The sequence below is a fragment of the Electrophorus electricus genome, chromosome 9 (genome assembly GCF_013358815.1).
Source record: "Electrophorus electricus isolate fEleEle1 chromosome 9, fEleEle1.pri, whole genome shotgun sequence".
In the NCBI taxonomy this organism is placed as follows: Eukaryota; Metazoa; Chordata; class Actinopteri; order Gymnotiformes; family Gymnotidae; genus Electrophorus; species Electrophorus electricus.
In genome coordinates this window covers 13,934,857-13,987,356 of record NC_049543.1, presented here as the reverse complement: position 1 = coordinate 13,987,356, position 52,500 = coordinate 13,934,857, and the positions used below count along the sequence as shown (strand labels likewise).

General features: G+C 41.7%; 3 protein-coding genes and 1 long non-coding RNA gene across 10 annotated transcripts in view; 2 read left to right on the top strand and 2 right to left on the bottom strand.

Moving 5' to 3' along the window:
* acsl1a (acyl-CoA synthetase long chain family member 1a) overlaps positions 1–6,878 on the top strand; it is a 31,147-nt gene extending 24,269 nt beyond the window's left edge. For 3 of the 4 annotated variants that reach the window (XM_035529676.1, XM_035529677.1, XM_035529678.1), the window contains exons 11-21: positions 1–46; positions 1,114–1,248; positions 1,343–1,477; positions 2,571–2,666; positions 3,200–3,272; positions 3,412–3,500; positions 3,612–3,728; positions 4,146–4,289; positions 4,459–4,560; positions 5,340–5,411; positions 5,649–6,878. The exon at positions 1–46 is cut by the window's left edge and continues 32 nt beyond it. In XM_035529676.1, coding sequence (XP_035385569.1) covers positions 1–46; positions 1,114–1,248; positions 1,343–1,477; positions 2,571–2,666; positions 3,200–3,272; positions 3,412–3,500; positions 3,612–3,728; positions 4,146–4,289; positions 4,459–4,560; positions 5,340–5,411; positions 5,649–5,789 — 1,150 coding nt within the window. In that variant the 3' untranslated portion in view covers positions 5,790–6,878. Of the gene's footprint in view, positions 47–104; positions 183–1,113; positions 1,249–1,342; positions 1,478–2,570; positions 2,667–3,199; positions 3,273–3,411; positions 3,501–3,611; positions 3,729–4,145; positions 4,290–4,458; positions 4,561–5,339; positions 5,412–5,648 lie in introns of all 4 variants that reach the window. The other variant, XM_035529679.1, reaches the window with a different exon arrangement.
* A 9,798-nt stretch (positions 6,879–16,676) lies between these two features.
* Positions 16,677–22,533, bottom strand: casp3a (caspase 3, apoptosis-related cysteine peptidase a). The gene is made up of 7 exons (XM_027024718.2): positions 22,373–22,533; positions 21,524–21,607; positions 20,426–20,568; positions 19,979–20,107; positions 19,232–19,407; positions 18,696–18,807; positions 16,677–18,577 (listed from the first exon to the last, which is right to left on the bottom strand). Exons 2-7 carry the CDS (start codon positions 21,592–21,594, stop codon positions 18,348–18,350), a joined length of 861 nt encoding a protein of 286 aa, XP_026880519.2. The 5' UTR covers positions 21,595–21,607; positions 22,373–22,533; the 3' UTR covers positions 16,677–18,347.
* A 2,834-nt stretch (positions 22,534–25,367) lies between these two features.
* On the top strand, positions 25,368–33,701 carry LOC113586538. Its single transcript, XR_004776521.1, has 3 exons — positions 25,368–25,657; positions 29,534–29,648; positions 30,123–33,701. It is a non-coding gene; the product is annotated as an uncharacterized LOC113586538 (long non-coding RNA).
* Positions 33,702–50,264: 16,563 nt separating this feature from the next.
* LOC113569137 overlaps positions 50,265–52,500 on the bottom strand; it is a 6,813-nt gene continuing 4,577 nt past the window's right edge. For all 4 annotated transcript variants that reach the window (XM_035530225.1, XM_035530226.1, XM_035530224.1 and 1 more), the window contains one exon: positions 50,265–52,337. In XM_035530225.1, the coding sequence (XP_035386118.1) occupies positions 50,818–52,329 (1,512 nt within the window). In that variant the 5' untranslated portion in view covers positions 52,330–52,337 and the 3' untranslated portion in view covers positions 50,265–50,817. The remainder of the gene's footprint in view (positions 52,338–52,500) is intronic.

Genomic DNA, 52,500 nt, shown 5'->3' with positions numbered 1-52,500 from the left:
CATCTCCTTCTTGCCTCTCGCTCACATGTTCGAGAGAGTGGTGGAGGTATGTTCCATTTCACCCTGCCTGTGTGGGTGTGTGTGTGTGTGGGTGTGTTTTACAGATTCACTGCATGCTCAACCATGCTGACATTCACATATCTTACCTTCCCCTCGCTCACATGTTCGAGAGAGTGGTGCAGGTACGTATACTACTAACACCTGCCTCTGAACAGCCAGGGGGAGCCACAGGGCTGATCTGCACAGTGTAGTGTTCTAGTGTCTGGCTCAAAAGCATGCAGTGCATCACAGCAGTGACTCTTACTCTGAGAAACCCCTGAGAAACTCCAAATAAACCCTTGAGAACCCCCTGAGAAACTCCTGATAAACCCCTGATAAACTCCCAATAAACCCCTGAGAAACTCCCAATAAACCCATGATAAACCCCTGAGAAACGCCCAATAAACCCCTAAGAAAGTCCTGATAAACCCCTGAGAAACTCCCAATAATCCCCTGAGAAACCCCCGAGAAACTTCCAATAAGCCCCTGAGAAACCACTGAGAAACTCCTGATAAACCCCTAAGAAACTCCTGAGAGACCCCTAAGAAACTCCTAATAAATCCCAGAGCTCTGCAGCCTTGACACCCGCCAGACAGCATATACCCAGCCCTCTGTCACAGACAACAGGAAGGATCGGCATGCTCTGTATTCGCACTAACAACTTTCATTTAGTGCGCGTGTTAAATTTAATAATGTCATTTATAACGAGTAGTCCAAGATCACAATCTTGAGAACGCAAAAAGAAGCTACCTCACCATAATTCAGTCAGCAGTGAAATGCATGCACATCACTCCTGTTCACTCTGAGAGCTTCTAGTAGAATTCTAGTAGAATTTATTTTCTGGCTTGATTAGAATTTTCTGTCAGTGCTGGCCAACTGAATTTTGCATATCGAGAGATGTTCTGAAAGCAGATCTGAACGTAATGCCTGAGATTTGTGGATTTACACTACTACCCCCTGGTGGTCATTCACAGTAAATGCACTTGTTACCATAAGCTTGTTTTTCTATTGTAAATTGTTTTGGTCTTTGGTGTGTGTGTGTGTGTGTGTGTGTGTGTGTGTGTGTGTGTGAAGAATGTGATTCTGGTCAATGGCGCAAAGATAGGTTATTTTCAGGGTGATATTCGGATGCTCATGGACGATCTGAAGGCGCTCAAGCCCACTGTGTTTCCTGTTGTCCCCAGACTACTAAACCGCATGTTCGACAAGGTCTGGAGCACACGCACACATGTGCGCACTCACGCGCACACACGCGCACACCCACCCCGCATGTGCTTGCTAATGCTCCCCGTCCCGCACGCAGATCTTCGGGCAGGCCAACACGCCGCTGAAGCGCTGGCTGCTCGACTTCGCCACCCGGAGGAAAGAGTCGGAACTGCGTAGCGGTGTGGTGAGGAAGGACAGCATGTGGGACAAGATCATCTTCAGCAAAGTCCAGGTACCAGCACGCGCAGGCAAAGACAGAGGAAGGACGAGCGTAACAAAGGCCATAACAAAAAGCGCTCAACATCAGGGAGGGTCCTACACCTGGCAGACTTCCTGTGGGGTAGATAGGAGTGTAACTGCAGTCAAAATGGGGAAGAGAGTGAACATGCTAGAAATAAAAACAACAATGACAGACATTTATTCATGTTCATAGTCATAGTCGGTTATGTCAGATCATAGTCAAATGAGTGTATGAAGAAAACATCTGGGCACAAATAAATGTGAGAAATAAAGACCCACGCAAAGAGACAAATGCACATAGACTAGCCATTTCCACGCACGCACAGGGCTCGTCCTCCACAGCAATTATGACTGTGGTCCACACAAATGTGTAAATTAGCAACGGATGGTTTAAATGGTGTTCAAAACAATTGCAACTAAAGATGCGAACAAACAAACAAAAATCTAAATTCAAACAAAAGGAACTATGGCTTGAATTACACAACAGGACAACAGAACTTTCAAAATACCACCATTTTTTAAAGAAGAGCTAAAGATGCTTGATAACAGACTCCTGAGTGTGTGTAGCATCGGTTATTGCATACATAATAAAGATTTCAAGAAAATGGAACAATTCATACGAAGATAAAGGTTTGCCATGAAGAGTGACACCTTAGAAGTCGAAAAAGTACAACCTAATCGCTGCAAACCCAGAAGAAGTGCGAACAGGTGGTCAGGGCAGCCCATGCGAATAGAACCAGAAGCACTGTTTTCTTAAATATCAGGAAACAGACCCCCCCCCCCCCCCCCCCCCCCCTTCTTAATATAAACACACCAAACAAGCAATATTTAAAGTGTATATCTTGTTTCCTGAGGATAAGGTGACAAACAGTGTCATTTAAACCATGTGTACAGCATATTAAAGCTTTAATTGGCGTCCCCCTTAGAAAAGAGCTCATGTGGTTTGATGGATGTGTGTGGAACTGAGAGGGAAAGAGAAAGCGAGAAAGAGATTGGCAAATGAGAGGACGCAAGTACATCTTCCGAATTTACTTGAATCAGCGAGAAAATGAACAGCGGCAGCTGCTCTCTGTCTCCCCCTGCAGGCGAGTCTGGGTGGGCGCGTCAGGCTGATGATCACTGGAGCCGCTCCGGTGTCCCCCACCGTCCTCACTTTTCTGCGGGCCGCTCTGGGTTGCCAGGTATGCTTGTGAAATATTACACCCACCGCACTCTTTGTTTCATTCCAAGACATTCATATCTTTTCCATATCAAGAACATTTTTGAGAGTTCATATGAATGAATAATATTCAGATTGAATGTGAATAAATTGTATAATGACTTACTAGAACACTTATGAATATTAAGAGATAATATGCAGATCTTTGTACACTGCATGAAACTCTCTGATTAGATTACCATGTAAACTCAAAATAGGATTACTATATAAACCTAGGTTAAATGATCATATAATCTTGAGTTAGATTACCTTAACCTCTAGATTACATTCAGATTGATATATGCATTCACGTTAATTACCATACGTTTGTATTATATTATTATTTCTAAAATTAGATGACTTTATATTCGAATAAATGAAGCTTAAGACTGATGGATTCCTGACTCTCTCTCTCGCCCTCTCTCTCTCTCTCTCTCTCTCTCTCTCTCTCTCTGTGTGTGTGTGTGTGTGTGTGTGTGTGTGTGTGTGCGTGTGTGTGTGTGATCTATTTGGCAGTTTTATGAAGGCTATGGACAGACAGAATGCACTGCAGGGTGTTCCATGTCTATGCCAGGAGACTGGACAGCAGGTAACAAACACACACACACACACACACACACACACACACACACACACACACACACACACACACACACACACACACAGTTTCTCCAGTATACTTGCAGCATGCAAACAAACACACACATCTACCATGGCTGTGTGTTAAGGTCATGTGGGACCTCCTTTGCCCTGTAACTATGTGAAGCTAGTGGATGTGGCAGACATGAGCTACTATGCAGCCAATGGGGAGGGAGAGGTGAGTCACCGCTCATTTTAAAAACCTGAAGCAAAACTGAAGTATGCATGTGACATTGTGGCCTGCCATAAGTCATATACTAATCTGCGTATGTGTGTGTGTATTCTTCAGGTGTGTGTAAAGGGGCCAAATGTGTTCCAGGGGTACCTGAATGACCCAGAGAAGACAGCGGAAGCCATTGATAAGGATGGCTGGCTGCATACAGGAGATATTGGCAAGTGGCTTCCGGTAAATTCTGCCCCCTCCAGATCCGGTTTTAACGTTCTTGCAGGTGTCGGAAGATGACGGCCTTCTGGCCCTTTCAGAACTGTAGCCAGGGTTTCTGTTTCAGAATGACAGGGTTTGTGTTTCAGAATGACACTCTGTAGAAATTGCCCATTTAGCTAGTCCCGTTTAAGCCTACAGAGAGGAAAAAGAGAATAATAATATGAACAATACATGGAATTTACATAGCACTTTGCAAGAACCCAAAGACACAATTGCAAAATGGCAGTACATAGAGCATCAGAAAGGACAAAAGACAATAGTACAAGTCTTTATGTGATTCATCTGCACACTTCATAATGACAAAGTAAAAGCTGGTGTGTGCATGACCCCATGACCCCTGGAGGCGTGGCCTCAAAGCTTGTTCTCGTTGGTTTCCAGAATGGCACCCTGAAGATCGTAGACAGGAAGAAACATATCTTCAAGCTTGCGCAAGGCGAGTACATTGCGCCAGAGAAGATCGAGAACGTGTACATGCGCAGCGACCCTGTGGCCCAGGTCTATGTGCACGGCGACAGTCTGCAGGTGAGGTAGAGGCCGCGGGTGTGTGTACGAGTGCAAATGTGCGTGGATGTGTGTGTGTGTGTGTGTGTGTGTGTGTGTGTGTGTGTGTGTGTGTGTATGTGTACGTGTGTGTGTGTTCTTATTCATGTATGTGTGAATGTACATATGTTTGTCTCCTGTTTTCCTGTAGGCTTGCCTAGTAGGAATTGTGGTACCTGATCCAGACTTCCTCCTGGGATGGGCCAAGAAAAGAGGCCTTGAAGGTTCCTACACACAGTTGTGCAAGAGCAAGGTAGCACACACAGACACACACACACACAGACACACACACACACACACACACACAGAAGGACCTCCTTCCTTAATCAGAATTAATCCGAATTGCTCAGTTTTAAAGTGTTCACATTACCTCAGTCTAGTTTTAAAGGGTTCACATTAACCCAGTCCAGTCTTAAAGAGTTCAGATTAACCCAGTCCAGTCTTAAAGGGTTCACATTAATCCAGTCCAGTCCTAAAGCACTTATAGCACTTTATAGCACTTATAATTGTTTAAGATAGACCTTTTGCATTTTGCACTTCTAGGTATCAGCATTCATCCCTATATTCTACAGTATTCTAGTTCATTGGTATGTTTAATTCTAACCTACTATACTGTATTTGGATATATTCTATGAGTAAATGACAAAGCACTTTTGTAAGTCGCTCTGGATAAGAGCGTCTGCTAAATGTAAATGTAAATGTAAATGTAAAGGGTTCAGATTAACCCAGTCCAGTCTTAAAGGGTTCACATTAACCCAGTCCGGTTTTAACGGTTTCACATCAACCCAGTCCGGTTTTAAAGGGTTCACATTAACCCAGTCCAGTTTTAAAGGGTTCACATTAACCCAGTCCAGTCTTAAAGGGTTCACATTAACCCAGTCTAGTTTTAAAGGGTTCACATTAACCCAGTCCAGTTTTAAAGGGTTCGCATTAACCCAGGCTGGTTTTAAAGGATTCACGTTAACCCAGTCTGGGGAAGTGCATGTGTTTGTTTTTAAGTGAAATTCCTGTTTTGATTATTTATTTGATCAGGAGGTGAAGAATGCAATTCTGGAGGATATCTTGCGTCTGGGGAAAGAGGCCGGTCTGAAGTCCTTTGAACAGGTCAGACAGTCGCAGCTTGAGTTCAGAAAGTGAAATTCCCACCCAGAATTTAATTCCAACCTTCTGCATTTGCTAATTAGCTGTAAACAAGGAGACTGAAGACATAAAACACAAAACAACAGAATGCTTTAAAAAGAAAAGGCTGTGACAGTCATAAAAGCCAACTAGAGAAGGTGTGTGTGTGTGTGTGTGTGTGTGTGTATGTATGTGTGCGTGCATGCAAACGTGTTTTCCCAGGTGCGGGAAATCGCCCTGCACCCAGAGATGTTCTCTGTGCAGAACGGTCTCCTGACACCCACCCTGAAGGCTAAACGGACAGAGCTGAGGAACCACTTCAGAGAACATATCAATCAGCTTTATGCCCGGATCAAGATATGAGAGAGAGATAGAGAGAGAGAGCGAGAGCGAGCAGGAGACAGCTGTACCTCTGTGATGTTTTCAATGTGCATTCTCTGCATTCACGTTCTAACACATCACTCTGGAAAAGCCTGGTTATGAAGTGCAGTTATTATAATCACCACAATTGGCTTCTGTGGTTCAGTGCGACTTCTCTTGCGTGTACCACAAATGGTGAGAACTCTTGCAGTACGGCACCACCCATCTGCATGAATGATCCAAAGTCTCAAAGGCCCAGAACGCCATCTGTCTCATTACCAAACATTTCAATATAAATAATAATTTTCTAAATTATACTTTCAATTATTATTTTAAGCTATTATTGTAGTTCCCTGTTTAATCAAATTTATCCTAATGTCAAACTGTGACCATGAAGCTAGCTGAGTGTTTCACAGGTGAATTAGTAAGAACAGAGAGATTTATATGCAGACACACAACACTGGCAGCAGCAGAGTGTAAAAACACGATTTTTAAAAAACTAATTAAACAAATGATTTGATTTGTGACTGTAGTTGTGAGCTTTTGATTGGATGCTGGTGTCCATCCTGCTTCTGTGGCTACGTCCGTTCGCTCCCCCCCCCCACGTACATTTACTTCTCCATGATGACGAAGCATGCTGACCATTCAACTGGTTTGTAATGTCTAGCGACAAGACTTTTATTTTGTAGGTTCAATATTTAAGGTGTGAGCAGAGAAAGCATAGACTTTTACTGGTAGAGGTTTTTTTTGTTTGTTGTTGTTGTCATAGTTCTTGCTAAACACCAGCCTGCTACTTAAAACACATGTTAGGATCATTGGTCGTTCTCCAACCTTAAGTGTATGAATATTATACATTATTAAAAATCTTTTGGAAAACCCTCTGGAAATCAAGATAAGGACATGAAAGAGGAATCTGTTTTTAGCTAACAGCACTTAAAGAAATCTCAGTGTGGGTCCCCAGTACCTCTGTACTGTAAATTAAGGATTTCTGTTATGAAATTTGTATTTTAGTCAAAGTTTTGGAACCTGTGTTGTCATTTGCAGTAACCTGCATGTGCAGGAGAAATAAAAACAAGGCAGCGTCTTTAGGTCCACGTGTGTGTGAGACTTGTGATTTTAGGGCCGTGTGTGTGACTTTAGGTCCACGTGTGTGTGAGACTTGTGATTTTAGGGCCGTGTGTGTGTGTGAAACTTTAGGTCGACGTGTGTGTATATGTGTTCGCTTGTGTGTGTGTCTTATCCATACATGCATAGGATATACAGGTGAGGCAGCTTGTGAAGGGAGAAGCCTCTTCGAGCCAAACACGCCATGTCACAAACACTGAATGATGAGAAAGAATTAAAGTAACATTTCTAAAGCAAAGCTGTGTTATTTATTTCAAACACACATGGACCTTTTAGGGGAAAGTATGTAACATCAAATTAAACTAGTTTATTAAGTTAACATTTGTGAAAGAAGAATTTTTATGTAATTATTCAATAGTTTTATCCTTTCAAAGGTGAACCAAGAAGAAGGGAAGACTATCCTATTTCTGAATCATATTTGAGTAAATAGTGTTGACTATATTTAATAATCACTTTCTTCCACAATCATCATTTTAACAAAGATACAAGGAACTCCAGCATTCCAACACCAAAGTTTTATATGTATTCTCACTGTTTGCTTTTGGAAACAATAGACGCAGATCAGGCCTTTCTGCAGAGCATTTTAAAAACTCAACAAGTAAAGTTCATTTAATATAAGACACAGCATGGGGGAAACACAGTAAGATGATAAGTTCATACAATAGTTTTGTGTAAAACTATTCCAGGGGCAGATCCAACATGCCAGTCTAGTTTAACTAAAACTCCTGTAATCTTACCTTGTTTATGTGGTCAGTGCTTCAGACATAAACTTCGAGGGCAAAGGTCATCTACCTTCTTACCTTTGGGATGTGGTGAGCTTCTCTATTTCAAAAGTTCAAAAGTTCAAAGTTTAAAGAGGTTTTATTGTCATTTCAGCTATATACAAGTACACAACAAAAACGAGACAATGTTCCTCCAGGACCATGGTGCAACACAAAACAACAGTGCAACAGACAACATGCTACACAAGTGCAAACAGTCCAAAATAGTGCAAAAAATGTCATTAAATAAACATTAAATAAACAATAATAAATACAGGACAGGACAAATACAAAATGAGTAGACAGTGCAATTATTTAGTCCAGTACACAGTACTGGACATATGTAAAGCGAGTTGTGCATAGGAATCAGTGACATGCTACCCTGAACATAGCAGTCACCGGTAGCAGCCAGAACAGTTCAGAGTACAGTGCTGGTTTAGTACAATACTCTAGCAGCAAGTAGGATAATGTGCAAGACTGCAACAGGAGTGCATAGTTTATTTGTGTGAGGTTTGACTTCAGCACTAGTCCGATGCAAAACAATGTGTGAGTGTGTGTATAGATATGTATGTATGTATGTACGTATGCATGTATGTGTGTGTGTGTGTGTGTGTGTGTATAAGCATGTATAAAAGTGGAGTTAGCCAGAGTTCAGGAGTCTAATGGCTTCTGGGAAGAAGCTGTTGCACAGTCTGGAGGTGTGGGACTGGATGCTGCGGTACCTTCTTCCAGATGGCAAAAGGGTGAACAGTTCATGTGAGGGGTGTGTGGGGTCTTTCACAATGTTGGTGGCTTTCCGGATGCAGCGTGTTAGGTAGATGTTCGTGATGGAGGGAAGAGAGACCTCAATGATCTTCTGAGCTGTTCTCACTATTCTCTGGAGGGTCTTGCAGTCAAAGGTGGTGCAGTACCCAAACCAGGTAATGATGCAGCTGCTCAGGATGCTCTCTACAGTACCTCTGTAGAAGGTAGTTCAAGTTCAAGTTCAAGAAAAAAAAGTTCAAAGTTCAAAGTTCAAGTTCAAAGTTCAAAGTTCAAGTTCAAAAAAAAAAAAACAGCATGGGGGAAACACAGTAAGATGATAAGTTCATACAATAGTTTTGTGTAAAACTATTCCAGGGGCAGATCCAACATGCCAGTCTAGTTTAACTAAAACTCCTGTAATCTTACCTTGTTTATGTGGTCAGTGCTTCAGACATAAACTTCGAGGGCAAAGGTCATCTACCTTCTTACCTTTGGGATGTGGTGAGCTTCTCTATTTCAAAAGTTCAAAAGTTCAAAGTTTAAAGAGGTTTTATTGTCATTTCAGCTATATACAAGTACACAACAAAAACGAGACAATGTTCCTTCAGGACCATGGTGCAAACAACAGTGCAACAGACAACATGCTACACAAGTGCAAACAGTCCAATATAGTGCATAATGTCATTAAATAAACATTAAATAAACAATAATAAATACAGGCCAGGACAAATACAAAATACAAAATGAAGTGAGGTAGTGAGGATGGGTGATGGGAGATGGGCTTCCCTCAGCTTCCGAAGGAAGTAAAGACGTTGCTGGGCTCTCTTGGTGATGGAACTGGTGTTCAGGGTCCAGGTGAGGTTCTCCGCTAAGTGAACACCAAGGAACTTGATGTTCTTGACGATCTCCACTGAGGAGCCGTTGATGGCAAGCGGGGAGTGATCTCACCTTGCTCTCCTGAAGTCAACAACCATTTCTTTTGTCTTGTCAACATTCAGATACAGGTTGTTGACCTTACACCAGCTCACCAGTTCTCACACCTCCTCCCTGTATGCTGACTCGTTGTCTTTGTTGATGAGACCCACCACGGTCGTGTCATCAGCGAACTTGATGATGTGATTCGAGCTGTGCATTGCTGCACAGTCATGAGTCAGCAGTGTGAACAGCAGTGGGCTGAGTATGCTGCCCAGGGGAGCACCAGTACTCAGTGTGGTGGTGTTGGAAGTGCTGCTCCCAATCCGGACTGACTGAGGTCTACCAGTCAAGAAATCCAGGATCCAGTTGCAGAGGGAGGTGTTCAAGCCCAGTAAGCTCAACTTTCCAATCAGATGCTGAGGAACAATAGTGTTGAATGCTGGACTGAAGTCTATGAACAGCATTTTTACGTAGGTGCCCTTTTGATCCAGATGTGTGAGTGCCAGATGAAGTGTGGTAGAGATGGCATCATCTGTAGAGTGGTTGGAGCAGTACACGAACTGCAGGGGGTCCAGAGAAGGGGGAAGCTGGGTCTTGATGTGTCTCATGACGAGTCTCTCATAGCACATGATGATGGATGTGAGTGCGATGGGACGATAATCGTTGAGACAAGACACCGTGGTCTTCTTAGGCACAGGGATGATGGAGGTGGTCTTGAAGCATGTTGGGACCGCGACGCAGCTCAGAGAGATATTGAAGATGTCTGTCAGGACATCTGCAAGCTGGTCAGCACATTCTCTGAGCACCCCACCTGGGATGTTGTCTGGTCCAGCAGCTTTCCGTGGGTTAACTCCACGCAGAGTACGCCTCACATCAGCCACCGTCAGGCACAGCACCTGGTCATTTTGCAGAGGGATGGACTTTTCTGCTGCAACGTTGTTCTGCACTTCAAACTGTGCATAGAAGTCATTCAGTGCATCTGAAAGGATGGCATCACTGTCACAGGAAGGTGATGTTTTCCTGTAGTTAGTAATGGCCTGAATGCCCTCCCACATGCGCCGTGTGTCACCAGTGTCTTTGAAGTGTCCATGGATCCTCTGTGCGTGTGCACGCTTTGATTCCCTGACCGCACTTGACAGTTTGACTCTTGTTTTCCTGAGAGCCTCTCTGTCACCTGTTCTGAAGGCTGAGTCATGGGTCCTCAGTAGCATGCGCACGTGATCCAAGTCATCTGCTCAAAACAGTCCTGAAGAGCAGAGATGGCTCCTGCTGGCCAGGTTCTCACCTGCTTCAGAAGCGGTTTCGACCGTCTGACAATCGGTCTATATGCAGGGATCAACATTACAGACATGTGATCAGAGTTTCAAGTTCAAGTTTGGTTTATTCGTCACATACATAGTCATTCACAGTATAACTCGCAGTGAAATGGTGGAGGTGGGGGCGGGGGTCCGCCCAGTACGCACAGGAAATGTTTGTGTAAACGAGATCCCTCACGTTCGCTCCTCTCATTGCAAAGTTCACATGTTGATGGAATTTAGGCAGTACTGACTTGAGATTTGCGTGGTTGAAATCTCTGGCGACAATAAACAGTCCGTCTGGATGAACGTTCTGCAGTTCACTAATCGCTCCATACAGCTCCTGGAGAGCCTCTCGTGTGTGTGCGCTGGGTGGAATGTACGATTATAAACGCGGAAGTGAATTCCCGTGGGAAATAAAAAGGTCTGCAGCTGACAATAGCAAACTCCAGCAGCGGTGAGCAGTACATAACGACAAGCACAGAGTTTTTACACCAGGTCTCACTGATCTAAATGCATAATCCTCCGCTGCGTGTTTTGCCGGAGAGCGCATTGTCTCTATCGGCACAGATTGAGACTAATCCATCCAGATGAATGGCGGCGTCTGGAATGCTGTCGCTGAGCCACGTTTCAGTAAAGACTAAAACACAGCAGTCTCTGAACTCTCGCTTTGTAGTCTGCTGGAGTTTGATGCAGTCCAGTTTATTATCCAAGGAGCAGACATTTGAAAGGAATAGAGATGGTAGAGCTGGTCTGCCAGGATTAGCTTTTAGCCTAGCACGGACCCCAGCTCGCTTCTGCTTCCTTGCACACTGCTTGCGGTGTCTCCCCCTTCGGCATTCGGACTTAGGCGATGCCATGGTCTGCAGGCCTGGTACGCATAGCAACCCGAGCTCACAGAGCGTCTGAGGCACGCTGTCGTCCAGGTAGGTTTGTGCATTATGTCTTAAGTGTAGCAGGCTATGGAGGTTGGTTGTTTCCATGTATGTGTGGTTTAAGTTGCTGGAAAAAAGTAGTACAGATGACAGATGGTAGCACAATCGTCCTCGTCCCCGTCCTGAAGAAATCTCGACCCTCCGACCTCAATGACTACCGCCCTGTCGCCCTCACATCAGTCATGATGAAGTGCTTTGAAAAGCTAGTCAGAGACTTCATCACATCTTCACTGCCAGCCTCCATGGACCCACTGCAGTTTGCATACCGCCACAACCGCTCCACTGACGATGCGATTGCACATCTGCTCCACACTACACTGACTCACCTGGACGAAGGGAGGGGCTAATTATGTTAAAATGCTATTTGTCAACTACAGTTCAGCATTTAACACTATCATTCCCTCCCTACTCACTACTAAGTTGGGAGATCTAGGACTGCATACATCCATGTGCGACTGGATCTCCAACTTCCTAACAGACAGACCACAATCAGTACGGGTGGGCAACTGTGCCTCATCCACCCTCACCCTCAGCACTGGAGCTCCTCAGGGGTGTGTCCTAAGCCCCCTGCTCTACTCACTGTACACCTACGACTGCACAGCCACTTCCAGCTCCACCATCATTGTCAAGTTTGCTGACGACACCTTTGTCATGGGCTTGATCTCGGACAACCATGAGAGGGCCTACCTGGAGGAGATTAAGCACCTGGAAAACTGGTGCCAGGAAAATAATCTCCTGCTAAACGTCAGTAAGACAAAGGAGCTGATCGTGGATTGCACCAAGAAGCAGGAGCGGCACTACCAACCTGTGAGGTTCAGTGGAACCACGGTGGAGAGAGTAGATAGTTTCAGGTACCTTGGTGTTCACATCTCGCAGGACCTGTCCTGGTCCCGCCATACCAACTCCCTGGCAAAGAAGGCTCATCAGCGCCTTTACCACCTCAGACGCCTAAGAGACTTCAGACTGCCCTCCAAGGTGCTGCGGAGCTTCTACACCTGCACTATCGAGAGCATCCTCACGGGGAACATCACAGTCTGGTTTGGGAATAGCACCAAGCAGGACAGACAAGCACTCCAAAGGGTAGTGCGTTCAGCAGAGCGCATCACTCACACGGAACTTCCTGACCTGCAGACCATCTACTACAAGTGGTGCCAGACCAAGGCCAGGAGGATTGTGAATGATCCACCCATCCCAACAATAGGCTCTTCTCTCTGTTGAGGTCAGGGAAGCACTTTCGCTCCCTGAAGACCAAGACAGAGAGACTGAAGAGGAGCTTCTTCCCACAGGCCATTCAGGCCCTGAATCAGGGAAACTGATCAACTGTGGGGACCACCACCACCATGTAACATAACTGTATATATATTCAATAACTGTATATATATTCAATTACCACCATGTAACATAAAAACTGTAAATATGTCTTTTTACAAAATGGATCTGTACATTGTGTACATACATACATACATACACAACCATATACATTGTACATTGTGTATATATACATAATATACATATATTGTACATACATTGTTAATATATTTTTGTATATATATAGAATATATATTCCTCTATGCACCCCTGTTTTCTTTTTCCTCAGTTTGGACGGAGCACTCTCAAACCATTTCACTGCGAGTTATACTGTGTATGACTATGTATGTGACAAATAAACCAAACTCGAAACAACAGCACCATTATCGGACCTGGAGTGGCCGCTGCGTGCTACCGCGCCGCCATTTGGTCATGTGACCATCGTCACATAAAGCAAAAATTTGGAGTCATATTTTACAGTAGTAAAGAAATTAATGAGCGTAGAAATCAACTCTTTCAGTATAAAGGAGCTGAAGAGGATGTTAAAGGTGTCTGGGGTTCAGACCCCCTGTCCTAGACCAGCGCTGCTCATCGCCACGCTCGTCATGAGACAGACCCGAAGTTGAGAACACAGCACGGTGTGTTGTTCTTACAGTGACTTCTTATAGTGCGCCCAGGTGAAGAGCATCGTGAAACCACGGTGGCGGTGCTGCGTGTGGCTTTGTGGGGAGAAGTCCTCGCCTCGTAGCCGTGTGTTGCGCGTCGGGAGAGACGCACAATGCAGATGCAGGAGGTTATTTATCAAATAATAAACGAGGAAAAAAATACTGGAGACAAAATAAAGAGAGACACGGGAGAACGCAAAGGCAAAGTGATAAACGGACTAGGCACACGAACGCGCAAGCGCAAACTTACCACAACATCCAACCAGATGGGAGATGAAACACGGGGCTTAAATAAACGGAACAAGGACTAACCAGACACAGGTGAACATATGAACAGGGAAAACCACAACAAGGACTGGAATTGAGGAACAGATGTTGGGGGGGGGGGGAGAAATCAAGGAAGTAAAGGAAAACAGACACGACAGGGAAACTATGGAAAAAGGGATGTCAAGAGGGTGGCTAATCGCAACACGGTGAGGGCTGTGGTTCAATAGTGGCCTTGTCTGTGCATGAGTTAGAGATCCAGATGTGGGCTGTGAGTGGAGCAGTCTGCTCACTCGCCCTCCCTCCACCACAGTGAGAGGTGGAGGAAAAGAATAGGTTTTGAGCTGCACCCAAATAATCTGGATGGGTGCTGGAATTTTAGCTGCTGTGTTGTATAACCCCTACTGGGCATTACCATGGAGACCTAGGCTGGAGGCTGCCCAGGCATCTCAATATTGCAAATGTAACACACAAATCCACATTCTGCCCACAAACCTAACGCGTGCCTCAGATACACAGCCTTTGATGTGATACCACACATCTCTCACCCACATTGATACATATACAAAACGTTTTTTGAACATAATATTTTCATGTCACATTGTAATAACATTTTTTTTATGTTGTGAACATGATTTATGAACACCATAACTTTAATCTGTTTGCTTTAAGGTTGGCTGTGTGAGTGTAACGGTGAGCGGTAAGGAGGCGGACGCATGTGTGGAGAAGCGCAAGATTTATTAGGGGCAAATCCAGAATCGTAGTCGTTAGGGTAGTCCAAGATCATATTACCAACACAGAGAGCACGGAGATACACGATCAACCAAAACACATGAACGCAAACAGGGGAAACAGCCTTTAACAGATACGAGGAAAAACGCGGGGCTAAGGAACACGAAGGCTGGGACACGCAAAGTACAAACTTACGGGGATACAGAGACAGCTTTCAAAAATATTCAGACGTTAAACCAATCAAACACAATGAACCTAACACACGCATTCAAATAAACGCAATAAAGTAAACAATGAACATCCAAGCGCAGGGGAACAAGGCAGGGTTTAAATACATGGAACTAAGGTGTGGAAAATCAAAGGAGGGGTGGAGAAAAAGAAACTTCACATGTAAAGTTCATAATAATCCAAAGTTACAGCTGAAACAAATCAACTGTTAAATAATGCTGACAGTAGATTTCTGGTAAGGAGATGGAGATGTGGATGTGTGTTTTAGCTGAACCAGCTTTTTCAGAAAGTGTATTTTCTGTGACTTATGTCAGCACTTGCCATTAATGACCACAAGGACAGTTTCAAAATGAATCCAAAAGTGGTCTCAGATCAGATTTGTGTCCTTTCCTACTGTTGTTTACTGTTTACTGTTGTTTGTTCTCTCTGTGACTGCCCCCTTGTTTGTTACCACGTCCCCGTGTTATCACACACCTGTGTCTTCAAAGCAACAACCTATTACCTCAAAGGCAGTGATATTAAACACTGCCCCACATCCAGGCAGGAGCAACGCATCTTCTGTATTTTTGCACAAGACCTGTGATTTTTCCAACATCCCATATGACCAGTGACAATAGTTGACGTCTAAAGTGCCCGAACTACAGTGCAAGTTGGATAAAGTTAAAATTAATGGCACATGACCTGTTCTGTACAACGTGTGTGTAGTGTATGAAGCTTAGAAACACAAACAGATGAATAGCAAACAAATCCAACAGGGAACAGACATAAATAGATTTTTACAAAAACCAAAAGAGTTTTGCTTGTGGGAAGTGTAGTGTGTACAGGGCTGAGTCCGAGTGGAAGGTGTGACACCTCACTTCTTTAAAGGTGGAGCAAACCCTGTCTCAATCACTTTCATATTTTAAATTACAAATTTGATTTTATGGATTTTATGATTTTAGAACCTTCTATCTCTGCTGATGTTTGACCCAAATGAGGATGTAAAGAAGTTATTGTTTAGTTTTTGAGTCACATGAGAGATGTAGAATAATGTTATTATTACACTCCTACGTGTCCATGCCTCTGTAAAATGTTCAAAGAGATGGCCGCGTTTACTTTTCTTTTTTAGGTTAAAAAAAAACAACAGTTTTTCACATTCAGTACTGTTTAAGGTTCAGTTAGTCATGTTTCCTACTTATGATGAATGGATAACTGTAAAGGGTTTATCTTAAATGTTCCATAACAGATAATTTGATTTTATTGAATTAATTTAAATACTGCAATAATTTACACTTATAGCAACTCAGCATTCTATCATGTTTCTTATGAATGAATGCACATATTTCAAAATAATGATCACAGTTTACACTGCCGTTTAGTAACGGTTTTTTAAATGTAGACTAGGATATGTGGGTTTATCATAAGTGGAATATGTGTTAGACTGAAATATATTAGAATTATTTTATTACTCAAAAGGAGTGGAACTATATTTGACAGTGATCATCATATTCAGGTAGTGTCCCAGAGCTGGGCAGTCTTCCCCAACTAGTCTGCTTTCAGCCACACACACACACCAGTCTGCCGACATGCTGTGACCTTCAGGGTCTGATGAACTCTTCTTAGGTCATCATCTAAACACAACGATCTGACTCAAAAAAATCAATGCCCTAAGTTTTATTACACTGTTATAGTTTACCTGTTTTACAGGTCTGTCTGCTTTGCAGTTATTCTACTGCCATCTAGTGGCCAAAGGCATTTCCATTATTACATTGAGCCAGTACCGCTGGCTAAACTTACGATTTTGTCTTGCAACTATAAAAACATATATTCAACTCACAGGGCTTGCAATTCCCATAGGATTTATACAAAACAACCATTATTTCTGTCAAAAGGTACATTATTTATTTAACCCAATGGGCTTGGAGTTACATAGGAAACATTGCAGTATCAAGTATGGGCAGTGCAAAAGAAAAAACAAACAAACATTGTCATAATATTGACCATATAATCGGCACAAGGACACAGCAGGACTCAGATGTTGACCATCTTAACGACACACGACATAACCAGGCTGGTGCCAACCTAAACAACATGAACAGACTCCTCCCACGCACAGCTCAGTAAAGGTCACTTGAGGTCAGGTGTGATTGTTCTAAGGCGGTGGCCTTCAGTTTTTCATGGTCACCGCTCAGCTCAGACTGCCGCATCCCCGCGTTAACCTGATTCAGCACAACTTGTGGGGTTGATTAACTCACACCACCCGTGAACCAAGGCAGGACAGAGGCACGCTGGCAAACCTCTGCTGCACTCATCTTATAATCCCTGGGCTAGTTTATAGTACACACACGTTCTCACACACACATACAGACACAGCGCCTTAGTGGCATATAGACAAATAGAAAAGGACAAAGGTCACAGCAAAACGATAGTTATATAAGCAATCCTTAATTTTTCCAATGACAGTTTCCATTACAGATTTTTATCCGCATTGCCCCATGGGTCACTAATCACTGTTTGGAACCCATAACTATTGCCACACCATGAGCTGGGCACCATTTATTTTTTATCTCCTTTTATTGCACTGTAGCACCAAACTTACTCGCCACTGCTGGCTTTATAAATCTGTATAAGAAAAGACACTAGTAGTGCTGCAATGGGTAGTTTCAACAAGATAAACCTGAAGAGGTTCACAATACGAAACCCAACTATAAAAAGGTACTATAAATACACAACGTAGATGTGTAAAAACTCCCTTAGACTGAAAGAAAAATTTCAAATGGTACATAGCAAGGCTTCACGGTGGAGTAGTTAAACAGTCTCCCCGGAAAGGCGTTGCTTGGTAACAGTATCCAGTGCACGTGAAGTTGCTCGTTGTCTAGTGCTGCTCACGTGATGGGTGCCCCTATCGTTCGCCGGTCCGGTTCAGTCTCTAAACCCAGTGAGCCCAAGAGTACACACGAAGTTCACACCTCAAATAAAAAGGTGGCAAACGACTACATGAAATGGTTTCACATGATGTAAACAAAGCTTGAAAAGTTAAACGAACAGAAAAATAAACAAGTTGGCAAGATACTCAATATCCTGATGTGAAGACAAACACAAAGTAAATATTGATGAGCAAGGACAATGAAAACTACAAACAGTTCATAGCTACCGAGTCACTTTTGAACTTTTAGGATAGACCCCTACCATCACTGCTACTTCAGAGCAAGATCCCTACAGGAGATTTCTGGCCAATTCCAAACTTTTAAATGTTTTTTTTTTTTTTTTTCATTTTAAATGTGTCCTACTGGTGCCTAAAAGCAATGTTCGCACACACCCAAGCACTTTTCACAAAAGCCACAATCAGGGATTTGCAAAGTCAGTTTTGTTCACATTACGTTTCTAGCGCAAGTCTGCCTTAACCATCTTTTTAGGATTTGGATTCTTAGGTGTTTACAAACGCTAAGAAAATTCTAGAAGGCCTAAAACACTGCGAGGACATTGGCTGTCGAGTTCCACATTCACCTGGCATAGTCGCCCATTTCTTGGGCTGAAATCCCTGATTGTGGCTTTACCCGTGTCCCTAGAGCTCAGCCTGCTGTCTGCAGCGTGCTGGGACATCCTCCTCTCAGCAGGTAAAGTACATCTCTTTGGTGAGCATGGACACAATGCAGGGGATCTGCTTCTTGGCGTCGAAGCCTGGCAGGTTGGAGGTGGACTCGAAGTCCAGCGCCACCTTGTGGTTGACCCTGGTCATGATGTGCATGAGTTCCAGCTCGCGGCCATACGTGCAGAGCATCTCGCACAGAGCCTGGACGAACCAGGAACCTGTCATGGTGTTCCTCCAGGAGTAGTAACCTAGGTTACAGGCATGCAGAGGATGCTCACGCTCAAGCCTACTAATTAATCACCAAAGCAGACAGTTTAAGAGCACGCATGCAAGCGTGTGTGTGTGTGTGTGTGTGTGTGTGTGTACCTGGTGCTGTAGAGTAGGCATAGAGGAAGTCAGCCTCCACTGGAATCTTCACCGGGGACTCGTCTGGGTAGTCAGTCTCCACACCTGGATCCAAGTCTGTGCCTCTGCAGGCCTGCCGACAGACGCATGGGTGCGCGCGCGCGCACGCACACACACACACACACACACACACACACACACACACACACACACACACACACACACACACACACACACACACACACACACATCATAACATTATCAAGGCAAACATGTCACTCTCTTGCTGGGCTTGCTATCTGTAAGTACATGTAAGTCATCATTCAGCTTTAGTAAAAGGGAGGATAATTTCAAGATTGAGTGCGAACACACACACACACACACACACACACACACGCTTACTTATACAGGAAAAAGAATTGAGGTTTGTTTAAACCTACAAACTCCTGTCTGAATCTGTTGGAAGACTGAACTTGTGCATACATCCACTCCCAAAACAGGAAGGGGAATTTGAGCTGGCTTGCACATGTACATGCACACACACGCAACGCACACACCTGTATGAAGAAGAGTTTGGGCTTGCCCACTAGCGATGCACATCGGTCTCCTCTGAACAGGCTGGTGAGGGCCTTCAGCTCCAATGCACCGTCCGTCCCAAAAAACACACCCTCGTCTCCATGACTCAGCAACACACACACTAGTGATGCATAGCGGCTGTGGTCCTCCTTGGAAACTGACACACACACACAGGAGCGTGAACTAGCAGTTGCCTGCAAGCTCAACACCCTACTGTACTCCTTCTATGAACTGGTTGCCGGTGTTGGATGTAGGTTCAGATACCTAAATAAAATCAGCAAACTAAAACTAGCACCTGAAATACACGAACATTTGCCATCTCAAACCACGTTAGCTAGTCTAGACACAAACATGCAATGGTTTCTGTGGGTTTGTGGTTAGGTTAATAACACAGAGTCTACAGACAGTTTCTGTGTACACCCTGTCACTACAGCTCAGTGGTGTTAAACAAATGACTTCTTTAGAATTTTGACTTTGAAGTTACAGAACGAGAATCCCAGGAACAAGGACGGTCCTTATACTGCTGTCACTCCGCCCACTAGACGTTACACAATAAAGACGAGAAATAAACTGCTAGCTGGAGGTGTGGTTAACAGGAAACTGAATCAGAGATCCACAGCTCCACCCCTCAGACTCCTGGAGGAGGGGCATGGCGGTTATGATAATAAACAAATAAACCTTACCCTCGTTAAAACCTGCCTGAAGAAGGGCTGCGGGTTAAAACTTACCTGCCGTTAAAACGTTCTTGATCTGCTCCACCGTCTGGTCGTTGAACACCTTCACTTTGTAGCCCAGTTTGCCGAACACCTTCATGACGTTGCCGGCGTCGATATCCGTGCCGTTACGCGTGTTCATGCCTTCAGGTGAGAACACACACACACACACACCACATTTGAGTATCGGAACAGTGCGAGAGGCTCGGCCCTTTTCACTAGATGACTAAGAAGGGAGGGGGGGGGGAGTGGAAAGAGCCCCGTGTGTCTTTATTCAAATCCTCTTTTGTCGTTTCATTGTCATCGCAGGCAAATGTACTGCCACCGCTCTGACGGCAACAACACAAATCGAGTCTCTAAAGAGCAGACACATAACGGGAGGAGGATGTGTATGCAGTGTGCGAGGAACATCACCACCGTGGCCTTTTTCGTGTGCGCGTGTATGCATGTGCGTGTTTGTACCGATGCTCTTGTTGAAGTTCTTGTTGTTAATGATGATACACTGGCCGATACAGGGGTAGTCCAGGCTGTAGCGGTAGGCGTGGGGGCGGGCCTTTGCGTCCACCTGCACGGCCGGCCCACCTGCAGCCCAGCCCACTCCGGCTCTGCACAGTCACATCAGAAACACACAGGGTCACAATCTCTCAAAGCAAAGTACAGTAAAAGGGCAGGCCGATATATTGCTCGTTAGTCATCGCAATAATTCTGTGATACATAAAACAGACGGCTGCAAAAAAGAAACAAGCAAATGAACAAATCTTTTTTCTTTACTTGTATGGAGCAAAAGTCCTGACAAATGACAGACATTTCACATGAGTGATACATCACGGGGTTCGGCTGACCCGGTAAGCATTAAAAACAAACAAAAGAAGAAGATCCAAACAATACACTCCAATTGCTAACCACGATTCAGAAATGTGTACACAACAAAACACAGCAAAATAATGACAATTTATAGTTTTTGTCAATATCACATAGCCCTAATTTATACTGTTTCCCAGCATTCAGAGGGAAGGCTTACGGCCATAACAGACTGGGTGGCACATTCACCGGTCCAGATTCAGATCACACAACTGTCCACAAGTCAACTGAGTGCCACCGAGAAGGAAAATTGCAAAAAATTACTCCATAGCAACACTATGAAACATTTTGATCAAAAGAACACAGTGTACTGCTTTTAGAAACATGTTATTTACATGTCATTACCGAACACATTTTGGGAGGTAAATGTTGTTATGAGGAAAACTGCAGTAAGCACTTGTATGTATCCAGGTAAAGAACTGGCAGTTCTCATAACCAACTTGTAGGAAATCTACATTCTTTAACAAATAAAGTTATGTAAAGCAGTCTGTGCTTCTCGGTATCCCAAACCAGCTGGTGTTGTTTAACCAGTAAAAGTGCCAGGAGAGTGAAAGACCAGTTCAGATGTGCTGACAGTCAACAAGACAAGCAAACCCATACCAACTACACAAAAGCATAATACCTATAAGACCAGTAACCGGAGGTGAACGTCGCAGTACGCGGATGCCCGCACAGCAACAGTAGTTAAGATCATCTTACTCTGCCTGATCCTCGCGTCTCGCGTCCACACAGTCCCCGTTCGCCTCCTTCTTCTCAGTGCTGTCGGACATGATCTCCCCCAAACTAAGCGGCAAAAGAGAGACGTCGTAGCGTCACTACGCCGTGTAAACGCGTATTGTCTTCAAGTTTCACCCTAGCTTCAAGTCTGTGCATGGCCGGGGTATTTTCTTTGTTGCCGACTTGCACTTGGATTACGTCATCCATTCGTAAACAAAAACAAACCGGGACGTGACATTTCTCCGCCCTTTAGTGTGTGTGCTATGATGTTTAAAAAAGAAATATGTTTCGCAAAATTACACAGATATTGCTAACCATTCTGGGAGCGCTGGAATATCATCTTGCAATATGCCTAATAAACATTTTTCGCCTACACTATCTGAAGCGGACTACGGCTATGGCACTGACTTGTTGACGGATAATAACGAATAAACATTTTTCGCCTACAATAGCGGAAGTGGACTACCGCTAAAACACTTGTTGAGTCATTTCTAAAGCATAGCGATATCATATGAACTAACGGGCTATCTTAAATATGACCAAGGACCATCACCCGAATATATCGCATTATCATTAATACGGACATATTCTGCCATTTACAAGCAAACAGCTAGCTAACTACAAAGTGCAAATATTTTATTTTTTTCTGTGCGAATAAACTCGTACTGTAAAATAGCTATCCTATATAATGAGCTAGCTAGTTTAGCTAGCCCGGGCGAGACCCCAGCCGCTATTTCTTTGTCTTCACAGATTTGGTACAGCAAAGTCGCCTGGGCTAATAACCGATAAAGACTTAAAAACAACATCGCCATCAAATGTTAATTAGCTTACCGTGTACACTCAAACGTCTTGGTTTTGGAAAGACGTTTTGGATCTCAAAGCTGATGGAGAAACGGTTAATCGTCGCTAGCGTGCTAGTATGCTCGGTATCCAGGAAGTCTCAATGCTAAAACTGCCTAAAGCTCATTACCGGTCCTTACGTCGCCAAGCGGCCAGAAACAAACATTACACACCATCAGCTGCGAGGTTCTCATGTTTAGGTTATTTCATCAGTGGAATTTCTGAAAAACCTTTTCACAGAGTAATCACTTCAATAGCATATGTCAGGACAGTTTTCACTTAATGTATTTCCCTTTAATCACACGTGACTGTAAATACCGTGGAAGGACTCAAAACACAGCTTAAGAGTAGAAATGCTCAAACTTGTTTGATCATTGCTTCATTTATTCTAATTTATAATAATAATTTTCATTTATAATGGATGTAGACATGGCAATTTAAAGACAGTATCACTGAAAAGGCACGTGACATGCAAAGTTTGAGCTAAACAGTCACACAGCTCAACCTTCCAGTGATATATATGCCTTGTATTAAAGGATCTTAAAACATGTCGTGCACAGATATAATGTCGAAAAGCCATTTCAAGTTGTAAGAATTCTTGTCTACTCCACATTTGTTCCAAAATTAAACAAACTCAGTTTAGTTATGTTTACAAATAAGGATAAGGATACATAAATAAGTGAAGCATCTATTAACTATGAAACTAATCTATTAACTATGAAACGTTAAATTACACAAAACGGTGTCATGGAGCTTAAAACAAATGTTTTGACTGTTATAATGGTGCACCTAAAGGTAGTGGGGTTTTGATTTGCTAGGTCAAGCAAGTGCAAAACACAATACTAACACCAATAAGGGCCTAATAGGCTTAATAGTTTCTCAGTGCTAAAAAATCATCATGATGTAATTTCATCTTCTTTCAGCCAATGAAGCTATATATAGCCACAAAAGCCACAGGCTATATCATCAGACCTGTGATCTATGTGAGTCACCTCCTACTTTACTTGATAGGGGTCTCTCTTACCTGACCTGTAAGCCATGTAAGGCCCCTCCTACTTGACCCATGCGCCATGTAGGGCCACTCAGGTTTGGTTGCATAGGGATTGATCGAGTGATCTGTATTTCTCCTGTGCAGGCACTCATTCTAGGATGAAAGCTCCAGTAACTGAAGAGAGTGAGATAATGACAAAGGCTTCACACATCTATAACATCTATTTGGGTACAAATCTGTAAAAATACTTTCTTAAAGAACAAAAATGTAAAAATCAAAGTTACTTGAATACAAACGTATACACAGGGAACACATTACACAATGCAAAATGTACAAAATGAGACTTTTCCAACATATCCCATTTTCAAACATGCACACAATGCACAGTGAATACTACTAGTAAATATATGCATTCATTTTGGACATGCACTGTACACCAGTCTATAACTGTTGGGAGGAAGTCATCACTAAACTGGCCATCTATTTAGGGTGCAGCATTCCAGTGTCTCCTAGGAGACCAGCCTCTCCTCATGTCTCCTAGGAGACTTCTCCACTCATGCAAAACACCAGTCCAATACTCACAGCATTAACCATATCAAAATTATTAAATATATTAGGAAAAAAACCTGGAGTGGTATGTGAACTCTAGCTAGACAGCCAAAATAATAATACATTTACATTACTGATGCTTTTATTCAACACAACTTACAATCCTGACTGAACACAACTTGATCAATTGAGGGTTAAGTGTCTTGCTCAGGGGCCCAAAAATAGCAACCATGAACAGGCAACCTACTGATTACTAGTCAAGTACCTTAAGCATTGAGCTACCACTAATAATAGCGAGGACAGTAATTACTAGAGCACTAGACTTGGGAAAGGTGCCTTATAACTAAACAAGCACCATAATAATAAAAGTCTGGTGACAAATAAATGAATCAACACAAGCCTATGGGGAAATAACACAACAACACAACCACGGGTGGGGCTGAAATACGTGGATCAAGACTCTGAAGGGCTCGCCGTGACACCCTCTAAAGTCACCAATGCTATACCATCATGAATTTTACGGGTTGGCCGGGTATGGCCTTAGTCGCCGGGAAGGCCGTCCTGGATTTTGTGGGTTGTGCCTGCTAGTGGCACAGTGCTTCAATAGATGCAGCTTGGTTTAAAAGTGAGCTTGGAGTGGGTGAAGCTGGGATGGCAGCCCTCACTGTTGAGCCTTCTGGTGTCGTGGGCTGAATTCAAGGAAACACAGACGAAGGGAGGTGCCTACCTGTTGACCCCTGAGAGGAGCTCACAATGTTGTGGTTGCTGGAGTATGCAGGGCCCTATGTGAAGCGCTAATGGAGCTCTAATTACATAGGACATTTTACATCTTATCCTGTGTTTATATATAATTACCTGACCCATGCTTGGAAAAGGTGCTAAGTAAAAATAAATAAATAAATAAATAAATAAAGATGATTATCAGTACTGCAAAGACAGCAATAAAATCATTAAACAAACTAGATACATTCACACTATTATTGTTTGAAAATGTACTGCAGTTATAACTGAGGTCCCATAAGTGCACCTTTTACAGAGGTGTGGACACTGCTGTCTTCCCCTCTAACAGCAACAGATGCGCCTGCTCAACCACCTGCTAAAAGTGGAACAAGAACACGCAAAGTAGATGCACGAGGCCATAGCCGTACTGAAACAACCCAAACACCACGAGGAAAAAAATTAATGAATTAGAGAATTAGTGAATTAGAGAAAGGGATGAAGAACCCAATGAATGCATATCATCAAGTTCAGGCAATCACTTTTTTGCTACTGCAAATATACTAGAACTTTTTAAAAATATATTAACCTACTTGCCTAGCACAACATTAACCTAACAAACAATTGTTATTTGAATTCTCAGAAAATAATAAACAGGTATCTATTTTACATATGCGCAATATATGTGCCATGGTTGCCCATCCTCTTGCATCGCATTTTCGTCGCTGATGTCTAATCATGCACTTAGTTTTGGTTTCGGTTTCTTTATCCCTCCTCTTTGTCGTCTTTTTTCGTTCTCCGCCATAATCGTCTTCAGGTTTCCCTCGTGGTCATTTTTATGCCTTCGTGTATTTAAACCCCGAGTTCTCTAGTGTATGTCACTAGTCACTGAGCCCAATTTGTCGTACACGTTACTGGAAGAGGATCGCAAGAGAACGAAGCGAAGCGAGACGAGACCAGACGAGACGGACAAACCTTTAGAATGTAACCAGATGGCAAGCCCCAGGCCTGAGTCGGAGGTGACTATATTTTACAGATTTGTCAAGCATGCATGCATTACATTACTAGAAAATCTTCCAGAAAATAAATTATTTTCAGCATGCAGTTTCCTTTGCAATACTTGCAATCACTGAGGCTGCAATCAAGCAACTAGTTAATAAATAGAGCGCCACGAAAAATCGAATGAATAATACTAACTGTCTATAGGTGTTTATATTTGGATATGTGCTACATTTCTTTTTGTCAAATCAGGTTAATATAGTAAGTTGAGTTTAATAGTTTTTGTAGTGAACTATAGTGAATAGGTTTACATGGAACTGTTCCAATTGACATTGCATAGACCTCTAAACATTCTCTTGTAACCATTTTCTTTCAGTTGTAGCGCCCTCTTAAGCATCTAGCGTTAAATACAATCTGGGTTTTAAAAACCCCACGGTTCAATCTGGGTTCAATAAAAACATTTATCAATGTTTAAATTCACGATATGTGTACAAATGTCCTTCCCAATCAATTAGGTGTCACTTTTGTAATTATTTGTCTGAGCTTGTTAACATTTAAGCAATGAAAATTCTACTATAGCACTTCCCATTAAATGACCGAAAGGACAATTCTAACTTTTCTAACGGGAGGAAATAAATGTAATAATAGAAAGTAAAATTGTTGATTTTTTCTTTCCAATCAAATAAAACTGAAATAAAAAGTCATTGTATTTGATATTATTTTTTAAGCAATATTTTAAATATAATATTTAATTAATAGTCTATGTCAATCCTTTGCTTTCCATGTTGCATTGTTCCAGAACTGTAACCAAACCTCGACCAAAGACTAAATAATCATCTTCTTTTAACACTGTGTACTCTTATGATGGGTGCCATCACACCCATACATTGTTTCATTTTTTACACACACATATGACCGCATGTTCACACACCACGCGGTTATTTTGTTTTTTGCACTACAGTTTTTAAACAACGTTGTCTGTTGTCATTTGTTATTTGTCAAACTTCACTTTAGTTAGTTATCCTCTAAAAGAAACTGCAAACATTAACACCCACTTTGACACCGGGGAGGGGCATGGGTCAGCTACGCAACTTGCGTAGTAAGCATACACGGCTGTCCTGCTCTGGATACCCATTGAGTTAACTGGTCAATATGGATGCATCTCTAGGTAAATAATAACCATCAGGTCTTCACCCAAGTCTGTATAAATAGTGTTTTATATGTAAAAATGTCTTAAAGAAAATCTGGTGGAAGCAGGTTGAAAGAGCCTGATGCAGCAGATCAGATTAACAACAATACTGTGATCTATAATTTACAGCGATGCTGAAGTTGTTTAAGGAGGGAGGGTTGTAGTGGGAGTACTGGGGTGTCGGGTGTGCCTGTGTGGTTACCAGTTTATATGGGTCAAGTAGGAGGTGTCTTACACAGCTCACAGGTCAGGTAAGGAGGGGCATGACACGGCTCTGGTTCAGTGTAAGAGTTCCATTCACCAATCACATTAGGCATCATTTAAATATTGTAGCAGATGATATGCAGGAGCTTTGTTAAGTTGACTTATCATAACTCAATCTCCATCATCCACGATCCACACTTAGATTTAATGTTTTGTGACATACCTTCTATTTTTGCCTACTTTTACCAGTGATGAAACACATGATTTTTGAGATGTTTAAGGTTTGTTTTCACGTTTTTCTCTGAATGGATGCTTTTCCTGCCCTCATTACTTAAGTCATTCATGAGTGCGTAAATAACGTAGCGTGTTAACAGCGTGTACATATGGTAGGGTGTAAGACCAGATCTCGGATCAGATTTGTGTCCTTTCCTATAAAATGCCAACATAGATTTACACACAGTACTTGGAGATCAAACTGGCTAGAACAATACTGACTACTTAAATTTCCAACTTACTTTTCTTATGTCACAGCAGTAGCCTCCCAGCTAACAATTTGAGATTGACTGAATGACAAAGCATTTCCTAAATTAAATTAATTCATTCATACATTTGTTCATTCATTTTTCTTGAGTTCATTTCTTTGTTTTTCACTTCTGCACAGAACAAAAGAAGCATGTTTCACTCAAGAGCGGTGCATTGTAATGCCATGGTACTCCCCCCTGTATGAGGTCACACTTTGCTTTTCCAAACATCCTATGGGTTCAGAGTGCCACACATCTAAATAAAAATACTTTATAGCACAATGTAACTCTGGCCTAAGTGCTATATGCTAACAGCAGTTACAATAATACTGTAAACTTATATGTCCAGTGTATTTAGATTTTGCCTGTGTTGAATGAAAAGGTAAGGTAATGGAGAGTTAAAAGATTTAACAGAAGACCAGTCACAGAGAGACTAGGGGATGACATTCAACAGCAGTAGCAGTAGCCTCTAAGCTAACAATACTAGATTAGAGGAACAGTTTTATGCAACGTTACTATAACATTCTAAGGACATTATTCTGTAGGTTGCCAGAATATTTTCTGAACACTTGGGGGGAATTTCTCCGTCACTAGCTTAGCTGTGGTTTAGAGTTGAGTGAGTCATGTGGGCTGTTAAACTCCTTAAACGCTGCAGTGTACAGCACAGCTGCGGTTTGAACTAAACCCGACTGACATCCGCTACTAGATGTCAGTGTATCTCAGGTTTAACTGAGGTTTATCTTAAACCTGCTTCAGACGTGGTTGTTCCTAAAGCACAATGTTTTGTGGACTTCGTGGCATGTTTTAAGTAAAGACTGTGTGGCTTAATTAAACACACTGAGGTTCCACAACTACAGGAAGTGTTAATTACTACAGTATATTTATAATGTGTTTATTCAGATTAAAATTTGAAAAATTCTTCCACAATATTTGCATGAATTCTGAACTGAGATGAAGTCCCTCCAGAGGTCCTTGGTCTACCCTGGGGTCACCTCCTGCCTAAGAGATTGCCGTAAGTGCCACCCAGAGGGCATCTGTGATGATGGCCCTGATCATGTCATCACCATCTTCACCTCACATAAACGCTGCACTCACACATGCACAGAGAAACACTCACAACAGAGACCAAGCAGACATTCAAATTGCTGACCTTCCTGTATCCCTGGGGAGAGCGAGAAAAGGAGAGACCAGGCATGAGAGCACACTAGTCTCTCTATTCCAGAGAGCTCCTCAGTCCAAGAGAAGGGGGATGTCCTTCTCCGCTAGAAGGTCACTGGCAAAAAAAAAACAGAAACCAAAGAGACGCATACATGAAAGACAGTGAAATGGTTTTCACTGTCAAAACATTGCTTCTGATAAAACATATTTTTGTACGTAGAAAAGGATATATGTTTAGACATGTACATTGCATAGTAGCCTTGGTCTAAAAGCAGATAGCTGGCTCCTACATTGACTAACAGAAACTAAAATGTATTGTAGGGCATGGTTTATTGCACTGATGTTGACCTTGTGGACTACCAAACTCAGCTACTTTCTATTTATTGTACTTATTGTCTGATATAGAGCTTATATGTAGTTTGCACTTCTAGGCATCAGCATTGATCCCTGTATTCCAACAGTAGTCTAGTTCATCGGTATCTTGGACTCTGACCTACTGTACTGGCTAGGATGTATTCTATGAGTAAAAAAGCACTTTTGTAAGTCACTCTGGATAAGAGCATCTTTTAAAGGGAAATGTAAATGTAAATAAAAGTGGCTGGACCATCCTGGATTGTTTCTACCTCACTCCCTTTGAGTTGTGACTTCCCTCATCCCTCCCACATCTGGATAAGGGGAGTGGCTAGTAAAAATGCACAAATAAGCAAATATCTTGCAAATGTGATGAGCATAAAATAAAATAAAATATTGACCATGTGTCAAGCATGAATAAAGACATCCCAGTCATATGCTGCTTAATGAATTATGTCATTTTTATTCTCCAGGATTCGTGTTGAAGTGGAGAGGACTCTTTCACTGTTTCTGTCTCGGACCATTCTTCGCCATTGCTACTGATCCAAGGGAATTAAGAAGCATTAGTGACCCCAGAAACCAGTTTTGGTAAGACACCCATGTCTTTGCCTATTTCTGCTGTATTGTTTTGGCACCGAAGTTTCCTTTGATCAAATCTCGATTATCAATCTGTGAGAAATAGGCTTTCTCACTATGTCACACAACAGTACAGTGTGAGACTAAACTTGCAACAAGACCGACGTGAGAAATGCACACAGAATATGGATTCGTATTTCAAGGAATAATCATGTAAGTGATTGTATAGAATAGTCTAGAAGCAGTGTATATCACAGAATTATGAGGGCAGCAACCGAGGGACTGACTATGTCATAGGCAGTACGTACACGGTCAGTCCAGAACTCTTGAGGGAGATCCAAGGCCTTAATACATTAACGTCACAAAATACTTACCATGTTTTGTGGTTCACTGATTCATTCCTTCAAGGTTTATTACAGCTTCTGGATGAGGCCAATTATGACTCTAATGATTGTATAACTTTTTCAAATACCTTTTCCTGCACAGATCCACCAAATCAGCGCTCACGCAACACAACACCCCAGTGTAAGGACTACAGTACAATGAAACTGCTGGTGAAATCTACATATGATGGGTGTGCAAGGATTATGTGGAGTGGGATAGCGGAGAGGCCGGAAATGGGAATAGGTCTTATTCGTGATGAAACTCATGAAACATTTCGCATTTACCTGGTTAAAGGAAGATCTTCTGGAACTATTGACACTAGAATCCCCCTAAATTCTGGCCTTCAAGTGGCTCTTTATAAGGTTGATAAAGGCTTTTTTTTCCTCATCCTACCAAATCATTCACAGGGGCCCAGTGTTTGATGAAGCCAACGGGGTTGTACCCACTAGAATGAAAGGTTTTGATGCCAGTTTACAGCTCTATACTAAAGGTAGATATGCTTGTGCTCGACTCTACATCAACAAGTCCTTCATTGATTGGAAATACGTCTTCAAGAACTCTTGGGTGGGATTCTACAAAAGTACACTGGATCATAATGACAAGTATAAAAAATACCAATGGAGTATAAATTTTAAGAAGAGATCAAATCAAAATGACACTCCAGATTATGACATCTATGAGTATGAATCCAGCCTGGCTGTTGGTCCTGGACTACAAGCTCGATTTATGCTGGAAAAAAACTATGGAAGTGAGAAAGCCCGCACTGAACCCTGGGAAGGTTATGATTCCAGGCTTCAGCTTTACACTAGAGATGGATACGTTTGCGCTCGACTCTACATCAAGAAGTCCTACACCAATTGGAAAAATGTCTTCAAGAACTCATGGGTGGGATTCTATCTAAGTTCCCAGGATAATAATCGCAGTTACAAAACATTCCAGTGGAGCACAAAATTCAAAAAGAAGTCAGATTATGCTTACTCTGAGGATTATGACATCTATGAATTCCAGTCCATCTTGGCTATTGCACATGGAGTGCAGGTTCGGTTAATGCTGGACAAAGGCTATGATGAGGAGAGAGTCCGCACTGAACCCTGGGAGGGCTTAACCAATCTTCCATCAAACATATGATGAGTTGCAGAAGAAATAAAGGATCAGTGGAGAAGAGCAATCCCCTCTACCCCATCTTCCTTAACTGACCTTTCACCTTTGAATAATCACAACACCCATTCTGGAGGACCGGAAACAGAGGACCTTTGGCTCCAGAAAATTAGGACTCCACCACCATTATCAGATTCAAATCTATACCAAAAAAAGGTTTACGACATGGCTCAAATTTTGTGGCTACTGGACCTGGACTGTTGAACTCAAAAGGCATGAAACACCTCTCTTGGAATTTCAAAATAGACTCATATGTTCAGGTTTGCAATGCTTGTTAAAACTCTGTATTCTGGGAAAACTATTGGAATATGACCCTTCCCGAAGTAAGCATCTCTTCATGTAGAGTACAAGGATACCAAACTTGGATTATTTCGCTAATGGGATGGACATATTATCCCGGATTAAATGTTTGACTGTTTTGAGCCATGGACCCACAATGCCTTCTAATGTCTGCCACAAGGCTTCCAACATAGTCATGACAGATTGGGATGCCTACCATTTCAGAATTGTGCTCAATCATAGGAAAAACTCAACTAGTTTCATATAAATGGCAGCAAAATTGATGGTTACTTTCTTGTCAACTTGTAGAAACGTGGTGTATTCCATTAGACCTGCTCCTATAGATCGGGATAAAAGCTCCATTTATTACAGGCAAATCCAGAGTCGTAGTCATTGTTACAGTCCAGGGTCAAATTACTAATATGGAGATTCCGAGAATTCATGATAAACTAAATGAAACAAAAGTGCACGAAGACAAACCAGGAATGCAGGCTATAACAAAGGGGCGAGGAGAAACATTCAGGCTTATATTCACATGCACGGAAGCCTCGATTAACAAACAGCAGCTGGACTTACAATAAATACCAACAAGACTAAACTAAAACAGGGCTTAAAAACATGGTCAAATGAGCATTAAACCAGACACAAGTGCAAATTATGAGGGTTGCAGAAAACGAAACTAAGGAACAGAACCGCAACAAGGAAGTGAATCAAAACAAAGACACTAGACAGGGAAACCGTGGAGACATGAACGCTAGGAGGGTGGTCAGTGGTGACAGGAAGCTTGTTTCAGTCATGGATGTCTTTGGCAAAATGAATGCAACTAAAATGCTTTCCTCATGTGTCCTAATAACCAAATAATAACCAAGTTCTTCTTTATTTCTAAATAATATGCTTTTGGGAAATTGCATAACTGTTTTCTTCTATATTGTGAGTTATATTACTTTCTTTTATTCAGAAACACGGGAGACTCAGATGAAAAGTGTAATGCAAATGATTGACTTATTATATCATTGTCACGTTATGGCCCCGCCACCTCCTCACCTGTGTTGCCACAGCCTCTTGTGTCGTGCACCTGTTTTGCATTGTGTGTAATCGCCTTTAGTGTATATACGTCTCCTGTGTCGTAGAGTGTTTGTTAGTGTTTAAGGTGTCCAGAGCATGAGTGTTGTGATTTATGTATCATTCGTGTGTGTAACAAACGTCTGTTTAATCGTGCCTCTTCTACGCATCCTGTTTACCTCGAGACGTGATCCTGGTGTAGAAGTGGAGGAGTCACAAGGGACTACGTCCAACTACCATGACTGGTATAATGATTTCCAGTCCTCGGAGTCGGACATCGCACACTTCTCCCTTCTCTTGAACTGTACACGTCTGGCAGTCCGAACTCCACTAGAACAAACTCAGATGATCCGAGACTCGCCCTCGCCCCTGACCAACTCTTGGCCCACCTGAAAAACGCTGACAAATGTCTCAAGACCATATTTGAAATGCAAAGTGTAAGGTGGCTCCTGAGTGTAGCAGGATATGACATAGATGCCAGGTACGCCGTTGTGTGAAGGCCACAGCGCAGTAAAGATAGAAGTGAAATCTACACCGCATGGTTATGCGAGACTCACGTGGAGGGGCATTCCCAGGAACATCATGCAACTGGAACCTACTCTCGTCCTCTTCACAAGTGACACATCTGAGGCCCTTGAGACATTTCTACCCCTTAAAGACGAAACATCAGGATCCGAGGACACTTTTGTTGCACTAAAACACGGACTCCATTCACATCTAATCTCCTACGGTTTCTCCACGGGCCATGTTTTTTTTGGCATTCGCTACTCAGTAATCTGGAGGGGGCCACAGTTCGATGGGGCCAACAGGGTAATCCCTATCGAAATCCGTGGCTACAACGCTAGCTTGCAGCTTTACACCAGAGGAGGTTATGTGGTTGCTCGTATGGGTATACATTAACAATGCATGTTGTGAGTTCCCTTTAAAGAGAGAAATCTTTTTAGTGTTGACACTTTCTGCTACTTTCTGCTTCTGCTACATCTTATTATGACCAATCCAAGTAAATTTCAATTATTACACTGGCTACACTTACAATTGCAATGTGTATATTTGTGTATGTGTCTGTGTGTGCATTTCTCTGACTTTTACTAGAGGTGCCCCTGCTAATTAACACTGTACCAAATGTATTTGAATGATTGACTGATCAACCAATAAACCTTATTGCATAATATTTCATGCTGACTTCAGTGCAAAACCTGAGTTAAAGTTGTTCATTTACTGAGTGCTCTCAAAGTAAAGACATTGGTGGTACATACACCCCGTGGGTACCTACAGGGATAGTGCATCACACCTGAGAGAAATTTGAGATAGCACATTAATGATGATAGCAGACAAACAGCTGATCGTGTATGTGAAATACTGGACGATGAACAATGAGTTTCAGATTTAAGAGGGTATATCCAGATATTTCAGGTTTGGCAAGGGTCAAGGGTCATGCAGGTTTTGCCATTGATAGTGGAGCCATCAGATTTTTACAGAGGGGCAGATGCTTACAGAGCCCAAAGTGAAATCGACATCAGATAGGCATGTGAGAATCACATGGACAAGGGTACCACAACAACACAGGACTGAACCTTTTTCTGGAAACACTTAATATACAGATATCTGCACAGGCCCAGGGTTTGATGAAGGCCATGGGGCCCTACCAACTAATATTAGAGGTTATTGGTGCTGTTTCCTGCCTCTGATCTTGTGGTTCCCATGGCACTAGAACCACATGCATTTGTTTGTTTCTGTTTCGTCTAGTCGCTGCCCTGTGTCATGTTTTGTTCTCAGGTGACACGGGCGGACTGGGCAAACTGCCTGGCAGATGGTGTGCTTGGTATAACAACCCTGCTAACAATAAGAAGAAAGCACAAGTGAAGATGACAAATATTTATTACAGAACAAATTCCAATCAGCGGCCAACAGGGTTTTTCAGAGCCCGGTAAAGGGCAGAGTTAAAAAAAACAGTCCAGAGTTCAGAATGCCAAAAGCGGAGGGGAGAGGAGGGGAGGAGGGGAGGAGGGGAGGAAAAAAGCTCAGAATCTCAGCTAAGGCTCAAGAGCACCCTAGCAACCACTCGGGACTCCATAGCAACCACTTATTAACACGCTTGCAAGCACCTACCAAGACCAGAGCAATCACTTGGTAACACCTGGTACTCCAAAGCAACCAGCTTGTAAAACCATAGGAGCCACTTCATAACATCCTAGCAACCACCTGGGATACCATAGCAACCACTTGATAACATCCTAGCAACCACCTAGCAATACCATATTAACCACTTGGTAATACCCTAGCAACCACTTAGAAAGACCATAGCAACCACTTGAGATGCCATAGCAACCACCTAGCAACACCATAGCAACCACATAACAACTACCTGGGAATCACTTAACAGCTCACCAGTATTTCAGGATTTAATTTCACATTTAAACAGCCTTTAACATCCTTTAATAGTATTTATCAGGTTATCAGTGTTAAGCAACCAAACATTCTTTTTATCCTTTTAAGCTGCTTTGTCAAGCCAACAAAAGTTCATTCACAAACTTTGCCTTTCTAGATTTTGCTGCTCTTTCCTACTACCTCAATCTTATACTCAGTACACACAGCACATGAACATAGCTTAGAATAGGCGCAGAGACTGATGATTAGAATAGGATCAGAGACTGTACTAATGCACAACAACCCAGATCAACACATGCACATGTGCACAACCCTGTCCACACATGTACAAACACAAAGCTCCAACCTGTACAATGTAAGCCCTTTAAACATACTGAATTGGACAGTCCATGAAAGGGTTGAATTGCATGCTAACTCTCCAGTGTTCTAACCGACACTCTGAATGGAGCCAACACTACAGAAACTCCCAACATTACAGTCCTTTATCAGCCTCCATCAACATACTTCTTACATGAAGTGACATAAATATATCAACTTCAGTTTTTCTTGCTTTGTGAAATGGCATATCTTCAGTTTTGCTGATATAAATAGTGTGGCTTATTACAAACTGAAGTCAGAAGCATGTCATTACCAGGCATAGAAGATAGAAGCAGATGTGCTGTGACAGGCTGTATTCTTTCCTCAGTAGTTCTGTACAGGTAGAATGTGAGTTTGGGTTTATCCAAGACAAGCACCCTTATTAAGAGATAGGTCAGGTGTTGGGGTCAGGCGTTTAGGTCAGGTGTTTACATCAGGTGTTTACATCAGGTGTTTATGTCAGGTGTTAAAGGGTCACAGGTGAGAGGAAGTAGGAGATGGTTGGGGGGATCAGTGTTCTTACACATGATGTACTTATGAATGAAATGTACAGACTATAACAGCACTTACCTAGTGCACACTTACAGCAGCAGCAGACAACACCACGTCTGCCCCTGAACTGACCTTAATCGGTCCATCAATCACCAAGGTAACACCACACTACAGTCTAAATATCAGTACACTTACATTAAATGGGAACATCTCCCAGCTGTGATTAAAACCATTGTAATCAAATTTAAAGTTCTTGCTGAGGCTCACTGAATTCTGCAAGTCTCAAACTTCAAAAGTACAGAATGAATCCGTGTTAACACAGTGACGTACGATGATAATGATAAAAAAACAAGAAGTTTGACCTCTTTCTTTCTCTGTCCTCGTTTTGGCCAGAGCCTTTTCTACTCTCTTTCCTTTTCTGTCTTTGTTAGGTCTCCCTTTCTCTGCTGGTCTCCCTTTCTCTGCTGGTCTCCCTTTCTCTGCCGTTCTTGTGTAAGCAGCTCCCTAGATTTCAGCAATGTGTGTAGAGCCATGTGAAGGACCCTGCACATGTGCACAAAAGTACACGTGGAGACTGCAGAGCGCACACATGTGGGCAGGTCCTGAGGGAGGTAGACAGGCAGGTAAACTAGCCAATCATCTCATCCAGTCCAACTGATTGGGAGGGTTTTTTTTAAGTCCTGTGGTTGCCACAGGTAACTATTTTTTTACTCTTTAATACCAGAGCATTTGATTATTGATTATTGCTAGTTATTTGAACAGATACAGGAGGTCTTTAGACTGACACACAGATCCAGCCGTACTATAGAGGCTTTTGAATGGTGCGTGCTCAATTACAAACAGGCATGTCAGTCAGTGAGGTCCAAACGGGGCACGTTAATCAATGAGGTACAAACAGACCACATTAATCAACGAGGTACAAATACACTATGTTAATCAGTGAGGTCCAAACTGGCCATGATAACCAGTGAGATCAAACTGGCATTGAGTGTGGGAGGAGCCTGTTTCTGGGTGGTGAGTGTGGGAGGAGCCTGTGATAGTAAGTAATAAAATGAACATGGTTAAACATTTAAAAATCAAATAAAACATATATTTATATAGTACTTTTTACAACAGATGCTGTCACAAAGCAGCTTTACAAATGTCCAAGTCCAACCCCCAGTGAACAAGCCAAGGGCGATCACCTGTCTGCAGGGTAGAGTTATGTAATGCAGTAAAATCAACATGCAGAAGCATTTGAAAGCAAACAGGACTGACCAGGGGCTTAGTAACTGTTTCACCACTCACAGTTTAGGTAAGCACATGCTTAGACTAATATGTTAAACTCTTAGACTGAGCAAAGTCATAATATGATTATTAAATCTGACTTCACGTGCTGTTTAGCCATGCTGACTATAATTATTAGAAATTATTTTAATCATAAATAAATGAAGTTTAAGAGTTTATTATTGTTTATAAATTAATTGAGATTTTTAAGTTAAAAGTCAATATAATCAGTGGTAATAGCAAGACAATCAATTCCGTTATGACAGAATTGATCTATTGATTAGTTTATTTAAATACACAATAAGAACAAATTGTGTGTTTTTCAACAGCTTTGATCATGAAGTTGGGCAAACAGCTCTGTTGCCTCTCTCTCTCTGTTTTGGTTGCCAGTGCATTCGTCAATCGGACTTTACGTAACATAGATGAGCTGAAAAGCATTGAGTTTGGCCATGAGTATCCTCGCCATGGTCTGTTCTTGTTGCACTGGCTGGCTGATCACATCTCCGTAACTCCGTCAGAAGATATCCTGCTTCGTTTTGATCCTGTGCGGCAGGACTACGGCTTCCAGCGCTACAAAAATGTCTGCGATGGCAGAGATATGCAGCGGGTCCTTCCACACTTGGACGCGAGTTCGAACCGAGTGTACTACACTTTGGGAAGCCTCTCTTCGGGGTCGGTCCGAACACAGCTGCCTACGTACATGACGCAAGACTTCTACAATGCTGCTGAGAATCCCTACAGGGACCTGGACCGGATTGTAATTCAGGTGGACAGGGCCAGTCCGGTGATGGCCGACAAAGTGTACATCACACAAGTAGAGAACGGGAATGACTTTGATCCAGATAAAACCTATGAGATCAGCCCTAAACTCCTGAGGCAGGTCAAAGCTCTGCAGGAGCCATTGGATCTAATTCAAGCTCTTGAACTGCATATGTCTGGCAGTCCGAACTCCACTGGAACAAACTCAGATGATCTGAGACTCGCCCTCGCCCCTGACCAACTCTTGGCCCACCTGAAAAACGCTGACAAACGTCTCAAGACCATATTTGAGGAGCAAAGTGTAAGGTGGCTCCTGAGTCTAGCAGGATATGACATAGACGCCAGGTACGCCGTCCACAAGAAGACCTGGTCCTGCTCAATAGATGAAGCAGTCAAAGAAAATCTTGTGCCTGAGACATTGTGTGAAGGCCACAGTGCAGTAAAGATAGAAGTGAAATCTACACCGCATGGTTATGCGAGACTCACGTGGAGGGGCATTCCCAGGAACATTATGCAACTGGAACCTACTCTCGTCCTCTTCACAAGTGACACATCTGAGGCCCTTGAGACATTTCTACCCCTTAAAGACGAAGCATCAGGATCCGAGAACACTTTTGTTGCACTAAAACACGGACTCCATCCACGTCTAATCTCCTACGGTTTCTCCACGGGCCATGGTTTTTTTGGCATTCGCTACTCAGTAATCTGGAGGGGGCCGCAGTTCGATGGGGCCAACAGGGTAATCCCTATCGAAATCCATGGCTACAACGCTAGCCTGCAGCTTTACACCAGAGAAGGCTATGCCTGTGCTCGCCTGTACATCAGAAAGTTGTTTATAGATTGGCAGGATACATTTCGCAACTCATGGGTGGGATTCTACACCAGCAAACAAGATCAAGACAACGAGTATAAGCACTATCAGTGGGTGTCTGGGTTTGAGCAGGCTAGTGATGACGATGACGACAACGAATATCTCGTTTATGAGTATCAGTCGTCTATGAGCATTGGTCCTGGGGTCCAAGCACGCTTTCTGTTTTCTAGAGAGAATGTTCCCATTCGCTTTTTCCTCAGCTGGTTTTCTGCCTCTGCATTAGCTCACACCATTCCTTGGGAGGAAGATTAGCTAATTATATTGGTAACGGATAGAGCAAAACTAACGTAAGCCTAAATCGACAGAAAATGACTGAAAGCCTAAATTGGAGTGAAACTGGCTTGTTCTGATGTAGGGAATTTCTCTTATTTTTTTGTTTTTGTTTAATAATGTTTCTGTGGTTTTATGATAATGAATACAAAAGCCATAAAGTTTTAAATATGGGTAGAATCAGTTAACTACAGAGGGTATTAATGAATTAGCTCCCTGGTGCACAGAAGGTGCCAACTGAATACACAGGAGAGTGCGTGAATACACAACAGTAGAGTAGAGTGCCTGAATACACAGCAAGCTTTTGTCAGTTTTGACATATAGGTATGGAGTGCTCTACCACTGAATTACAAGTGTTTATTATATCAAAAATAAATTCTAAATCAAAACAAAAATACATTTCTGATCAGTTTTGCACCGATCTCTTAGGCATATGTGCATATCAACCTTTAGTTATGTGGTTGCTCATATGGGCATACATTAACAATGCATGTTGTGATTTCCCTTTAAAGAGGGAAATCTTTTGAGTGTTGACACTTTCTGCTACTTTCTGCTTCTGCTACGTCTTATTATGACCAATTCATATAAATTTCAATTATTGCACTGGCTACACTTACAATTGCAATGTGTATATTTGTGTATGTGTGTGTGTGTGCATTTCTCTGACTTTTACTAGAGGTGCACCTGCTAATCAACACTGTACCAAATGTTTCTGAATGATTGACTGATCAACCAATAAACCTTATTGCATAATATTTCACACTTACTTCAGTGCAAAACCTGAGTTAAAGTTGTTCATTTACTGAGTGCTCTCAAAGTAAAGACATTGGTGGTACATACACCCCGTGGGTACCTACAGGGATAGTGCATCACACCTGAGAGAAATTTGAGATAGCACATTAATGATGATAGCAGACAAACAGCTGATCGTGTATGTGAAATACTGGACGATGAACAATGAGTTTCAGATTTAAGAGGGTATATCCAGATATTCCAGGTTTGGCAAGGGTCAAGGGTCATGCAGTCTAGAGTTCAGAATGCCAAAAGGGGAGGGGAGAGGAGGGGAGGAAAAAAGCTCAGAATCTCAGCTAAGGCTGAAGAGGCTTCACAACAAAACCAAACACTTGGGAGCCTTATAAAATGTGCAGGTAATGTCCTTCAGGTGTGTAATGAGGAGACGTGGCAGACGGCATCTGCAGTCCTCAAAGCCTGCGCAGACCAGCTAGCCCTGGTATTCACCAACATCTTCAACCTCTCCCTGACGCTCAGTATCGTCCCATCCTGCTTCAAGCGATCCAGCACTGCCCCTGTCTTGAAAAGACCTCGACCTTCCGGCCTCAACGACTACCACCCTGTAGCCCTCACATCGGTCATGATGAAGTGCTTTGAAAAGCTAGTCAGAGACTTCATCACCGCTTTACTGCCAGCCTCCTTGGGCCCACTGCAGTTTGCATACCACCACAACCGCTCCACTGATGATGCAATTGCACATCTGCTTCACACCACACTGACCCACCTGGCCAAGGGAAGGGGTAATGATGTTAAAATGCTGTTTGTTGACTACAGTTCAGCATTTAACACTATCATCCCCCCCAGACCCACTACTAAGTTGGAGAATCTAGGACTGCATCCATCCCTTGGTGACTGGATCTCCAACTTCCTAACAGATAGACCACAATCAGTACGGGTGGGCAACTGCGTCTCATCCACCCTCACCCTCAGTACTGGAGCTCCGTAGCTTTGTGTCCTAAGCCCCCTGCTCTACTCACTGTACACCTACGGCTGCGTGGCCACTTCCAGCTCTACCACCATCATCAATTTCGCTGACGAGATCGTCGTCGTGGGCCTGATCTGGGGCAAAAGCGAGAGGGCCTACCTGGAGGAGATTAAACACCTGGAGAACAGGTGCTAGGAAAATAATCTCCTCCTGAACATCAGCAAGACAAAGGAGCTGATTGTGGACTGCAGCAAGAAGCAGGAGTGGCACTACCAACCTGTGAGGCTCAACAGAACCACGATGGAGAGAGTCTGTCGTTCTCCATACTAAAAACAAGCTTTCCCGAGTGGCCCTGATCCGCGGCTCGTCAGAGTCGACCCTTTACCACTCTCGTGGAAGAAAAATCAATCAGTCTCGAGCCAGATGTGCAGATAAGTGAGCTTTATGGTTCTGTCCCTTATGCATCGAGGGAGACAAGCATCTCACTTCTCTCTCACATGAGTTCATATACCCCCACCATTCTCTGTTGTTCTCTCATGTGCTAATCTCCTGACTCCACATGCCAGGAATCTCAAACGTCCTTGAACATTCTTTCCTGCTAAGAACAGTTTGTTACTCCCTGTTGCTGCAGCCCTGCCCAGCAACAGCTAATCGATAACTGTCATACTGTGCCATTACTTCTTTATTCGCCTTTCTTTCACACTCAAAACAAGGGCAAAGGTCACATAAAGGTCACATATTTCTTACTTCCTCATTTAAGCAAGCATTAAGCATTTTCCCTCACACTATAAATGAAAAAGTAACACAAAATACACAACACACAACTTGACTAGCTAGCTAGGCGGCCATCTGAGGAAGCTACTCAGTACCGTGTAGTTCACCAAAGTTTTCTTGGATTGATAAATGAAGCTCCATTAGGCTTCAGATTCAGGACACTGATTGGCTAAATTTATGCTGCTGTGCGCGTAACTGGTGTCAGCAACGGTCAGGAATTTAGCAATTGTAAGTAGCAAGTGAAATTGCACAAAGTTTCCCACAATGTTTAACATGACTAACGACTAAACATCAAATATATATATATATATTTATATTAGCTGTGTAAGGTCTGTTGTTGTCGTCATCGATTTAGGGAGAGTTTTCGGGTAATGTCTTATTAAAAGTCATGTTAAAGGTCGACGGACTCAAGCAGGTCACTGTATGTATGAATTATAGCAATGATCAGTGGTATATAAACAAATGCCCATGTAGATATTGTAATGTGAGTTTATTAAATTACCATTTAAGCTGTCTGTGTACTAACAAAAGACCCCATTAAAGATTAATTTCAGTGGCTTGTGTAAAACACCATACCAATTATGAATACCTAATCTGCATAACCACTAAAGAAAAGCTTGTAATGTGTCAGAACATTGAACATATATATTTAGTCAACATGATGATACACATTGCTGGCTTTACCTCAGTGTAAAATTTTCAGTCAGGTGTATTCTTTAATTGTCATTTTCAGGTTCATGTCTCTGTGAATCACTTGTCTGAGACCACTGAGGCATACCAGTGGACAAAATGGCTAGAATACTTAGAAATGCCCAGAACAGAGCCTAACCTTTAAACTCAAGATTCCATTACCTTACAGTCAGTGTCTTAGTGAGACATTTATTGCCTTGAAATAAAGAACCTCTAAACAGAGGCTAATGGTGAACAGAAGAGTATTTTTCTGTTTTGTTATGTGTTTGAATATACTATAGCTTTAGAGTAATTAAGGTCATGAATTTAGAGGAGAGCACTTTACTTGTTTGGTTGTTCTTTCTTCTCTCTGCCTCAGTTTGGGAGGTTTCTCCTCTCCCCAACCCTGAATTTCCTGTACTTCACAGCCAAACTGAAAACGTCATCATGGGTTAATTAACAAATCACTGTTGGTCTCTTATAGGGCAGTGAACGGCGCTAAAAGGCTATTTTGTGTTATTTAAAGGCTCTCACTATAAGCCTGGTAGCCTGTTCCCCACACTGAGTAATTAAAATGATAGCAATTAAATCACATGTGTGCAAATGCATGGACATGAACGTAATAGTTTTTAATTGTTATTGGGAAGAAAACACTACAGGAAAACGCTACAGTATTGTATAAACTGTGCTCAAACCAACCTGGCTGTGATCATGTGACCTGCTCACACTAACATGGCTGTTATAATAACAGGCTCTAAGCTGCTGCAAAGCACTGCTGTACTATTTTCAGGTTGGATTTGTGATGATATCAGATTGGTTTCCTTAAAAATTTGTTCACAGATATCAATCCAGCATTATTTTGCTGATATTGACCTGATTGTGATACGTGGTATTGGATCAGTGCCATCTCTAACATATAATACTAATTCAAGTAAACACCTTAAGGCACTATTGCCTCACAAACAGAATTCAGTGTTAAAGTGTAAACCTTTATTAGTTTACTTCACATCCAAAGTTCATAATAATCCAAATGTAAAGTTGAAGTTAAATAATGCTGACAGCAGATTCCTGGTAAGGAGATGGAGATGGGGAACGCTCAGTGTGCTTCAGCTGAACCAGAGTTTTCTCCTGCTTGTGTCAGCTGACTTGGTGTGGTCACTGTGGCTTGAAGGATGAAGTATTTAAGTTTGAGGAGAAAGAAGCCAGAACGAGAAGAACCAGCAGGTGGAGAGAGAAGAACAAGCGCAGGACAGCAGTCAGCAGTGAGACTGATACGCTATGCTAACCTTAATGTTTTACATTTTCTTTATTTGTTTCCCCACACATTGATATTATTAATGCACGGATCAATGTTTACAAATGCATTGTACTGCTGTAAAATGTATTGATTTGCTGCTGCATGCTGGGTGTGCATGTGTGTGTATGTGTGTGTCTGTGTGTGTGTGGTGTGTGTGTGTGTGTGTGTTGGGGGGGGGGGTATGTGTAGAACAGGTGTCAATACTGGGACAATACTGACTGCTTAAATCTCCAACTTACTTTTCTTATGTCACAGCAGTAGCCTCCCAGCTAACAATTTGAAATTAACAATGTCAAAGTGTTTCCTAAATTAAATTCATTTTTCATGCAGCTCATACCTTGCAATAAAATTTGTTTTAACTTTTGCACAGAACAAAGGAAACATGTTTCACTCAAGGGCAGTGCATTGTAATGGTATTTCCCCCTGTATGAGGTCACGCTTTACTTTTTAAAACATCCTATGGGATAAGAGTACCAAAATAAAAAGTATTTATATCTTAACCTAACCTAATCCTGATTTACATTACATGCCTTCTGTTTAAAAGTCACTTCACAAAGATGTCTGGGAGAAAAAAAGAGAAAGAACCGGAAGCAGAATAGTGCTGAGTGAAACGTCTTTAATGGAAAGTTACATGGGCTCTTAAACTGCTTAAAAGCTGCAGTGTAAAGCTCAGCTGCGATTTAAACTAAACCCAACTGCTGTGTCAGTTAAAAATCATACATCCACCACTAGATGTCAGTGTATCTCAGGTTTAATTGAGGTTTATCTTAAACCTGCTAAAGACATTGTTGTAACTAAAGCACAATTTCAGATCAGATATTTTAATATTCCATACTATTTTATTCCACCATAAAGTTTTGTAAAATTCATAGCATGTTTTAATAAAATGTTATGTTGCTTAATTAAACACACTGATGTACCACAATGAGAGGAAGCACTAATCACTACAGTCTTTATTAGGCTTTTTCACAATGTATTATTCAGAGAAGCGAAAGGTGACCTGTGTTTAGGCTACTGTCCTTATTACTGACCCGTGTTTAATATCGTTATAACGGTGTGAGACGGGCTCAGCTGTGGCTGACAACTCATCGAAAGTTAAAAGGTTCAGACTACTGTTATTATGTAATGCTCATTTCACCATGGTTATACAGAGTATCACCTCTCGCTAAAATATTGCCAAGACCCTCAATGTTTCACTCGTTTGAATTCGTTGTGCAAGAAATGTGAGGGCGTTACAAGTACACTACACTCCATGAGAGAAATCCCCAATACCTTGTGTCACTGCACCAGTGGGACGGCTGAACTGATCTGACTTTCAGTGTCTAGCATCTGGTTAGCACTGCTGAGTTCTGTTGCTACATCTCTTCGGAGAGATTACCCAGAGTGAGCTCTGCAACCTCTGAGAAGGTGGCATTACACATAATTAAAAGTAATTGGAACAGTATTCTGAATTTAAGAATGCCTGTGCCAAAATCTGTTCTGGGGCTTGTAATATAGCTATATACAAATACACCCAGTTTAACTGATGTCTTTACACTGGTAAAGGTAGAAAGTTCTTCTTTAATTGGAAAAGAAACAGCAAATGTTTAGTTTTCAGAAATGACATCTTAGTTGTCTGGGACAACTGAAATTAATGTTGAACCCTATAAAAACTCTCAACTGACAAACAAAGCAGCTTTTAGAATCCTCAAGAACCTAGAGCAAATCTTGAGGTCAAACTGCCAAAATCACAAAAGAGAAAAAGAATGAGTGATGTTTGTACAAACAATTTACATTCAGACAGGCCACAGTTGCTCTGGTGGCTGAATACTGAAAGTTGCTTTATCCCTGCACATGTACATTGAAATGGTAAAAACTGATGCCAGTTTTATTAACTATTTGCGAAGAAACAAAGGCTAAGCCACATTTTATTCTTTAACTTACTTTAAGGTAATGTGAGGTAAGATGAACATCAGGGAACATTTACAGCATTTGGCAGATGCTCTTGTCCAGAGCGACTTACAGAAGTGCTTTGTAGTCTCTATCAAACACAGATGCTCATGTGAAAATAGAGAGGTCAATTTCAAAAATACTATCAGGCTAAAGTCCTGCCTAGATTGGAACTGGGATGTGGGCCAAAATGTCAGAATTATTTTCATGAATTAACTGTTATTAATTAATATGTTCTTAGTGTGTTGACCCTTTTATTAGCAGCAAATACCCTGAGTATACATACACATTAGGGATCCCCTACATTATATGTGTTTAACAGAATCCAATATGCCATATGACCATTTGTAAATACACACTTTGCTGACTAAATAACTTGTCTTGCACTGAGTGCAATTCAAGTCAATATCCTTTGGTCTGTTTCATATGTAGACAGCTAACTCTTTGTATTCTGCACAACAATGCTTAGCTATATGATGAAAGCACTTCAGATTCATATATGTATTGATAGTGTAGCTAATTTACAAATGCATTCAGGTATACTGATATTTCCACATAATGGAGGATCTCAGTAACTTCAGAACCACCCAGAAATGGCAGTTTTAATAACATTCTACTCACTTTTAATGGATTTGACATAGACCTATGGACATACAGACACAAAAGAGAAAAATTTAAACTTACGAAATGTCTAAAAAATACCTGTTTTATCTTGTAAAGTTTATCAACTAAATGATACTGGCTTGTAAACATTTTTGGGTTTTTTTTTTCCAACTCATATGACCTTGCTTTATATTAAAAGTACATTTTGAACAGTTGTTGCAAGAACAAGTGAGCTGTCTAGTGCTTCCATATACACCTGTAATTATACACCTATAATTACACCTATATAATTTATTACATCTTGAATTTTTACTGACTGCAGTTGTAATGACAACCTGCAAACAAGCATGAGAACAGAAACATGCATTTCCATCACATCATACTGGTCACTTCATACACTACATAATTAGGCCCACTGGTCAGTATTATGAATTATGAATTTGAATCAAACTGCACTTACACAGTTTCAAGAGTTTTACCAAATTACACTGAAAATTACAGTGTAACAAAATACAAACAAAATAAGATATTTGACAAAATGTTACCTTAACAGGCTACAAGATCCTTTCTAACAGCTATAGATAAATACTATAACAGTCACTGTTATAGTAAAATTATGAAATAACAGGCTAGCTATATGACTACATTTCTCCTGTAAAATAATTTAGCTAACCTCTTCTTTTTCTTTTGTCAACCACATCAACCCCAACAGCCTCAACTACCCTGCAGCCAGTTACATTTAATTTTATGTTTAAACAGGATTTAACATCATTTCACAGAATTTCAGGTTTTCAGCAGAATTTCAGAATGTCATTTTACGTTTAACAAAATTTCTCATTATTTATCAGTCTATCAACATTATCAACAGCCAAACAGCCTTTTATTCAATTTTAGCTGCTTCATTTAACAGTATTGCAGAATTTCAGCAGTATTCCAGGACTTCATTTTAATCAGTGATTTTCATCATTTAGCAATATTTTTCCAGTGATCAACTTCAGTTCAGCCAAAACAGCCCTTTTCTTCTATTTAGCTGCTTTGTCAAGCCAACCTGATGTTCGTTCCCAAACTTTGCCTTTCTAGTTCTTATTATTTTTGTACTGGAATTTTGACTGCTAGCATGTCCCGCAGTTTTAGAGATATTGACATGGGACCAACACCAGAATGTTCAGTCTGATCGGGAAAGATGTGCTTGTACTTAGATTTTTGATTGGAGGACCGGTCTCCATGTAGCAAACGTTTTTCAGTTTTTTCCAATAGAAAAAATTGGTTACGCACTAACAGCTTACACACTACTGGTTATCGATGGTTATCGATCAATCGATCGACTCCACCTGGAATGCCATAGCAACCACCTGGAATGCCATAGCAACCACTGAGCATTTGCATTTCAGTCACCTGGCATACCATGGCAACCATGTACCAAGACCATAGCAACCACTTGGTAACATCCTTGCAACCACCTTGGAATTCATAGCAACCAACTAGCAAGACCATAACAATGAGATGATAGCACCCTAGCAACCACTCGGGACTCCATAGCAACCACTTATTAACACGCTTGCAAGCACCTACCAAGACCAGAGCAATCACTTGGTAACACCTGGTACTCCAAAGCAACCAGCTTGTGAAACCATAGGAGCCACTTCATAACATCCTAGCAACCACCTGGGATACCATAGCAACCACTTGATAACATCCTAGCAACCACCTAGCAATACCATATTAACCACTTGGTAATACCCTAGCAACCACTTAGAAAGACCATAGCAACCACTTGAGACGCCATAGCAACCACCTAGCAACACCATAGCAACCACATAACAACTACCTGGGAATCACTTAACAGCTCACCAGTATTTCAGGATTTAATTTCACATTTAAACAGCCTTTAACATCCTTTAATAGTATTTATCAGGTTATCAGTGTTAAGCAACCAAACATTCTTTTTATCCTTTTAAGCTGCTTTGTCAAGCCAACAAAAGTTCATTCACAAACTTTGCCTTTCTAGATTTTGCTGCTCTTTCCTACTACCTCAATCTTATAGTCAGTACACACAGCACATGAACATAGCTTAGAATAGGCGCAGAGACTGATGATTAGAATAGGATCAGAGACTGTACTAATGCACAACAACCCAGATCAACACATGCACATGTGCACAACCCTGTCCACACATGTACAAACACAAAGCTCCAACCTGTACAATGTAAGCCCTTTAAACATACTGAATTGGACAGTCCATGAAAGGTTGAATTGCATGCTAACTCTCCAGTGTTCTAACCGACACTCTGAATGGAGACAACACTACAGAAACTCCCAACATTACAGTCCTTTATCAGCCTCCATCAACATACTTCTTACATGAAGTGACAGACACACACACACACACACACACACACACACACACACACACACACACACACACACACATATATATATCTCAACTTCATATCATCAGTTATCATTATCATCAGTTTGATATAAATAGTGTGGCTTATTACAAACTGAAGTCAGAAGCATGTCATTACCAGGCATAAAAGATAGAAGCAGATGTGCTGTGACAGGCTGTATTCTTTCCTCAGTAGTTCTGTACAGGTAGAATGTGAGTTTGGGTTTATCCGAGACAAGCACCCTTATTAAGAGATAGGTCAGGTGTTGGGGTCAGGTGTTTAGGTCAGGTGTTGGGGTCAGGCATTTAGGTCAGGTGTTTGTCAGGTGTTAAAGGGTCACAGGTGAGAAGTAGGAGATGGTTGGGGGGATCAGTGTTCTTACACATGATGTACTTATGAATGAAATGTACAGACTATAACAGCACTTACCTGGTCCATACTTACTGCAGCAGCAGACAACACCAAGTCTGCACCTGAACTGACCTTAATCGGTCCATCAATCATCAAGGTAACACCACACTACAGTCTAAATATCAGTACACTTACATTAAATGGGAAAATCTCCCAGCTGTGATTAAAACCATTGTAATCAAATTTAAAGTTCTTGCTGAGACTCAATGAATGGAATTCTGCAAGTCTCAAACTTCAGTGGTACAGAATGAGTCCGTGCTAACACAGTGACGTACGGATTGAAATAATGATAATGAGGAACTGTTGATGTAGATTAATGCTTTAAATTTTGATAGCATAAAAAATGTAAAAAATGTTCACAGAATCTTTGGTTCATGAGTCTAAGAAGTGATGTTTAATCTGTTTTCTACTAAGAAGCATACCTCTACAGGTCCATATCGCCTCCAAAGGGACACAATACCTTCAGAGCGACTAAGGGACCTCCCAACTGCTGCTGCTGCCTTGAACCCAGAGATGAGCTGCATCGGTGGGCAGCTAAGTAGTGATGAGCCCCTGGTGATCCATGGTCACAGTATGCAGGAATACCAAAAAATGTACCACTCTGTGGTGGATCCGATGCTCAGGAGTCCCTCCGGTCAGGCCAAGCCCTACAGCCTGGAGCGTGTTTACACAGAGGTTCAGGCTTACATTGTACAGGTTGGAGCTTTGTGTTTGTACATGTGTGGACAAGATTGTGCACATGTGCATGTGTTGATCTGGGTTGTTGTGCATTAGTATGTGTGTGTATTAATATGCATCCATTTGTGTACATGTCTGTGTCAGCAGGAATGTACTGTCGCCAATCCTTGATGACACCTTCCTTCAGGGACGGTCTTTCCAACAAGTGCATCGCGAACACTTTGTTCTGCAGAACCTTCTGCAAATCTTCATTCTAATCTGTTTTCTCCAAACATGGGCATTACAGTAGCAAATGATATTATTGCGAGAGTAGGAGAAATGATCCCCAAAATGTGAGGGAAAAAAAGTGAGTAAATGTTGATTTATTCAACAGTCCAGACTGGGGAGCTGAGCACACAAACACACACACACACACAAACTTCCCCACCACACACACACTTAACTACACACACACTTCTCCACCAAACACACTTTACAGATGTTCTTTTATAACCACAAACTGTTGTCACCACCCACTAATATATATGTTAAATATATATTTTAGTCATATATTAACATTATTAATTCATGATAAATGCTTATGAAGTCAAGCAAACTATAAATGTGAACTCTATATGAACCTTTTAAAAATGTGAGTATATTAACATGGGAAACCAAATTATGAATCTGTGAAGCTACAATAGAACAGACAGCTGGTTTGTGTTTGTGAGTTTAAAGGTTGTTCTTTTATAATTGCACATCAGTGAAACATCATCAGGTGTTTCACATTGTGTTGTGTTATTATCCATTAGCTATAGTTATTCTCACCTCATCTTCAATCTCATTGCAATGCACATGAAACATATTTAAAATTGCAAACCAATAATTTTCTTCTTTATTTTTTTAAATTATTTTTTACATCTTAATGATCAGCATGAGCAATCAGAATATGCATTTGTAGAAAGAATCTTCGATTTACAGTTAATCATACAGAAAGGTGTCAGAGAGTAATATTTTAAAATAATGTAAAAGACAATTGTGCATTTCTCAGAAGTTTCTTTTGTTATTTTAATTTCTTTACTTACTTTATTATTATTTTAAATATAAGCATAATGCTGATATTCCATCCTCATGTCTTGACTCTGGTTTTCAGTACATTTTAACTACTTAATTAGGCTCTCCTAGTAGTTTCAGACACAACTGGACATACAGTTGTTGTAGAAATTAATAGTTATCATTATCTCTTGCAATCAATGTTCAAGAACAGTATTAATATTTCACTGGCAGAATATTTAAGAAAATCATAAATGAAATATAAGAACATTTTATTCATTTTTTTCATCACATTTAAAGCATTTTAAAAAATCAAGGCACTGAGAGAGCACGGCACAGGTGTTGTGCAGTTTAATGATGTATTCTCAGATTACATCCTATAAATTTATCCTTTCCTATTTTTTCCTTAACTCATCGTTGGTGCTTGATTGAGGATTACCTACACCATCCCAGGGTTCAGTGCGGGCTTTCTCACTTCTGTAGCTTTTTTCCAGCATAAATCGAGCTTGTACTCCAGGACCAACATACTGGTGGGATTTATACTCATAGATGTCATAATCTGGAGTGTAATCTTGATTTGATCTCTTCTTAAAATTCGTACTCCATTGGTATTCTTCATACTCTTTATTTTCATCCAGTGTAGTTTTGTAGAATCCCACCCAAGAGTTCATGAAGACATTTTTCCAATCAGTGAAGGACTTGCTGATGTAGAGTCGAGCACAAGCATATCCTCCTTTAGTATAGAGCTGTAAACTGGCATCATAACCTTTAATTCTAGTGGGTAGAACACCGTTGGCTTCATCAAACACTGGGCCACTCCAGATATCTGAGTAGTAAGGAGAATCATTTTTAAGAATTCTTAAAAGCTTTATATGCAGACCAGGATTTATGCTTGTGCTAGTGTCAATGGTTCCATAAGGTCTTCCATTAAGAGGGTAGAGCTTCAATTCTGTACTGGCTTTCTCTTCATAAAGGCCTATATTCATTTGCATTTTCAGGAGGTTCTCTGGTATCCCACTCCAAGTGATCCTTGCATACCCCTTTGATGTAGATTTCACCTCAAGTTTTATGTTATTGTGTTCCTGACATTTGGGCAATGTGCCAAGTGAACGTGGTCTCCGCTTTTGAGTGTTGCCAGCCCGACAGGAAAGGGTCTCTGAATATATTTTGACCCTGTTAGGGTTATATCCTGCACGAATCATAAACCTGACTAAGCCTGGAATGTCTGGATATGCTCTCTGTAAATCTGAAATTCTTTGTTCTTCATCCAAGATTTCACATGGAGCATTGCCTGATTGATCAGTATCATCTACACATGTGTCATCTCTATTAATGCCCTGAATCTCCCTCAGGAGTGATGGACGGATCCTGTAGGTGTTGTCTGGATCATAGCCACTCCCTCGGTTTCTGTCCACATAATGCTGTGTGATGTAGACTTCTTCTATTGTCCGTTCGTTGTTTGAAAATCTAATTACAACTCTGTCTATGTTCCCTGTTGGTCCACCTTTGTTGTAATAGTCCTGTGTTACATATGAAGGAAGCTGGCTTGGATCATTGAGATTGCCCAAAGCGTAGTACACACTGTTCATGTTAGATACATCAGGGAGGGCTGTTCTCTGAGTTACCTGGTCAGATACTCCATTGCAATACCGATGAAAACCATAACCTCTCTGAGCTGGATTGAAATTAAGAGGCCAGATAACTTCATTTTGATCAATTTCAACATTGTTAGCAAACCAGAACAGGAGCAGGAGGCCATGCTGCGGGAATTCTTGACCAAATGTAGTTTTATTCTTCAGGTCTTTAATGTTTTTCAGGACATCAATGTTTTCATTGTATCTGACAGCAGCAACACTGGCCAAGACCAGGCAGAGACAGGAAGAGTAAAGTAGGGCTCTCCTCTCCATCTTAAAGCCTGGAGAATTAGGAAGATACACTTTTGTATTAAATGTTGATTAACTAGGAGAATTTGTATTCATATAAACTGAAGAAGTACTGATGTAGATGAACTAGTAAACAAACCTTTTTCTGAATCTCACTTTTATATGGAATGCACCAACAAATACAATATTTGACAA

Bases quoted from the DNA above. Each gene is read 5' to 3' on its own strand.
- casp3a (XM_027024718.2), bottom strand. From the start codon at position 21,594: ATGTCCGACAGCACTGAGAAGAAGGAGGCGAACGGGGACTGTGTGGAC. The intron at 19,408-19,978 runs GTAAGTTTTAAC...TGTGTGTGTCAG, and splicing joins CAAGAACGTTTTAACGGCAG to TTTCCAAGGAGGACCACAGC. The intron at 18,808-19,231 runs GTGTGTGCGTTG...GTCTGTCGGCAG, and splicing joins CCAAACTCTTCTTCATACAG to GCCTGCAGAGGCACAGACTT.